The sequence below is a fragment of the Bubalus kerabau genome, chromosome 4 (assembly GCF_029407905.1).
Source record: "Bubalus kerabau isolate K-KA32 ecotype Philippines breed swamp buffalo chromosome 4, PCC_UOA_SB_1v2, whole genome shotgun sequence".
Classification (NCBI taxonomy): domain Eukaryota; kingdom Metazoa; phylum Chordata; class Mammalia; order Artiodactyla; family Bovidae; genus Bubalus; species Bubalus kerabau.
In genome coordinates this window covers 115,700,500-115,772,588 of record NC_073627.1, presented here as the reverse complement: position 1 = coordinate 115,772,588, position 72,089 = coordinate 115,700,500, and the positions used below count along the sequence as shown (strand labels likewise).

At 36.6% G+C, this 72,089-nt stretch overlaps 1 protein-coding gene across 1 annotated transcript; it reads left to right on the top strand.

The window, feature by feature from the left end:
• The first annotated feature begins 14,981 nt into the window (after window positions 1-14,981).
• ALDH1A1 (aldehyde dehydrogenase 1 family member A1) lies at window positions 14,982-68,363 on the top strand. Its single transcript, XM_055578312.1, has 13 exons — window positions 14,982-15,112; window positions 29,346-29,450; window positions 38,514-38,654; window positions 41,101-41,230; window positions 42,844-42,905; window positions 44,709-44,837; window positions 46,173-46,286; window positions 50,366-50,468; window positions 52,238-52,422; window positions 55,534-55,698; window positions 61,145-61,302; window positions 62,609-62,683; window positions 67,767-68,363. Exons 1-13 carry the CDS (start codon window positions 15,047-15,049, stop codon window positions 67,837-67,839), a joined length of 1,506 nt encoding a protein of 501 aa, XP_055434287.1. The 5' UTR covers window positions 14,982-15,046; the 3' UTR covers window positions 67,840-68,363.
• The last annotated feature ends 3,726 nt before the right edge of the window (window positions 68,364-72,089 follow it).

Genomic DNA, 72,089 nt, shown 5'->3' with positions numbered 1-72,089 from the left:
GCAGTCCAAGGAACTCTCAAGAGTCTTCTCCAACACCACAGTTTAAAAGCATCAATTCTTCATCACTCAGCTTTCTTTATAGTCCAACTCTCACATTCATACATGACTACTGGAAAAACCATAACCTTGACTAGCTGGAACTTTGTTGACAAAGTAATGTCTCTGCTTTTGAATATGCTGTCTCATTTGGTCATAACTTTCCTTCCAAGGAGTAAGCGTCTTTTAATTTCATGGCTGCATCACCATCTGCAGTGATTTTGGAGCCCAGAAAAATAAAGTCTCACACTATTTCCATTGTTTCCCCATCTATTTGCCATGAAGTGATGGGACCAGATGCCATGATCTTAGTTTTCTGAACGTTGAGCTTTAAGCCAACTTTTTCATTCTCCTCTTTCACTTTCATCAAGAGGCTTTTGGTTCCTCTTCACTTTCTGGCATAAGCGTGGTGTCATCTGCATATCTAAGGTTATTGATATTTCTCCTGGCAATCTTGATTCCAGCTTGTGCTTCTTTCAGCCCAGCATTTCTCATGATGTACTCTGCATATAAGTTAAATAAGCAGGGTGACAATATACAGCCTTGACATACTCCTTTTCCTATTTGGAACCAGCCTGTTGTTCCATGTCCAGTTTGAACTGTTGCTTCCTGACCTGCATACAGGCTTCTGAAGTCATGAAGTTAAAAGACACTTGCTCCTTGGACGAAAAGCTATGACCAACCTAGACAGCATATTAAAAAGCAGAGACATTACTTTGCCAACAGAGGTCCATCTAGTCAAAGCTATGGTTTTTCCAGTAGTCATGTATGGATGTGAGAGTTGGAAATAGCTTATTATAAAGCTGCTGCTGCTACTGCTGCTAAGTCGCTTCAGTCGTGTCTGACTCTATGCGACCCCATAGACGGCAGCCCACCAGGCTCCCCTGTCCCTGGGATTCTCCAAGCAAGAACACTGGAGTGGGTTGCCATTTCCTTCTCCAATGCATGAAAGTGAAAAGTGAAAGTGAAATCACTCAGTCGTGTCCGACTCCTAGCGACCCCATGGACTGCAGCCTACCAGGTTCTTCCATCCATGGGATTTTCTAGGCAAAAGTACTGGAGTGGGGTGCCATTGCCTTCTCCATTATAAAGCTATACATACTAATATATACTAATTTTAGTATTCTAAATTTATTACTTTTAGTATTTTAATATTACTATACTATATATACTAATATATGCTATCTGAGACAATATGATGTTGGTAGTCGGATGGACAAAATGACCAGAGATATAAAATAAAGACACCCTGCCCCAACACACATATTTATATGAAATTTTATTCTATGACAAGGTAGCACATCAAGTTATTGAAGAAAAGCAAGATGTTCAATGAAAAGTACTTGAAAAAGTGCTTATCCACATAAAGAAGATTATCAAAGCTATGCTGGTAAACCAACTGTCTAAAAACAAAATAAAACAAAAAAGCCCTGATTTGCACTGGTCTGTAGCATTTGACAATTCCCATAATGCAAATACTCCACCCATGATTGAGTTTAATGGTTTTTCCAGTAGTCATGTATGGATGTGAGAGTTGGACTATAAAGAAAGTTGAGTGCTAAAGAATTGATGCTTTTGAACTGTGGTGTTGGAGAAGACTCTTGAGAGTTCTTTGGACGGCAAGGAGATCAAACCACTACATCCTAATGGAGATCAGTCCTGAGTGTTCATCAGAAGGACTGTTGTTTATGCTGAAACTCCAATACTTTGGCCACCTGATGCGAAGAACTGACTCATTTGAAAAGACCCTGGTGCTGGGAGAGATTGAAGGTGGGAGGAGGAGAGGAAGACAGAGGATGAGATGGCTGGATGGCATCACCAGCTCAATGGACATGAGTTTGAGTAGGCTCTGGGAGATAGTGAAGGACAGGGAAGTCTGGCGTGCTGCAGTCCATTGTGTTGCAAAGAGCTGGACATGACTGAGTGACTGAACAACAACAACCAATGTACAGTCATCTGACTCAAATTCCTGAAAGGTTAACAATCAAGTTTCCTGAGCTAGTATGAGCGCTGTAGCACACCACTGACTTTCCTTCATACCCTGAAAAGTGAAAGTGCTAGTCACTCAGTTGTGTCCAAATATTTTGACCCTATGGACTGTAGCTCACCAGGATCCTCTGTCCATGGAGTTGTCCAGGAAAGAATATTGGAGTTGGTTGCCATTCCCTTCTCCCGTGGATCTTCCTCTCCCACATTACAGGCAGATATTTTACCGTTTGAGCCACCAGGGAAGCCCACTTCACACTATTCACAAAAATCATTTCCATATAAGCTTCAAAGGGAAAAATAGAATTTTAATGTTCTTAGTAGGAAAAGATATCAGCATATCTTTAGTCTATGATATTTGGATAGTTTTCTTTTAAAAAGCACAACAAATATTGATTGTAAAAATAAAAGATTTATAAATTTAATTGTATTAAAATTAAGAACACTTTGATCATTAAAAATATACTGTATATAAAGTAAAATTGAGAGATTTATAAATTTAGAGATTTATAACTGACATTAATAATGTGATTAATGATCAGAATTAAGTGTATATTTTTAAATATTACAAAAGCACTTAAAGTATGCATTCTAATAAAACAGTGCAAATCATGTAAACACACTTTTACAAAAACAAAACTGACCAATAACATATGATGAAGTACTCAAGATATTTAGTAACCAAGGAAGAACAAATAAAGATCCCAATGTGATACCATCTTGTATCACTTTATTAAAAATTAAAAAGCCTGAGACTCAAATGCTGAAGAATATGAATCCATAGGGTCATTTTTCCATTGAAGACAGAAGTACAAATTGATATAATCACTGTGGCATTATTTACCAAAGCTTAACATTCCTTTTCCTTAAGAAATATCAGATTTGATTCTAGATATATAGCCAGTAGAAATATACGTGAATATGTTCATATAAGCCCCCAAAACCCATTATCAATTCTATTATCAGAAAAGTTTATTACCCAGCAGTCAAAATAAAAAACTATAGTCATGTACATTACTATGGATGAATCATATCAATATAACATGCAAGTAAGAAAAGAAAAAAGAGTCCATTTTTATAAAGTTAGAAATAATTAACATTTATACACTTACTCATACACACAAGCATATACATACCATTTTCTGGAATATATAGAGATACAATGGAAGTCAATCAAGAGAATAATGAACATAGGTTTCCTAATTTTCTCGTCCAAGGAGGAGAGAAGGGACAGAGCAATGGACTGTAGGACCTACAAGTGTACATGTAGGTTATCTTCAAAGTATTTTGTTTTGTGTAGAGGTTTGGTAGTGCTTATTGTGTTATTATACATAACGAATTACACAAACAAATTATACAATTAAACAAAACAAAAAGATGTATCTAAAATTCTAAAGGGATAATACCAGGGTCACAGGAAAAACAGAAGGCACACCTGGCTAGAGTTTTGAAAATGATGTAACAAAGGAATTTCTTACAGAAAGGTGGACAATCCACAAAGGTACTGGATAACCCAGAGCTTACACAGGTGAAAAGCAGTGACCACTGCTGAAAGATTGAGGAGACGGGAAAAGTAAATGGTGTTTTCAGAGCCCAGTGAATAAAGCCAGTACTTTACAGTGAGGAACACTCAATAAGGCCGGCAGTTATACAGAAGGACTCAGCCCTGTGAGAACCCTGCCAGAATGCCACTCAGTCACGAGAGAAGCAAGGGAGTAAGTGGCCTGGCCTTTCCCTCTTGCTGCACTCCATTTTCCTGTCAGCATCTCCCTCCCTTTCTTGCTGGTTGAGCCAAACCGAAGCCAGAGGGCAGAAAGAGCTGTGCCATGAGACAAAGAGATTAAATGAACCTGGAGTGGAAAATAGATTATCTAATAACATTAACATGCATACAAATATACATATATTTTTAATTTATTTGGCTGTATTGGATCTTACACACGACACTCAGGCTCTCTAGTTGTGGCACCCAGGCTCTGGAGCACATGGGCTCAGTGGTTCCTGTGCCGCCGTGAGAGGACTTGGCTGTTCTGCGGCATGTGGGAATCTTAGTTTTTTGACCAGGGATCGAACCCATGTCCCCTGCATTACAAGGCAGATTGTTAACCATTGGACCACCAGGGAAGTTCTCACACAAATATTCAAAGAAACATCCACCAACAATAACATGTTATGGGAAGAGGTGTAAAGGAGTTTAAAATGTTCTAAGTAAGATTAGCCAAGGAAAAGAGTAAAGGTACAAATTAATTTTAGACTTTAATAAGTGAAAAAAATACATAATATTTGAAAAACTATTAAAATAATAAAAATAGTAAAAAATTCCCTAAATTACACAGAGAATAAATAATTTTTAAATTAATTTTCATGAATGTCATTAAATGTAAAATTAACATTTAGTTTAATTTTAAAACTAAAAATTTTAAATCAATTTTTAAAAGAGGAAAGAAAAATAAAGCAAGTAACATAAAAGTATTTAGTAAGACGATAGATTTTAAACATAAATTTATAAATACATTATAGTACATGTCAATAAAATAAGTGATCTAATTAGAGAAAATCTGTTAAGCTGCATAAGTAAATAAAACCCAATAGTGGACCATTTAATGTGCTTAGTTGCTCAGTGATGTCCGACACTTTGAAACCCCATGGACTGTGGTCTTCCAGGCTCCTCTGCCCATGAGGATTCTCCAAGCAAGAATACTGGAGTGGGTTGCCAGACCCAAGGGATCTTCCCAACCCAGGGATCAAACCCAGGTCTCCTGCATTGTAGGTGGATTCTTTACCATCTGAGCCACCAGGGAAGCTCAAACAGACATGTAAAACATACAGACACAGAGATTCTAAGTAAGAAGATGAAAGAATATATATTATACAAATTCCAACCCAAAGAAAAGCTACTGTGACTATAATTTATCATGAAGGCAAAAAGCATAGACATGAATAGGGATGTCTTATATGTGAAGTCAAGTGGGCCTTAGAAAGTATCACTACGAACAAAGCTAGTGGAGGTGAAGGAATTCCGGTGGAGCTCTTTCAAATCCTGAAAGATGATGCTGTGAAAGTGCTGCACTCAATATGCCAGCACATTTGGAAAACTCAGGACTGGAGAAGGTCAGTTTTCATTCCAATCCCAAAGAAAGGCAATGCCAAAGAATGCTCAAACTACTGCACAATTGCACTCATCTCACACGCTAGTAAAGTAATGCTCAAAATTCTCCAAGCCAGGCTTCAGCAATACATGAACTGTGAACTTCCAGATGTTCAAGCTGGTTTTAGGAAAGGCAGAGGAACCAGAGATCAAATTGCCAACATCCGCTGGATCATCGAAAAAGCAAGAGAGTTCCAGAAAAACATCTATTTCTGTTTTATTGACTATGCCAAAGCTTTTGACTGTGGATCACAATAAACTGTGGACAATTCTAAAGAGATGGGAATACCAGACCACCTGACCTGCCTCTTGAGAAATTTGTATGCAGGTCAGGAAGCAACAGTTAGAACCGGACATGGAACAACAGACTGGTTCCAAATAGGAAAAGGAGTATGTCAAGGCCGTAGATTGTCACACTGCTTATTTAACTTATATGCAGAGTACATCATGAGAAATGCTGGGCTGGAAGAAGCACAAGCTGGAATCAAGATTGCCGGGAGAAATATCAATAACCTCAGATATGCAGATGACACCACCCCTATGGCAGAAAGTGAAGAGGAACTAAAAAGCCTCTTGATGAAGGTGTAAGAGGAGAGTGAAAAAGTTGGCTTAAAACTCAACGTTCAGAAAACGAAGATCATGGCTTCTGGTCCCATCACTTTATGGGAAATAGATGGGGAAACAGTGGAAACAGTGTCAGACTTTATTTTTTTGGGCTCCAAAATCACTGCAGATGGTGACTGCAGCCATGAAATTAAAAGACGGTTACTCCTTGGAAGGAAAGTTATGACCAACCTAGATAGCATATTCAAAAGCAGAGACATTACTTTGCCAACAAAGGTCCATCTAGTCAAAGCTATGGTTTTTCCAGTGGTCATCTATGGATGTGAGAGTTGGACTGTGAAGAAAGCTGAGCACCAAAGAATTGATGCCTTTGAACTGTGGTGTTGGAGAAGACTCTTGAGAGTCCCTTGGACTGCAAGGAGATCCAACCAGTCCATGCTGAAGGAGATCAGCCCTGGGATTTCTTTGGAAGGAATGATGCTAAAGCTGAAACTCCAGTACTTTGGCCACCTCATGTGAAGAGTTGACTCATTGGAAAAGACTCTGATGCTGGGAGGGATTGGGGGCAGGAGGAGAAGTGGACTACAGAGGATGAGATGGCTGGATGGCATCACTGACTCGATGTACGTGAGTCTGAGTGAACTCCGGGAGTTGGTGATGGACAGGGGAGGCCTGGCATGCTGTGATTCATGGGGTCGCAAAGAGTTGGACACGACTGAGCGACTGAACTGAACTGAACTGATAGTGATAACAAGTTCAATTCACAAGTAAGATAAAGCAATGCTAAATTGGCAAGTACATAATAGCCTTAGTAATGTAAGATAACCAACCAATAGAAAAATTAAGAAATGCACACCAAAATAAACTATAAGTCAAGGAAGATATCACAATGAAAATTAGAAACTCTTTTTAATTGACTGAAAAAATAAAACTACTGTATTCAAACTTGTTGTTTAGTCGCTAAATTCATGTCCAACTCGTTGCAACCCAATGGACAGAAGCCTGTCAGGCTTCTCTATCCATGGGATTTCCCAGGCAAAAATGGAGTTACCATTTCCTTCTCCGGGGGATCTTCCTGACCCAGGGATTGAAACAGCATCTCTTGCATCTCCTGTATTGGCAGGTGGATTCTTTATTGCTGAGCACCCAGGGAAGCCCTATCCAAACCTGTAGATGTTGCTAAAGACATGCTTAGAAGGAAACTTATATCCTTAAATGAAGTGCATTAAGATTTATAGTTTGACAAGTAAAAATACATATTTCTTCTAAACAAGAAAAGAAGTGAAAATGGAGGAATAAAGAAATTGTACTCCACACCAGAGAAGAGAGATAAGAAGAAAAAGAGTATGCAGTTACCTCTGCAATAGTCCTCCCTTCTTAATATTACAATTACTGATTTTGACCTATGAGTCTGGCTGCCCAGAAAAAAGTGTACAATCTTTATTTTTCCTTATAGTTAAGTGTGTTTATGTGACTAAACTCTGATCACTGAGGGTCCTCTAGTCTTTTGTCATTTTTCCTCCCCTTTCTCCATTTGAATCCTGGAATATGAATGTAATGGTTGGAATTCTGGCAGCCTTCTCTTATCAGGAGGCCAAGAGTCATAGTTCAGGGATGCTGGGGCAGTGAGCTGAAAGGAGCCTCTGTATCTCTCAACTCTGCTACCACATCTACCCTGGATGAGCAGTTTATAATATCTATTTATGTGAAAGAGAAATCCATTTCCATTTTGAGTATTTATTCTGGATTTTTCATGATGGGCACCAAACCTAATCCTAACTGATATAAGGACAAACAGAAAGCATAAAGTACATGAGTCATCACAATAGAAGTAGAAATGGACTAAATGTATGTGTTTAACAGACTCTTGTAATCAGAAACTCTTAGATTGGATTAAAAATATGAGAGTGATTTGCTCTTTAAAATCCAGACCTACAATGTTAGGACACTAGACAGTTGAAGGAAATAATTACTTCAATAAATAAAATTAATAGTTTTACAGGAAAAAGGCAAGGAGTCACAGATGCCTGAAATTTGGCCAGTGTTGTTTTGTCATAATCAGAAGGGGAAAATCCAAGAAAAAAGTTTGATTTTGAGAAAGGATAGTGAGTTCAACTGTGTGTGTGTGTGTGCTCTGTCTGTCACTTGGTCGGTTCCACCTCTTTCCGACCCTCTGGACTGTATTCTACCAGCTCCTCTGCCCATGGGATTATCCAGATCCAGGCAAGAATACTGGAGTGGGTTGTCATCTCCTCCTCTGCCTGACCCAGGGATTGAACTGAGTGTCCTGTGTCTCCTGCACTGGTAAGCAGATTCTTTATCCACTGAGCCAGTGAGTTCAATCAGGGGGTCTTAAAATATGAACTAAGAGACTAGGTAGTTAATTGAGTGAAAATAGGCTGAACTAAATATTAGAGATAGGTTGGGTCTATGTTTAGTGCTGTGGTGCTCAAACTTGACTTTAACTCTGAATCACCTGATGGGTTCCTTAAAGCACAGATTATTGGGCCCTATCTCCAAAGATTCTGAGTCAGTTGGTCTGAGATGGAACCTGAGAATTTGAATTTCTAAAAGTTTTCCAGGTGATGTGCATGTCTCTTCAACTCTGAACAACATGAGGAAATAGAGTCAGAGCTGCTTCAGTGGTTCTGACAGCTGACCACACATTACAATTACCTGAGGAACTTTAAATGCATAACAATAGTTGGGCTCACAGAGAAGGCTATGGCACCCCACTCCAGTACTCTTGCCTGGAAAATCCCATGGGCAGAGGAGCCTGGTTGGCTGCAGTCTATGGGGTCGCTAAGAGTTGGACATGACTGGGCGACTTCACTTTCACTGTTCACTTTCATGCATTGGAGAAGGAAATGGCAACCTACTCCAGTGTTCTTGCCTGGAGAATCCCAGGGATGGGGGAGCCTGGTGGGCTGCCATCTATGGGGTCGCACGACTGAAGCGACTTAACAGCTGGGCTCAAATCCCTGTTATTGAATCAGAATCTCTTTTGTTTTGTTTTGAACTCCCTAGTTGATTCCAATGGGCAGGCAGGCTAAAATACTCTTCGAGTCTTCCGATGTTCAAGTTAAAATTTGTTTTTTTACGTAAATGTTTCTTTTCTTTTTTTTTCAATCATACTGCATGGTCCACATAAAACAAATATGCAGGCTCTCCATTTTCAAACCCAGCTATTTGACTAGATGTGACACGTAGCTCAGGTAACCAACAAGCAGCTGGAATGTAAAGCCTGAAAGTTAAGTTGGGATTTTGGTTATAGGTCTGGGTACATATAACTTTAAAATGTGGGAACGAATTAAAGGAAGCGAATTCAAACCAGATTTGATGTTGTCCAGCTAAAATAATCATTTAAAAAATTAATGGCTTTCATAAACAGCATTATCTATTGCATTTTACTTTTGCAATTGAATGAATATACATTTATACTGCAACTGAAACTGAAAAGTTTTCAAGATGTCAAGCACCTGAGAAGTTTCTATGCCAAGGTCAGATGGGAGGGAGGCTTTCCTTTATTTGAATAGGAATATTTAGATTTTAACAATAAACCAGAAAAACATGCAGAACACGTGATCAGTAACAGCTTGTACTATTTAGCAACCCTGAACTCATGCTTACTTTGATTATATATTGGGTTCCCATGACTGAGGTAACAAATTACCATAAACTTAGTGGTTTAACACAGCACACTTTATTCTCTTAAAACTCTAGAGGTCAGAGTACTGAAATCAGTTTCACTGGTCAAGGTCAGAGGGATGGGCTGAGCCAGCACCCTCCAGAGATTCTGGAGAAGAATCCACTTCCCTGTATTTTCCAGTTTCTAGAACTGCATTCCTTGCATTCCCTGGCTCCTGGCCCCTTACTTGTCAAAGCTGGCAGCTTCAGTGACCAAGCCACCTCCTGTTTCTGTGGTCAAATCGCCGTTGCCTCTTTCTTCTAAGGATACTTGGGATTGCATCTAAGACTCACCCTGACAATCCAAAATAAATAATTGCTCAAGATCCTTAATTAAATTACAACTGTTACATTTCTCTTGCCATAAAAAGTGACTTTCACAGCTTCCAGGGATATCTTTAGAAGTCATTATTCTGTCTGGGAAAATTATATAAAATATAACAAAAAGAAATCACATGATTCTTTTTATCATGCATAAATTCAGAATGGCAGAAATGACAGTGAAGTCAAAATTCAGCTATTTAGCTTTCCAAACACTGAGGCAAAAGTCAAAGGCAAATTGCAGATTTCAGCCAAATACTAAAAGTAAAGCACAATTTCTCAGCATACCTACAGATAGTACACCGGATTATAACCTGTTAACCTGTTTTTTAAAAAAATAATTTATAGCATAACACAAAAATTCCCCAAATATTTGTTTACTTTTTTCACTAACCCAGGATTTATCTAAACCATTTAGTATTTTAAATTTTATATTATTCTAAAGATACTGATTCATAATTTAGACATATTTGATTGTTTCCTTAAAATAAATTTCTAGACATAGAATAAGGGTTGAATATTTTTATAATTTAGTGCAGTTTGCCAAGCATTATTAAGCTCTGAGAAACTCTATAGGAAAAGGGTCATTTCTCTGCATCCTTCCATGTGCCAGGATTGGGAGTAAAAAAAAAAAATACCCTTGACTTAAAAATGCTAACTTGTTGCTGTGCATTTTGCACTTATAATTTATATTTATTGGACGACATTTGAGTGGAGAGTACTCCCTGAGAAACTTTCTTTACCTAAAACCATGATTTAACTCACTTCCCAGATTAACTTGCACCTCTGAATTTCCTTTGTAAGAATATTTTGACTGTATAATTTGTTTACAAATTCAAAACCAGGGAGAAAAGAACGTGTGGCATTAGAAGTTAAGTTACTGGTCATCTGGGGTGAGGAAGAAAGACATAGTGACAGAAAGGATGTACAAAGTGGACTCTGAGGTTCTAATATTGTTCTTTATTTGACCCCAGTGGTGATTATTTTGTTTTGTTTCTTTCATGATTTTTGTTGAGATGTTACTACAAAAATGTCATGATTTTTGCAGTTTTCTATACATGTTATGGGCTTCCCAGGTGGCACAAGTGGTAAAGAACCGACCTGCCAATGCTGGAGATATAAACGACATGAGTTTGATCCCTGGATCAGGAAGATCCCTTGGAGGAGGGCATGGCAACCCACTCCAGTATTCTTGCCTGGAGAATCTCCTGGACAGAGGAGCCTGGTGGACTATGGTCCATAGGGTCTCAAAGAGTCAGACACGACAGAAGTGACTTAGTATGCATGTACACATATATGGCATATTTGACTCTAAAAAATTTTTAATAAAAATAAATTAAAAGAGAAAAAAGTATGTAGACTCATGTCTACATACACTCAGTTTTGGAAACAATCTTCTCTGCTTACCAGTAGTCAAATCTCTTTGCTCCAAATTCTTATCATTCATGTGAACCTAGTATTTCAACAGCGTGGTTGAATTAAATGTTATTTAAGTTGCTGATTTATTAGGAGGAAAGGGCAATTGATTTCTATGAAAACAAAACTGAGTGTTATGTAAACACTCAATCTTGTCAAATTATGAAACACGCTGGCATACTAACAATCTATACATAAGACAATTGTAAAAAAAACGAGAAAATGTATAAAACTCTCAAAGTAGTCTGCATTCAGATTGCCTCAAAGATGTCTTTAATGGTTTTAAACTTCTTTCTGCATTTTGAGGAAACAAAAACAATGTGAACACTATTCATGCAAGGTTATTTCAAGCTCGAGCCGCAGACCCAGCTCTAAGAAATGGATTTGGCCTGTGAAGTTCAGCAAAAATCTATTTAAACTAAAACAGTCTTATAGAGGCTTTAATCTAATGTTTCTTTTAGTTACCCTTCTAATTAGTTAGTATCCTGGTTGTATCAGGTAAGAGGGGCATCTGCCATTTTAGTAACACAAGACAAAGAGAAAACAGTTGATAGGATATGTGAGGAGCAGGAGAAATCAAAGGTTAAAAAATAAAAAATAAAACATTGCTATTGGGCAAAGGATGTCAGACAAACAGAAATTAGCCCACAAAAAGATATGTTCACACACTCTAATGCTTCTTCCACCTCCCCTTTTAATACCAACTTGCCAATCGAGCACAGATTCTTTCATCACATAACAAGATCCATTTTTTTCCAAATTATTAAAAGTCAAACAGGCATGTGAACCCATGTGGTGTCTGTTGAAACTGCAGTGATCAAAAGCAAAGGGACATATCCATCGCTGGGTTAACCACCCAGCAGACTCACCCTGTGATGCTGAAGAGTCAGGGACAGCAGATGTCACTAAGCAAAGCAAGTTCAGCTCCAACAGATCAATTCTGGATTTCGAAATCAGAAAATGTGAAGATCAGTGATTTTTTATTTCACCATTTATAACCAATGTGTGGTTATTTCACCACACATAACCATTATGTGTGTTAAATGTGCATGTTTTTTATTTCAGTTACTCATGTGAGTGGGAGAAGCTTAGGCCCCAATAGCTTTTCAGTGGCTAAGGCTTGAGTTTTAGAGGAGTTTTAGAGAAATTCCTTATACTATGAGATAGCAGTTTCAGCCATGGCTGGAGACCTAGTCTGTATGGTTCTTGGGATAATGACAGTTTTCACCAAGGACTAGAAGAAGTCAGATTTAAAAGAAAATTAAATTATGCTCCTCTTCCCACCCCTTCACAGGTGTGTGTGTGCAGTTTAACTTACCCCTAAGAAGGAAAGGATGATTAAACATACTTCATCTATGACTCCCAAGTTTAATTTCCAGCCCATCCTCTGCGGCATAAGCCTGCTAAAATATACAATATATATTGTACATAAAAATATACAAGCTTTGACCCAGTCTTGAAGTGGGGCTTCCTTGTCCCTGAGTTTTCACCAAAGCCATTTTCCCTTTGTAAAGGAAGGAAGTGATCTCCTCAGCCTTTCACCCATGCAAACACTCCTAAGAACATACTATTCTACAAGACAAATTCTAGGAGATGGATGATAAAAATACTTATTTCAGAAGCAGAGATCTCAGGCTCTGTGGTTTCTGGATAAGAAAGATCTGCCCTTCAAGTAAGATTAAGGTGGGAGAGTTCCTGATCCTCTAATCACAATGCTTTCCTCATAGAAGATACTCGGTAAATATTTGTAAAAATTTAACAGGCAGGTGTGGTAACCTGTTTTATAGCTGTTCCTTTTACCTACATTCTGTAATATCTGGCATAAAGGGACCTATTCTTATGTAATTATTCAATAAAATATGATTAAGAATGAGCATATAAATAGTGAGATGACACAGCAAGTGTGCTGTGAAGCATTGAGCTTTGACTGCCTGGACAAGTGTTTGACTCCACAAACAACTGCAAAGCTGAGAGCAGAAGAGTAGCAAAACACAGCTGTCTGGGCCTGGCCAGAGCACCACTCTGAGTTATATAACAGCTGTTGTGTAATTGTGCATTTAATTCAAAACACATTTTTAAGAGAGAAAACAATTAGATTTTCCAAAAAGAATGAAATTGTGAGTGAGGGGGATAGGGAAAGAGAGAAAAAAAAACAATGAAACAGCACAGAAGTTTCTATCTGGTCTTCAAGCAGAGGCACAGGGGAGGCAAGGACCTCAGGGATGGTTGTCTTAGCATCTAGGGGCCTGGCCTATGAGCTGAATCTGTTTTTGTAAATAAAATTGTATTGCAAAGTGTATTATGGTATTGGTTGACTGTAGAGTTGAGTAAATCAAAACAGAAACTATGTGGCCTAGAAAACAGAAAATAATCTTTCTCTCTTTACAGAAAAAAAGTTTGCTGACCCCCATCTTAGACAAATAAAAGGCTACGCTTGAGGGCCTGCGAGGGTGACGACTCAGAGAACAAAACAGCCGCCTCTCGAGCCCATCTGGGAACGCTCTTATGGAGAGGAGGACAAGGAGAATAAATTAGAATAAGAACCAAGGTTTTGGTGTCACACTGGCCTGATATGAAATTTTGCTTTTGTACTTATAAGATTGGTGTTCATAAACAAGCTATTTTATGTCTGTAAAGTGGGGAACCCAGTGAGGGCGGAAAGAGAAACTACGGTTCCTGCCCCTGATTTGGAGTAACTATTCAACAAAACTTAGCTTCCCTACTTAAATCCCATATTTGGAAAAGCTGGCACTTTTCACTGGAAGAAATAATTATTACTCTTAATTCTTAGTAATTGGTTAAAAGCACCCAAGGTTTTCCATCTTGTTCTGACTGTAACTTTTGCTAGACTTTTGATAAAATAAACTTTTATACTTAAAAATGGGAGTAGTACAGTTAAAATTTGTCCTTTTTGAACGTTCCCAACTTGAAACATTAATCTCATTTTAAGAACCTATATTACTCAAGAGTCCTGTTTAAATTCACTCTTGGTACAATTGCCTGCGTCAGTGATTGATAAATACCAGCCAACTTCCAAAACCAGAGGTTACTTTCATTTTAAGCAAGTTTTAGCAGACGATATTGCCATTTGCTATTGTGGTGAGTGTGTGACAACACAGTCTGAGTTCCCTAAAAAATCCTGCTGACATTTCTGTTCCCACATATAAAAGATAATTTAGATAAAGACCATTTAAATAAAGATAAAGATAATTTAAATAAAGATAATTTAGAGCTCCTGAAATCCTAGTAGGTCTGCTTACCAAGCACTGAAATACATTTGATGGGTATGATTCTTTTCAAGTGGCCTTGGGGTAGGGTCTCTAGAGGGGACCTAAAGAAAAGCACCCTGCTTTTCTGGGACATGGACAGATTAGCCGATAGCACTGTCCTAAAGACACCTGGCCAGGGTCCTTGCCTCACTCGCCTCTGCAAAGAACAAGTGCCCTTTGAGATTCCTTTTAATCCTCGAATTCTCTGATTCCAAGTCTGTCAGAACACAGAAAGTTTCACAGTAACATAAAAAGCACGAAAAGCCAAAAAAATAATAACTGGCCTTAGTGGCCAGAGCAGCTGTGCTTCCTACACTTATCACAGGTTTCGGCTTTGTAAATTAATTCGTCTGCAAATAGTGCCCTGACTCCGGACGCAGCTTCAATACTGGAGCACTGGTTTCTTAAGGATTTAAGTTTAAAGTCAAGGGCTTCCTGCTCTAGGTGTTACAAATAAGTAGTGTCGTTTTCTTTTTGCTCGGAGTTTGTTCATCCAATCATATCCCAGTATGCAAATAAACCTTAGCCCAAGCAGATAAAAAGGAACAAATAAAGCCAAGTGCTCTATCAGAACCAAATCGCTGAGCCTGTCACCTGTGTTCCAGGAGCAGAACCAGCAATGTCGTCCTCAGCCATGCCAGACGTACCTGCCCCACTCACCAATTTGCAGTTTAAATATACTAAGGTTAGTACAACTTCTGCTTGCTGCTTTGCCTCAGCTTTATAAAAACTACATTTATTTAAAGCACAAAAGGTCAATTTAAGTAAACTGGTGTAGAGAGCCCTTTGCAAATATAAAAATAAAAGGCTTGCAAAATGCAGGTCTGGGTTTAGTGTCTTGATCACATAATGAATTCTAAATCGTATCAGGCAACTTTTCAGAAATTTATTTCTTAAAATATTTCTAAGTAAAAGGAATGCTCTTCACTGTAATAGGTTCTTGTGCCAGGATTCAGTGGACTTTACTAAGCAGTTCTATTAACTTTAGGCAGAGTACCCAGCATGTATAAGAGAGGCAAATACTTACTAGAGAAACTTACTGGAAACAGGCAAACAAATGGGAAATTGTTTTTTTTTAAAGGAAAAAAAAAAAGAGAGAGAGAGAAACAGAGTATAGTGAAGTAAAACAGAGCATACTGAAATAACATGATTTTTATATATGTCAAATGAGTGTTGAAATTGAAAGACCTGAATCTGATAATTGGATGAAGGAAAACGCCAGTTACAAAAAACTACATGGTCCTTGCATTATTTAGCCTATTTGGGAAAAGAAAGCCTTCCTATTTATTTCTTCAGCCAAATTTGTTGCCATTGGAGCCGGCATGTAATTGTTAGCTAATAAATATTTAGAGAAAAAAGAGCAGGAGCCAGACCCAGACTTAAAAATCCACAGTTAGGGAGAAGGAGGAAATGGATCCTATTTGAGTCAATCAAGAGTATCTCTGAACTTCGCCTGTTTCACACTGTTACATTCCTGCTTTCTAGTCAGAGCCTAGAACTTTCAGAGAAACAAATAACAAAACCAATCTAACCAAGATCATTTAAGAAGTGAGCTTTATGGTGTGATGCAGAAAGGAAAGTAAGAAAGGAACTATTCCCACTCAGGGAGAGCCACTTTGCTGTCTGACTTAACCAAGGAAATTACAAGAGCACTGTAAGTTAATGATAAAGTCCTGCTATTATTGTTTCCTTACTTGTAACCATGGATGGTTTTGAAATTCTAGTCTGTTAAATTTTCATTTTCATAAGCACAACAAATGAGGAAGTTGTTCAGCTGACTGGCTCTTTTCCATAGAAAAGTGTCTGCAGAGTTCAGATTGTGCCTTTAACATGGTTGACCAACAGTTATAAAGTGTATTAAAGTATTATTTTTACAAGGTTTTATTAAAAGGGAAAATATTTTTTTGTCCGTTTGATTTTATTCCAAATGGGAACATGAAAAATGCGATGAGACTATACCCTCCAAAGATTTTGCACTTGGCAAAAGCACGCCTAACAGATAACAAGACTCCAGTTTTCCCAACTTTCTTATTGTTTGTCACTTGCAAGATATTTCAATCCAAAGTAAATACATTTAAAAATGCATTCGTTTTATAAAGATCAAAACCACTGGCAATGATTGAGTTATCTATCCCCTTACTATTATAACAGTTTTGTTTTGTTTTTCCCCATGATACTGGGAAGATATTTTGATAGTCTGAATGTCACATGTTCTGGTAGTCTGAATGTCACATCTTTTAAAAATTTGGTTTGCAAAAGTTTGAAGTCTTCCTTGTCTGTGAATTTCCAGCGAACTCTAACATGAAATATTCTTTCTACTGAACTAAGCTTCATTAAGTAGTTATTAATTAAACATGTGAGAAACAGTAGTGGACAAATGAGATAGTCCTCAAAATATAGATACAAACACAGATTTAGTGATTCTTTAACATATAGAGATGATTTTAAGATTAATATAGCCTGTTCATTTAAAAGTCATTACACAAGAACACCCTCTAGGGAAACTAACTGACCTAAGTGCTCAAAAAGAGGCAAGATTCCAAGAGCAGGAATTTGCTCTTGCATATAAGAACTTTTCTGGGTAAAAATACCCAATGCAAGCAAGTCAGTGAATTTCGATTGCTCACACATCTTCTCTATAAATCTGTTCTGCTCAGATAGCATTTTATTGTCTGATTTATTGGTTACAGCATGTTCACACTTGGGAGGACACCAGTTATGTATGTAATTAAATCTAAATGGGTGAGCTTTTTCAAATGCCTTTGCATTTTCTTTTTATTGTGCCTAACCGAAGAACTGTATTGGATTTGCACTTGCAAGAGGAGTTGGAAAAAGATGGTTATTAGCTAACTTTCCTGGTTGCAAACAAAGTAAGGGATTTTATAGTGTCTGAGAAATTACCTTCTATAGCAAGCCCCTAAACTACGTTATTTTTCTTGCACTATTTTAGTGTTCATGTTTATTATCATTAGAACATGTTGGTTGTTGGAGCAAGGTGGAGGAAAGAGACAAGCAAGACTGAGTAACGAAAAACTATTGCAACGACAGTAGAAGATCTATACATGATCTCAAGCTTGAGACTGCTTCTAGTCCAAACAAAAGATCTCATTGATGCCTAACTTTCATGACTTTACAGTCTACTTTGTTTTTTAAGGTGCATAAAACAGAGATCCCAGTTTAAGAAATACTTTATAAAATGATACCAAAGTTTTTGGAATTTAAAATCTCAGTAACGTCAGTATAAGTGCACTCAAACTCAGAGTCTGTCTCTATCCTCATATCCGCGCCCCCCCCACCCCATTTCCAATTCTAAACAAACTCTCTTTCTCTGCCAGCTAAAAGGATGAGCTTCTTCGGAAATTGTGTGATCTTTGGAAAAACTACATTACCTCTCTCTGCCTTGGTTTCCTTACATGTGAAACGGGAATTCTTAAGGTTGAAGTAAGCATTACATGCATTTAATGCATATGAAGTCCTTGAAATAGTACCTGACACATGGGAAGTGATCGATTAACATTAGCCATCTTAGTCCGATTTATTTTTCTGAATTCTATCCAATTTTCCAGGACCTTCTTTTACTCAGCCTTTCCTAGATCTGTTTCCCACAAGGGTTCTTCTCACTTCATTGTCATCCCCTAGCTTTTCTGTCACTCTTTCTTGCACAGTCATGCCCCACCTGACAAGGATTTCATTGGAGCTAAGTTCCAAGGGTTTATCCTGGATTTCAGGGATCAAGAACTTTCTCTTACAGGATTTGGTATCTTTGTTTTCCATTCTCCCTTTACAACACTATTTTCTACCTTAAAGACAAATAGAAAATTCAAGAAGAAAGCTTTCTCAGACAGGGATCAAACCCCCAAATATTTAGTTTGACTCTTAAATGTAACTCATTCAATAATGAATGACTTTTTCATGCTAGAAAAGATCTTCATTGGCTAATGACATTTCACATACCCACACAGACACTCACACAGACAGGAAATATACTTAAGTTTCATTGTGTTTACTCTGTGCCAATGACTGTTTTAGTTATTTATGATGGTTTTATTTACTCTTTATAATAACCCTATGAGGATGTTACTATTCCTGCTTTGTATTTGAGGAGACTGAAGAATAGAGTGGCTAAGTAACTTTCCTTAAGTTACACAGCTAGTAAATGACAAAGCTAGACTTGGAATGCTGGCAGCTTCAGCCCTCACCCCAAGTGACTCGTCTAAGACCAGTATCACTACTTTGGGACATGGAGTTGCTGGCATCCTAGTCTATCTTTATTCTGACTTTCATTTGTCCATTCCTGATTACTGGAGGGGACATGCCTATGAGCCTTTCCAGCTGTTGCTCAGCTGTTTCCAGGCCAACAGGAGAAAGTTTGCCACCAATTTAGAAAAAGTGGAGAACAATAAGAAAGGTTGGAAACAAACAGACTTTCCAATTTGATTGAAAAGGTGGGGTTTGAGCTGGGAGAGGCTATGATGCAGAAGACTATGACACAGGTGTGCAATTCCTGTGAGAACTGCATTTCTTCAACTCCTAGGGAATAATAAAATTATAAATTTATTTTTATAATAAAATAATAAATTTTGGAGAAGGCTATATTTCCCCAGCTTTCTGGTATTATCACTTAACCCATGTAGGTTAAAGATATGTTTTTGATAAAGAACGTTTATGAATCATTGAATACTATGTGCTAGGCACAATTTAAAGTGTGTGTGTGTGTGTGTGTGTGTGTGTGTTTCATCATTATCTCCCTTTAAATTCTTAAAACAAACAAATTCAGGCCACATGCATTTCCAAATACCCCATTCTTTTCACTCGTTTCTCCTTTTTTCCCTTCCTCTCTCTCTCATTTTATATCCCTTTATTTACCAAATCATCGAATTGTTCTTATGATAGTCCTTATAATATCAGAAAGCAAGAATGATTCTTGCCTCGTGGAGCTTGTATTCCTGGAGGGGGTAGGAAGAAAACTAAAAAGAAGAAAACTGAAAGCTGAGACAATATGAGGAGAAGAGCTTTCTTTGGATGAGGTGTCAGGGAAAGCCTCTTTAGGAAGGGGACAGTTAAGGGAAGTCTGAGGGAGGCAGACATAAGGTGGCCATGAAATTGAGGAAAAAAAGACCCAGAGTAAGAACACCAGCAGGGGCATCTGTGGACAAGGGCGTGGTATATTCAAGGAACTAGCCAAAGGCGACCATGGTTGGAATGAAGTGAGGAAGAGAGAGCATAGATAAGGCTGGAGATGAGGGTGCTGCCAGACTGCCTGATGGGTTTCATTGGAGCAAACCACTGAGGGGTGCTTAAAACAGGACAGGACTCAGGTTCAAGACAAAGATGACTGTGCTGAGGCACTGCTTTCATTTGGGAGATCGTTTAGCTCCCCTCTGACTGATGCAATATTTTGTTTGCTCTTGGCTGGGAAGCAGTTGAATACATAGGGGGTTGGCTGCAAGGTGAGGTAGCTTAACAAGATAAGTCCGGCTTCGATTTCCAGCTCTTCTACTTATTTAATGATATGACCTTGGCCAAGCTTCTAAGCTCCTTGAGTTTCAGTTCCTTTGTCTGTAAATTAGGAATAATAATGACTACCTTGGAAAGTGGCTGTGAGAATTAGGGTAATTTGTGGAAAGTGCCTGGCACTTACTTATTAGCTCCTTGGTCCAGGCTCTTTTTAACCCTCTCCTTCCCAAGATGATTCCTAGAATTCTAAAAACTTTCAGTTGCCAATGTAAGCAAATCAAATACTTGAACTGCTTGTCACGGTTCAAAACTACATTCATCTGTTGGTCTCATTTGAAGTTCATAATTAACTGCCAGGAAGGAGATAGGGAAGATGTCTCATTTTAAAGCTGCGGAACCTGAGCTTAGATAGCTTAAGTGACTTGTTCAAGGTCACACAGCTTTTAAGAGGCAAAGACAGAATGAGTTGAATCTTCTCATTTCATATCTGATTCTTTTCCACGAGAGTTCATTTTTTTCCCTCAACACTGAAAATAGCAGTATTTAATATTTGAATCTCATTAGATTGTCTCTAACAAGTGTTTTTGCACCTGTTACTTAATTTGTATCATTCATTCCTTACTCTGACTGAGAGAAGGGAAATTTGGATGATAAGAGAAGAGAGATGATTTGGACATCAGATCCCTAAACAGGTGGACTGGTAGAAAGAAGATACTCCAGAGCAGTATAATCTCAAATTTAATTATGTAAGTGACACTTACAGACCATGTTGAAACGCAAATTCCAATGCTATAGGTCTGAGGAGAGATCTGGTATTCTGGATTTCTAACAGACTTCTAGGATTTGTTGATGCTACTTAAAGCATGGTCTGCTAACCAGCAGCAATTGTCAAAAAGCGTTGAGTCAGCCTTATAACTTTACCTACACGGTGGTCACCATTGAATTAAGGACCTGACGTCCTGTTTCTCCCAGAAAGTGGCTGTCACACTTTCTGGGAGAAACAGGAAAGTCCACTCACACCCAGCCAGGTCAGAAGTATTTATTTTCTCCTTCAGAAAGTGCCAAGTCCTGCAAGAACTAGATCATGGCCACGAGCCAGTGATGGAACCAACTTTGATTTTCTTCCTGAGATATAAACCTTCTTTAAGAATGTAATATTTAACTCATCTCTGAAGACTGTGTCTTTGCAAACTGTTTTGTTCTCAGACACCTGCTTAGCTTTAAGAAAATCTTATCAGCAAAATCCTAAAGTAAATAGCACATTGCTTAAAAGAGGGTGTTATTCCCATTTCATAAGGGCTCTCAGAACCAGTGTTCACAGGGTTTCCTTAAACTGGACTTCACATATTTGTCATTAACTACTGGCCAGAATAAGGGGGTGGGGTGAGAAAAACTCTTGACGAGTATGAGAAACAACTCATTTGAAGAGCAACCCAAAGTCAGATTAGTATCTCTAAAATGGCCTGGGTAATCTATGGGATGATATAACACAGAGCAGCATAAAAGAACCCTCCTGGGAATACTAGCATTGATAAAATGGCCATGCACTTCTCTTAAAGTGGCAATTATCTAGCATAGAGTGGTGGTGGTTTGGGTATTCATGATGCTATTATAATTGTGGCCAAATGCGTTATACGTTTATTAGATTGAAGTGGCCATATTGAGCCCTGTTCCGAAAAATATGAGCAATAATTACTTCATTATTAAACATTTAATTAAGAGCCACTGCTAATAAATCAGAAAAGTAAATTTTTGTGTAAACTGTATTTCATCATAGTGATACATTTTGAGTATATATGTGCATGAGTGTGTAAGTGTGTGTGAGTCTGTCTGTCAAAAGTTCCCACAAATACCAGCATTGCTTGCAAGGTGTGTAAAATGTTGCTAATATTTGACTTTCTGATATTATAATATCTATACCTGATGCCTTTATTGTAATGTTGGAATTATTAATGTGAATTTCTTGACTGAGCATTTGCATAAACATCACACTTCTTAAAATTTTGTCTGAACAACTCTCTCCCTCACCCTGAGTCCATTAACTGACCATTTCCACTGCTCTCCGAATACTTTTTCAGAAGTCAAAGAAATGTAAATATCAAACAGCTGAATTATGCTCTACATTTGGCACTTTCTTTAGAAGGAAGGTATATATGCAAGCAATTATATTTTGGGTCTTAGTATTGTTAAGTATTAAATATTTACAGAACTTTCTAGTGCTTCTGCAGCTTACCTCTGATATAGGGTATACATAATGTATGGAAATTATTGATGAGTATTTTTGTCAGCTGTGGGACAAAATGATGACGTGGCTCAAAACAATAAAGCTTCAGCATCTTTTCTTTTTCCCTGATTGAGTTGAAAAGGATGAAAAGGCTCTTCCAAAGACAAGTAAGAAAAGAGTATACACTCATGTTACTGAACTCAGACTGTAATATAAAATAGAAATGAAAAGGAAAAACTTTATTTCTCCTACTTTTGTTTTGGCCACCCTCTCATTTTGTTTTCATTCTTTTGACTGCAGTTAAGCATTTTCCTCCCGTCTGTTATTTCCTTCTTAATTTCCTTTTGGATTTTTTTTTTTTTTTAACTTTGAGTCTCAACATTTTGCTTTGCTGCCTCAGGGTTTGGGTTAAAAATAATTGCCAGAAGATCTAGCTTTGATACTTTAAAATGTTTAACACCCCCACCTGACTTTTGCTTAGTCTCTATCTCTCATTAGCTCCCATCTTGGTTCTTTCTCCCTGCCCCACTTCACACCCTCCGGGTCTTTGGTACATTTTAGTTTCCTAATGTGGGGGAAAAGTTAACACATTTACAACATGCATCACTTCCTATACATTTTCAACTGTACCCATTATTCCACATGGCCGAGACTCAGGATGTCAGGTTTGGAATTTCACACAGGTGACATAAAATGGAGAATCCTTTCAACCTTCCTCACTCTTGGCATGACTTAAAAGAGATTCTTTGTGCATTGAAAATGTGATCTGTTAAAATCTCTCTGCCACCAAGACAGCGCTGGCTTCTCTCACGGCATCCAGAGCTGCTGGCCCGGTTGCAGTCCTGCATAGATCAGATGAATTTGGGGCACCCCAAGAGACTTTTGGAGGGAGTCAGTGCTTCTCTTTTAAGCCAACGGGTTTCAAAATCTCAGCAGATAAGGCTAATAGGTTTTATTTGCCTATTAGACAAATCTAACTTCATCTAAACCAGTCATATTTTGAGGAAAGTGCCTATTTATTTAGAATTGTAGCTTTATACCAAACACACTAAGATATACGAACTTTTCCTCAGAAAAGGCTTTCTTTCATTCAAAATTATGACTTATTCTTGGACACTAAACTACATTCAGGAAACAGCCATTTTCTTTTTTAAAATCAAAGTTTATATAATGTATCTCTTACAATCTGACATATCTAAAATTTAAAGAGTAAAAATCAATTATTAAGTTGCCTCAACATTTCCATTGATTGTTTCCCCAAGTAAGAAGCACTTGAAGTTTAAGAGTATGCCTGGCATCTATAATTTCCCATCAGTATTGTGAACTTGGAGTCTACTGCACATATATATTATTCAAAAGTATCCTGAGTCCAAACTTCATAATTAGAATATAGTTAATATAGTGGTTAAATAGGATCCAATAATTGTTTTTTACTTTTATAGCATGATCCCTTTCCCTCCAAACTTGCTAAAGGCAAATAGCAAATGGAAAATGAAGTTGTAATCAGGATAGATCATTTCAACAGACCTAAAATGGTTTCATAATCATTTTGGTAAACATCTATTAACCTATACATCTCCATATAACCATTTTATATAACTATAGGAAGGATGATTATTCAAAAACATTCAGCTACACAGTTGGCTGTAAGACATATATAAACTGAATAAAATTTAAACAGAGAACAAGATGATCAAGATAGTCCCTACCAATAAATTCTCCACAGCTAAGGGGAAGAAAAGGATGGTACAATGCCAGATTCTTTCATCTCATTCTCTGTGCCGAATTTTGTTTTCATACTCAAAGGCTTGCTGTTTGGGGGAGAATGTATATCATTGATAATTTACAGACTATGTTGATACATCACTCTTCTCTAAAGCCCTAAGACCTCATGCCTGGAATGTTTAAATGGTGTCTAGGCTAATCCCTTGGACTCTGTTTGTTGTTGTTGTTGTTTAGTCACTAAGTCTATCTTGTCAGAAACTTTTGTGACCCTATGGACCATAGTCCGTGAGGCCTGTCTGTCCATGTGATTTCCCAGATAAGAATACTAGAGTGGGTTGTCATTTCCTTCTCCAAGGGATCTTCCCAGACCAGGGTTTGAACCTGTGTCTCCTGCACTGGCAGGCAGATTCTTTACTATTGAGCCACCAGAGAAGCCTGACTCTGTTTGCTCTATCTCAAATCCATTTTTGGTACATTAAAATCAGTATTTCTAAAACATCCATATGATCCTGTCACTGTCTTATAACATCCAGGATAGAGTAACTTGGGTGTCAAAATCCATCACTAACTAGTTTCATTTTCACTGTTGGAATTTATCTAAGACTTGTTTCCACTGGAATTCTCTGCTTGGGGCTGATTTCTTGACTGTCCAAATATCCCAAGAGGGTTCCCTCTCTCTGCTCCTTGTTTTCCTTCTTTCTACCAATTCAGTCCAAATTTTCAAGGTTGGATTCTTCCAGGCCATGCTCCTTTCTTCTATGAGTTTCTCTGTGCAACTTACTAATTAAAGCACTGCTTTGGTCATTGTTCTCTACAATCTTCAATTCTTTACTGACTGATCATGATATAAATATACTCTCCTTTTAGATCATAGCCACTTGGAAGCAGGGCCATAGCTCACTAATCTTCCATGTTTCCCTATTACCAACAGAGTATTTCTCAGGCGTCTACTCATTTGACTAATGCTTTTCTGATAAAACAAAAATGATGATTTTGTGTCATATGAGTATAAGCACAAATTCGAACAAAAATTAAGTTCACTGTATTCCCCTATATTAAAGATGGAAACTGAATAATGCAGAGTAATTGCTGGTAATTTGAGATCATCTGCCACTGATCTCTTTAGTAGCCTGGAGGAGGATAGATAAACTTCTGTTCTTACTTTAATGTTCACTTACAAAATATTCACTGACTTTAATCTGAAAAGGGAGTTTTATGTACAGTTTAAATACAAGAATCTGATAATGAAAATAGATGGTACATACATATTATAATGGTTCTTTCACCAAAGAGAATGTATGAAGGGATTAAAATAATTTGTAATACACTGGGATGACCCTGAGGGATGGGATGGGGAGGGAGATGAGAGGAGGGTTCAGGATGGGGAACACATGTACACCCATGGCTGATTCATGTCAATGTATGGCAAAAACCACTACAATATTGTAAAGTAATTAGCCTCCAATTAAAATAAATTAAAAAAAAGTAAGTTGTAATATATTGAGAGCATATTATTGAAGAGTTGAAACCACAAATTATCAGTGTAAGAGGATTTAGGTGGGAGATGAAAAGCTTCACCACGGGCCTAACAAAATACAATACATTCTGTACCTTCTTTTTATTAGAGTTTTGGTGAAATTGCACTGTGGAAGGGTGGAACTCTGGGCATATTTCTGACGGGGAGACTTTGTGCTCTCTTAGTTTAGAGATATAAAATTGGAGGAGGTCATACTATCTTTAGAGCAGAGAAAATGCAGAATTAGAAATTTGCAAGGCTGGCTAAAGAATCTAGGACAAATAACATGATGTCTTTAGTTTCTGTTTGTTAGCTGATGAGCTGATGTGTAGATAGCTAGCTTTAATTCAAAACAAAACATAATAAGTAATTTATTAGTAGGATATTAAAATGCTATGTTAGGAAACAGGAAAAAAAGAGGTTAAATCCAACTGGACCAACTAGTGAAATCCTCAGGAGGAAATGACATTTTAAAAGAACTTGAAGTATGAGGAGAAGAAAATAATGAAACTCCAGTCTGATAAACAGTGTAGAATGAGGCTGAAACAAAGGGGAAAGAGTGGGAAAAAGGTTGGAAAATGATCTTGGGGCCAAGTGGTGAGACACCTCGAACACCATGCTGAGGAGTTTGAGAAGGGAGAACAACTCACATGTTCTGAGAAGGTGACACAATTTGAACTGGTTTTTCTTAGGAAGATTATAATAAGATGAAAAATCAATTAGGCAGAGATAGGGGGCAGGGAAAATAGGGAAAGGTTTTTTGTTTGTTTTTTTTTTAAGGTAGTATAGAGTGAGTGAGTGAGTGAAAGTCACTCAGTCGTGTCCAACTCTTTGCGAGCCCACAGACTATACAGTCCACGGAATTCTCCAGGCCAGAATACTGGAGTGGGTAGACTTTCCCTTCTCCGGATAGCATAGAACATAGTGATAAAAAAGGATGAGTAGGGGTTCTGTGTGTCTTTAACAGAAGAGGGAAGGGGTGTGTGTGTGAGAGAGAGAGAGAGAATGCAAGAACAAGTTTTAGAACCTTAGTTTGAAGTGAGAGCAGTGTAAAGCTAGAAATGACAACGAGCTGAACTTGGGACAGTTTGATTAAGGTGCTTCCCAGTGATCTCTTGGGGGAAAAATAGGACTAAAGACATAGGAAATAAAACACTGTAAACTTGAAGAATATGAACTGTAAAGCCTACAATAACTTCAGGGGAAAAAAGACAACATATAGTGAAGGACTCTTTAGCAAACATACCAAAATTTACACATTCAGCCTAGTATTCATTTCTTTCAAAGCAGTCAATTTTAGGTATCTATACTTGTTTCAACTATTTGTACGAGATTAAGATTTGTTGTTAGGCCCAAAAAGGAAGAATTTTCCTTCAAATTTGCCTTTAGAACTTAGAACAAATTATTTTTAATATCTTTGTTATCAAAAGATAATAAATGTTTATCCTTTGAAAGTAGATTTGATTTTCACAAGTAGGCTAAAATCATTTAAACTTCATCTAGAGTATAAAGTGGGTAAACAATCAGAGCAAGGCTTCTATGCACAATTAAGCTGTGACTGTAAGTTGATAGTATTTCTTGTTCATCATAAATTTCCTTTCTTAGTATCTAAAGATAAATTTCATTGAATATTTAATCTTATGTTTACAATAATGGTATAACAGTTTTTTATTTCTCCCTCAGCCATCTTTTAAAAATGAATTTTATCATTAAATAAAATATTGTAAATTAAAAAAAATAATAATACCTACAATGCTGATTCACTCCAAAAGATGTTGAGCAAGTCAGTAGTTGTAATCTAAATTTATTTTTCTTTAAGTTCAACTAAGAAGTTTATATTTTTTTCCTAGAGGCTACTAGGAATTTTATGGTCTTCATCTGTATTATATTACCCTATCAGAGAAACAAGGATTTTCTCGATACTTCTATCTTTCTCAAACTTCCATATTTGTGTCTTTGGACATCTAGTCTCTTCATCTGAACTGCTTTGTACCACTTCCCCTTTAATTTACTCATGTCCACATCTTTTTCCTGTCAGTTCCAGGCTAGCACTACAATTCTTTGGAACTCCTCCAAATACATAGGTTACATTGGCATGAAGAGGCAACTAAGGAGACATATCCTTCCTCTTGTTTTTTAACCAAGTCAAAATATGTGCAGAATATTATAGATCCTACCCATATGTAACTACTGGATTCTAGGTTCTTTGATTCAATTTTAAGTTATTTAATAAAGAGTTCTTCACTGAGGTTAAGATCACTTGAGGGCTGGGATTGTGCTGAACACTTTGACTGGGGTTTTTTTGTTCTGAGGATAAATCAGAGAAACGGACACACACTGTCCTTGACCTTATCTTAACTTACAGCTTAAGAGGGAAGGCAGACATTTAAAAATGAGTTTTGAAAAAAGTGACAAGCTTTATAGTAGACATGTAGGAGAACAGGGAATGCTTTTGTAATAATTTTTTAATTTTGGGGGGTAACAATCTTGTAAATCACAGACTATAGAATTAATCATGTGTAAGCATTTTGTGATATATAGTAATATATATCATTAATTTGACAGAATGTTAAGCTAAATTTGGACACTGCACAGAATAGCTAAGTCAGTGCAAACTCACAGGTTAATTTAAAAGAGTACTTTTATTTCAAATATACACAATATAAATAATTAAATCAACAATGTATAATCTTGAGAGTTGTCACTGGGGAATCTTTAATAGTTCAGTAATTTGTATTTAGCATAACAACCAATTTAAACCTTGAGGGGCAGTGTTTCAATACATTCTCCCTCAGAGTTGCACAATTAATAACTTATCTTTAAATATCAAGTTAAGAGGAGGTGTCTGAGTTAAGATATATATTACAGATCCACTGTGTATGTCACCTTTCATTTAAAATTTCATGGGTCAATTACCTGTGTTTTAAAATTAAATAAACTAGTTCATGTTGTAAAAATAATCTAACAGGAAGTCACAATACATAATATTCAACACTGTACTTATGATTTTTTTTGTATTTCAATAATGAATAAGAAAGAGAATAAACAAGAAATAATGGGATGAGAGGAGAAAGAAGAAATTCTAGCTTTTGTCAGAAACAAAATATAACTATTCATCACAAAAATAGTACTTCTTAATTTGGCTATGTAAGATATTTTTATTCTGTGAAAAGATGAATGAGATATCAAAGGTATTATAGTTTCCATAAAGAAATGCAAATTCAGCATTGCAAAAATTGAAACTCAGACTTTTTAAATGATGTACTAACACTTCTTAATATTCTTACTCTTTGTGTACACAGAACAAAATTCAGTTATTTTCTGGACCCCCTGTTTCTTTTAATGCAGGTCTCTTTCTCATAGATAGAACTAAGAAGTCTCATACCTGATTTCATCTGAGGACAAATAATTTACTAGACAATCTTTTAAAAAGAAGAATGAAACCCTTATTTCTTTAAAAAGTCGATGAAAAAATGTCACTGATTTTTTCCCTATGCAATCTTCTTTTAAAATCCTCCCTCAGGCTACTTCTAAGACAGTAAACAAAAGAATCAGAAAATAGTCACTTACCATACCAAATCACCAGTAGCCCAAGATGAGCATGTTCAGAATCTGAAGTGGAAAATAGACAATGATTCATAAAGATCAAGCCCAATTAAGCCTCCACTCTTGCCTCAAACTCATGGTTATTTCAGATAACAGCATCTTTTTCTAAATTGTTTTTTCCAGTCTGTATTTTTTGTTCTTTAAATGACCTCATATCTTGGTGAAATTGTAAAGTATGACTTTATTTTAGTGTGTTATATATGCATGCATGTGTGTGTTTGTGTGTAAAATGTTTTAAACAGTCTAAAAATTCCTGGAGAAGGCAAGTAGCTGAGGGAGGTGAGGTTGTAACATTGGCTTCATTTAGTGCTTTAGTTTAAGGTTATAAAAAGTTTCTGAAATTGGCTGGATATTTAAATGCCTTTTTACTTACCTTCTCTGTGTCAACAGATCTTCATAAACAATGAATGGCATAGTTCAGTGAGTGGTAAGAAATTTCCAGTCTTTAATCCCGCAACTGAGGAGAAACTCTGTGAGGTGGAAGAAGGAGATAAGGTGAGTTTTGTAACACTATTTGCATTTTATGCCAGGTTTCTTTGTTTCTCACCATTCTGAGTGCCTAACCCCTATTCCACCTTCAAATAGTCATGTCATGAAAATATGGTTTCCAGGGCATCTGGGGAAATATTGGTACATAAAGGGTACTCAATAGTCACCTAATAATGATGAGCCTGTTCTTCTGGGTGTGGAGTTTCTTTTCATATTATTTTCCTTGCTTGTTTTTCAATTTAAATAGTATCTATATTTACTGTATGAACAGACTACGTATGAAGTGAGTGGTCATAGGTTTAAAAAGTGGAGAAATCCTTTATTTATATAAAACATTTTTCTTAAGTGAAAAAAGGAAACTAAAAAAAAAAAAAATTTAATACAGGACTTTAGTAACAATACATTGCCAAGTCATTGCATTAACAATCATTGAATTAGCATTAATCAGTACCTAAAAAACTGAATTTTAAAGGATTTAAGTTGAATCACAAATTGTGTTGTTTCTTTTTAGCTAATAATATAACAACACAAGCTAACTTTTATGGTGATAATTTTTACTACTAATTAAAAAAAATTTAGTACACAATGCAACCCTATGTATTACTGCTAGCCACTTTTACAGTTGATGATAGAATAGCAGAAATAAAAGGGTAATTTACTCAAGATGATATTGCTAATATATAATGAAATCAGCATTCAAATGCTGATTTGAATTGTTCTTCTGATTCCAGAACCTGTGACTGGCAGGGCTACTCTCTTTGTTAATATTATTAAAGTAAGAGAGGGTGATATTAAATAGGTAAGGGAGTGAAGAGATTAAAAGCCTTCAGAATTTTTATCTGAACACATATCTTAAAAAGAATATGGTCTAACTGGAAAAGATTTTTCTGGTCTTTAGTTGTCTAGCTCTTATCAAGATTTTAATTTCTGTCATGTAAGATATAAAGAGGTTAATTATTTTGCTACATGAAAAGACTACTTATTGGAAGATGAAAACTCAGCAAAACTCAAGGATAATACTACTCTCGACACTGTCAGTTCATGGCAGCAGTCATGTCTTCTCGTACTGTCACCATTCTTTCCTTATCTTCTTCCCAATCAACTAATCTCAAGATATTACACCTTGCAAACCTATTTGAAAACAGTGATATACCTGAAGGGCTCTTTAGGATTTAGGAAAGGCCCTGGATTCAGGTTGCATTATTATCAGAAGAAATAAGACCCATGCCTTGAGGGGCAAGAATGCAGAGTTTAGACAGAGGAGTCAACAGCTTGAGAAGTAGAAGCAAAATAGAATGGAGACACATGTCATCTGCTTTCAGATTTCACTTTCTATATACCAGAGTTCATCCATGCATAAATTCCTCAAGGGTTTCTCATTGACTCTGGGGAAAAAAAACTTTGCTTCTGGCTTCTATTTTTCCCTATCAGTGTAAGAGTTCCAACCTTTACCATGCCCCAAACATTGCATGTTGGGCACTGCCTCTAGACGATGGCCATGGTACTGTCCTTGGGACCAAGTTCAAGTCATCATCTGTGATAAGAGCACAAAAGATCCACAGCTGCATTTATCATTTAACCTTTTGGAGCTTCTATTACTTTTTGTATAAAAGAAGGAGATAGGAAAAACTTGGGAGAGTTTAAAAAAACATGGGAGACTTTCCTGGTGGTCCAGTGGTTAAGACTCCATGCTTTCAATGCATGGGATGCAGGTTCAATTCCCGGTCAGGAAACTAAGCTCTCACATACCTTGCGGTTGACTGCCCTCCCTGCAAAAGAACTGGAAAAAAAATAAAAATAAAACAAATAAGTGAAATGTTTTAATAGCACCAGGCATACAATGAAGCTTCCATTGTTATAGGTTTCACACTTCTTTAAGCTTTCTCTAACATTTCCAGGTAGAATTGCTCTCTTCTATGTCATTATAGAACACCACATTTATGTATATTCTAAGCCTTGTCTTTTATTGCTTATTGGTTAATTTGTCTGAGACAATATGCTTCTTGTAGAGATAGAAGACATGAGATGAACTTGGTTTAGAGATGAACTACATCTCACCTTTATGCTCATGGTATCTAACACACTATAAGTAATGAATAAATGAAATAATTTACTCCTTTATCAAGTTTTGTTTCTGTATATTTCATACATCTCAGAAATCTAGTACTAAATTGACTACTGACTAAAGCAGTAATTCTAGAAATGTTGGATGCTTTAGAATTTCCTGGGGGGGTGGCACTTATTAAAACACTGATCCCTGAGCCCCACATATCCCAAAGTTTGTTTCAATAATTCTAGAGTGAGACCTGAGGACCTGCATTTCTGACAAATTCTTAGCTGAAGCTGATGTTGGGATCAGGATAAGGGAATACACTTTGAGAACCACTGAACAAATATATTAAATCGTAAGTTGGATCTCCCCTCAGGTGTTATTAACATTTAACAGGAGGCAGGGATTCTGACAAGTACGGAAGTTAATGATTGGGAACTGTGCTAAGACAATCAATCTGCATCTCTCAGAAATGCCATAAGACTGAACTAGGGCAAGAAATACTGATGATCCCTAGCAAAGTATTCAGGAAACTCAGAACCCTTGGTCCCATGAGCCATTCCCAGAAATAAGAGAAAAATTGGTTCTTCACATTCAATAAGGAAAAATAGCTTTTAATCAGAGACTCCTAGAGATCTACCCAGCATTCTGTGCGTGCTAAATCACTTCAGCCATGTCCGACTCTTTGCAACCCTGTGGACTGTAGCCCACCAGGCTCAGTGGGATTTTCCTGGCAGGAATACTGGAATGGGTTGCCATTCCCTCCTCCAAGGGATCTTCCTGATCTAGGGATCCAACCTGCATCTCCCACAGCTCCTGCATTGCAGGTGCATTCTTGACCACTGAGCCACCAGGGAAGCCCTCAACCCAGCATTGCTGCTGCTGCTGCTGCTAAGTCGCTTAAATCGTGTCCAACTCTGTGCGACCCCAGAGACGGCAGCCTACCAGGCTCCCCCGTCCCTGGGATTCTCCAGGCATTACATGACCTCAAATATCCTAGTTGCTTGAGTGGCTCTGACAACCCTGAAGAGATGGGAAAAGCAATAACAGGCAAGCTGAGGACAGAGTTGAGCCCCTGATGGTTGCGTACTCTTTCTCTCCAGAGGTGTCCTGGCCTCTCAGGAGGGAGACTGCAGAACCGTTTGCAGTGTGCGTTAGCGAAAGAAAAAACATTTAATTCTTTAGCTCTGGGGCCTTGGACGTCTCACTTTGCCCCTAGCTTCCGGAATGAGTTTCCTCAGTAAAACAAATCTGTGCCTGGAATTCCAGGTGAAATCTTGTCAGGCCATCTGAGGACTTGGCATCGTTGGTGAGATTTACCCTCTTTCTAAAGTAAAGTGAGGGAAAGCTGATGATCACACCTGAAGCTTTAGAAATACCTATTATCCATTTGCTCTCTGCTTATTGACGGTTACTGCTGCTTGTCGAAGAGAAGAACTGTCTGTGCAAATGTAGATTAAAAACATTCATTAACGTCCAACAAAGCTTCAAATCAGGTCACTGTGCTAATGGAGTTGGCTGAATACTTATCTCTCAAGTTAGATTGTTAATGGTATAAACTGTCCATAGCAAGCAACTGTTTGCTTAAGATCCAGTGCTCTTGTCATCATATTCTTTTCTGAAATAATCTACCAGCTTTTGTTTTTAAATAATTATTGCTGTTCTCACAAGTTTGCCGACAAATGTATGGTAACTTCTAACGTTGCTTAGTGAAGGTACAAATCTAGTAAATTACAGGGTCACAGTAAACCTAATATTCTGGAACTGACTCTTTAGATAATGAGCCAAGAGGTTTTAAGGATTTAATTTATGAGTAGAATGGAGCTAACAATGGGCTACATACAGCCTTTCAATGGTATTATAAAGAGAGGAGGAGGGGCAAGAACAAATGGAGGTTACAAAGCAAAGCACAGATGTGGGTGGGAACTGTTTTCTTTTCACTTCAGTGGCTCTTTTAGGCTATATCGCCTAATCCCACAAGCTGCTTTTAATACTACAGCATGACCTAGCAAATAATTGGTGGGGATAAAAGTAAATGTCCATTACAGTAAGTGTCTGTGACAGGTGTAAATCTGGTCTGATAACTATTTTCTTCAAATATGGATGCATGTAATATGGAAATACGTGGTCTGGCAGGAATGGATGAGTTCAGTCCTTCGTTAACTTCTTCTGTTCAACTTGTGGTCCCCTACTTTAAAAAAGGAACACTTTAAACACTATCAGGTAAAAGCGCTATTGATGGCAGAAAATTTGAGTTAATGTATCAAATTGTTTTCTAATTATTTAAAATTATGTCTTTGGATATGCTAGTCCTGGATTAAAAATCCAAGCAATAATAGTCTTGGGATAATAATAATAATAATTTTTTAAAAACCTCTATACCTAATAGTTTGATTAATGTAAAAGCTGTGCTATATAATGGAATCAATTAAGATATGAATTATTTTATAAATATCAATATAAGATTATTTATATAAGGAGCACCCTTATATGAAATCAATGTAACATAATGAAAACTCATTATAAGATACATAATAAAATGTTTAAATATTTATTAACTGCCTATCATAGACCCAAAGAGTGAGAAATATTATAGCTTATACTAGAGGTAGCAGTAAATATTCATTGCAAAGGAGATCATTATCAGGATAGCTTTAAAGCTATCCTAAAACTGGATTTTAGAGTCAGATTTGGAATCAAATTTTGGTTCTACTTTTGCTGCATCTCATGTCTTATAAAACCAAGTTTGTGATGCTTAACTACAGCAGTAGCATAGTGCCAGGAACTTAGTAAGCTTTTAACTAGTAGCTATTATCAAGCTGGTTTAGTTTGGCAACGGTTTAGGTAGGTAGTGATATTTGAGCTGGGTCTTAAAGAATATGAAGGATTTTGAAAGGAAGGGATGAGCTGGGAGAACGTTCTAGGAAGGAAAATTACAAAAGCAAATGTGAGAAACAGAGGGCTACCTAGAGTATAAAACGTATAAACACAAGTTTGAGTAGGTGACTTAGAGCCGGAAATGCTAGGCCTTGAAAATCAGAAAGAGGAGACTGGCTTCAGGACTGTGGGCAAAAGGGAGCATTTGCAAATACAGGGAAGGGAAAGTGATATGGTCAAATTATTTGAGGAAGATTAGCCTGGTTGGAATAGGCAAGACCACAAAGTGGTGCCACAGTGGTGAAGAATCTACCTGCCAATACAGGAGATGCAGGAGATGCAGGTTTGATCCCTGGGTTGGGAAGATCCCCTGGAAGAGGAAATGTCTACCCACTCTAGTATACTTGCCTGGGAAATCCCATGGCCAGAGGAGCCTGGCAGGCTACAGTTCATGGGGTTGCAAAGAGTTGAACACAACTGAGTGACTAAGCAATGTAGTAGGCAAACAATCTGAGGAGGCAAGAGAATGGACCTAGGAGGGTTAGCAACAATGCAAGATGATAGCCTAAAATAATACAGGGCAGTGAAAACTGAAAGGAAGGATTAAAATACACTAGAATTGCTGAGAGTTAAGTTTGTTTTGACTCACTCCAACTCCAATAGAACGTACTACCACTTAATGAACATTTAACATAATGTCTGTCACACAGAAAATGTTTCAAATATCACTTTATTTAGTCTTCAACACAACTCCATGAGGTAAATTATGGTGGTGATTTAGTCGCTAAGTGGTATCCATCTCCTTGCAAGCCCCTGGACAGTAGCCTGCTAAGCTCCTCCATCCATGGAATTTTCCAGGCAAGAATACTGGAGTGGGTTGCCATTTCTTTCTCCAGGAGATCTTCTTGACTAAGGGAATGAGCCCATGTCCTGTTTTGGCAGGCAGATTCTTTACCACTGAGCCACCTGGGAAGCACGTGAGGTAAATTATTCCTGTTTTAAAGATAAGAAGATACTTCTCTGGTGGTCCAATGGTTACGAATCCTCCTTGCAATGCAAGGGACACAGGTTCAGTGCCTGGTTGGGAAACTAAGATCCCACATGCAGCAGAGCAACTAAGCCCACACGCCACAACCACTAAGCTTGTGTGCCACAACTGGGGTATCTGTGTGCCACAACAAAAGATCCCACATGCCACAGCTAAGACCTGACACAGCTTAAATAATCCAAAAACAAAAGGTTAGAGAAATCATATAACAATATAGTTCACTTCAGGATGAACTGAACCAAATTTCTCATGGTTTATAATAGAGATGTGATTATGTGGTTGTGTGTTTCTCCCATACAATTAGGATTTTCAAAAGGTTGGTCTCTTTACTTCACTATTTAATCATTAGCAACCTGATAAGAATGCTACAGAATAGAATGTTTAGCAAATCTTTAGTGTTGTTTAGCAAATCTTTAGTGTGTAGCAAATCATAAATGGATGAATAGATGGATACTTCAAAACTTACATAGTTAATAGGTGAGGAACCAGAATTCAGATCTGGGTTGTTTTGTTCCAGAGCTATATATTAACTACCATTACTCTATTTCTGTGCCTGAAAGATAAAATATATGAGAAAAGGAGAAGCATGATCTAAAGAACATAACCACAAAACTGTCCTTATTTATAGCAGCATTCTCCATGAACATATTTTCCATATGGCAGAGTTACTTGTCTTGAAGCCAATTATTCCATATCCCTCTGAGAGACCAGGATGCCTATGATAAGCTGTATTTGGCTAAGGCTGATGATAGAACACTGAGCAGAAGGATCCCAGTGAAAGCTGTGTCATACAGACCTTTTTAAACACAGAGCATGTATTTTATAAGCTGTGGTATCTACAGATCATGCTGGCAATTTCAGATTCTTACAGTTTGCCTTTAATGTTTTTCAACAGCACTCTTCCAAAATGATTTGGAGAAGGTGAGAACCTATGGCCTAAAACAATGTCTAAATATAAGCAATCAATGTGGTTAACTGAATGCTCAAAATAGGAACTATATATGTGTGTGTATATATATATATATATATGCATTTATTAGGAATGGAGAGTAATAATACATGTATTTTATTGTATATAATCATCATTCCCTCAAAAGTTAAACAGTAATATATACAAGTGTATGATGCTTACAGTGAAAGAATATTTGCTTGTAATCTGTATTGTGATAATATATCACTTAGACCAGATCATGCTTCTAAAATATTTCTCTGGCCCAAGATCATCTTAGCGTGGCAATAAATGTTGTAAAAATAATTTACTTTGCTTGTATTTTAATTTGCAGACTTGTAAGTTTGGGATGATTTCTTTTTTTTTTACTTTTTGGCCGCACTATACTAGATCTTAGTTCTTCAACCAGAGATCAAATCTGTGCCCCTTGAAGCGGAAGAGTAAATCTTGGCCACTGGACCACCAGGGAACTTCCAGTTTGGGACTTCTTAACTAAATATAATCAAAGACAGGGAATATTAATCTGAGATCCATGCCTCCTCAAGGGAAGATACCATTGTTGAATGGGTTCAGTTTAATTTGGGCAACTTAAAAAAAATAGAGCAATTTTATCTTCAGTTTCTTTCAGGAAACTATCACTCCTACCCAAAAGAAAACACACTGGCCTAAGAGGTACCATGATTTGTGGAGCTTATATAGCTTCACATAGCGACCAGACTGATGTACAAAAGAACACTGGGATGATGTATGTGTTTAAAGTATTTACAACTGATTTGATGGGGGAAGGAAAAAGGACACATGAAGTATTAAGGGAAGAGGCAGTGATTTTTGTAGTAGATGGATTCTAAAGGAGCTCATATGGGATCTGAACAAAGATCTATGGGAGTGAGTCGTCAGGGAGAGTATTTAACTGAGGCAGAGTAGGAAAGAACAGGAGGAATAAACCAGTTTAGGAAAAGGTATGAGTAAAGACACACTAATGAAGGCAAGAAACCTAGATTGAGTGTGAAATTTCTTGATTATTTTTGTTTGAATTAATATAATTAAAGCAGTACCTGAATAGTAAGAAACTGACTTTTTTACCTATTTAGGGATTGAAAGAATCTCTCTGCACCCAACTGGGAAATGAGAGGTTGTAATATACTGCCCTTCTTTATACCAGACCCTGCTGCCTCTATACCTTTTTTCCCTCTGCACAAGAGGACTGAGGATATGTTTATAATGTTTGCTCTTCAACAGCAAAACACAGTTCTTATTCACCCTTCAGTAGGTTCTTCATGAGAGTGCACAGCCCATAAAATCAACAGAGAGCCAAGAAGATACTCACTGTTTTAGATCTTGAGTTTCCCTGGAACTTTTGGCAACCCAGTCACCAAAACAGTGAAATGTTAGTGGTGAAGAGCGAAGATTCTACCACCAGCTAGGCTCTGTTTAAAACATAGTTCAGCCACTTTCAGCTACTGAGCTCGAGCAAATCTCAACCTTCTTTTTTGCTTTAGTTTCCTCATCTGTAAAATAGAAAATGTATCTGTCTCATAAAGCTATTGAAAATTAAATGAGTTAATATGTGTAAAGCAATTAGAACATTACCTGATATATGGTAAACACTCCAATGATAGCAACTATTAAAATATAATATTTCTATTTTAGGAAATCATGCATGTGCTTTGTATATGGCTCTCATCATTCCAAAAAGTAGGCAGCAGATATAATTCTAATATACAGTAGTTGAGTCCAATGTGCTGGACTTTGAGCTGATGAAGACACAGCTTATGAGGAACTCTAGTCTATTTTATATGGTTATTACCATTGAATTTATGAATATATTTAGCCCACTAATTCGGAGAAGGCAATGGCACCCCACTCCAGTACTCTTGCCTGGAAAATCCCATGGATGGAGGAGCCTGGTGGGCCGCAGTCCATGTGGTTGCTAAGAGTCGGACAAGACTCAGCGACTTCACTTTCACTTTTCAGTTTCATGCATTGGAGAAGGCAATGGCAACCCATTCCAGTGTTCTTGCCTGGAGAATCCCAGGGACGGGGGAGCCCCGTGGGCTGCCGTCTATGCGGTCGCACAGAGTCAGACACGACTGAAGCGACGTAGCAGCAGCAGCAGCCCACTAATTGAATTCACTTTGACCGCAGGAGGATGTTGACAAAGCAGTGAAGGCTGCAAGACAAGCTTTTCAGATTGGCTCTCCATGGCGTACTATGGATGCTTCAGAGAGAGGACGGCTGTTAAACAAGTTGGCTGACTTAATTGAAAGAGATCATCTGCTCCTGGCGGTGAGTATTAACTGAACTGGGCAGAACTCAAAATCTCTAGAAAGCATTCATGTTTCGGATTGGTAAGTTGTTTTGTGGTTAGTGGTCACTACATACTCTCTAAACAACAATAACAACAATATACTTTCTAGAAATAAAACAAAAAACTTCTATCAGCTCTTGTATATGAACCATACCACTGAGCTTATTTTCAGACAGTAAGTACTCTGCACGTGGGTTCTAGATGATGTTAATATCTACTCCCAAAATAGACTTTGCAGTCTAAACTTTGGCAGATGCTGAGTTAAAACAGATTAAACAAATTTCTTTCCTTAACTGTAGAATTTCTGAGTCTTTAACAAGGTCATCTGCAGCATGAAGATTCTAGAATAATAGACTAGCTTTCTTGAATTTACTTGACTACTGAACTCTGAGTGAAAAAAATCTCATGGAGTTTCTTAAAGGTGTCCAGAATATTTCTTTAAAATGACTCTTATTTCTCCAGTCTTAGCCCACCAAAATAGTTAATAAGCGGCCACTTTTTCTCTTCCTGAAATGAACTGATACACATTCACAATGGTCTTGATTAAATTATATTCTTTTTGTAGGTGAGAGAGTAATAAAGAAAAATCCATTCATGTGTTTATAAAAATGTTATTTTTATGTATACTCATTTTAAAAAAACATTTCAGCAGTTATATGGATCAGCACATAAAATGGGTAGAGGGGGGTGTTACCTTGTTTTCTCCTTGAGAAGCCAATTAACACAAAGCAACAGCAACAGAAGATTTCAGAGTAAGCTTTTACTACCTTTAGAACCTTAACTTGAAGTAACAAGAAGGCTTTCTTTTTTAAATCAACATTGTTAGTTATAGTTAATCAAAGTGTTGTTTATTATCCAAAGATTCAGCATAAAATATGCAAAAGTATGGAATTAGAAGTTATACACAATATAACATTAACTGAAAATGTCCTACAGGAAGAAAGCAGAATATGTTAAAACTTGGCTTCCTTAATTTATTTAATCTGTGAATTACAGAGACAGAATATTGTACAACAGACAAGGAACTGATTTAAGAGTTTGTCACCTGTACATTCTTGCCTCAGCAGAACATCAGGCCCCAAAGTCTTAAAAGTTCTGCTTAAGAAAAGGAGGAAAATAAGAGATAGTCATCCTAAAACCATTAGGGCACTGGACTAAAAAATGTTGAACTTTACAGCCTAACCATTCAAATAATTATGGTATTAGTAACAAAACTCAGAGTTTCACAATTCAATATTTTGTTGCAGAAAACTCATGGATTAAAAAAAATCTAGAGGTTACTTAAGTTTGTGTGAATTGTGTGAGAATATCCACATGGAATGTAAAAATTAAAAATGATTATTGAGGCATTATTAATGGTCACTGACAGTAAATAGACACCCACTGTTGTATCATGCAACAAGTAAAATCTTGTTGGAACCCTGATCTGACTAAAGAAACTAAGCACCACTCTCACAAGCTGTGCGTATATAAAATTGTGACCAATTCCTGGAAAGTTGGTTCACTAGGGGCGCTCAGAATGAGACAGAAGGGCACTAAAGTTTAGAAACCAGAATCTCAATACCTTTTCTACCCAGATCTTATGTCCTTAAGCAAGTCATTTTAACTCTTTTTTTAATCTCCTTTTTACAAAGAGGAAGTTATACAAGAATGCTCACAGGATTTCTTCCAGTGTTTTCAAAATTCCCTAGCACATGACTATTCAAAATATTCAGTTCATTTCAGTCGCTCAGTCATGTCCAGCTCTTTGCAACCCCATGGACTGCAGCATGTCAGGCTTCCCTTCCATCACCAACTCCCAGAGCTTGCTCAAATTCATGTCCATCAAGTCAGTGATGCCATCCAACCATCTCATCCTATGTCATTCCCTTCTCCTCCTGCCTTCAATCTTTCCCAGCATCAGAGTCTTTTCAAATGAGTCAGTTCTTCACATCAGGTGGCCAAAGTATTGGAGTTTCAGCTTCAGCATCAGTCCTTCCAATGCATATCCAGGACTGATTTCTTTTAAGATTGACTGGTTTGATCTCCTTGCAGTTCAAAGGAGTCTCAAGAGTCTTCTCCAACACCACAGTTCAAAAGCATCAATTCTTTGGTGCCCAGCCTGTTTTATGGTCCAACTCTCACATCCATACATGACTACTGGAAAAACCATAGCTTTGACTAGATGGTCCTTTGTTGGCAAAGTAATGTCTCTGCTTTTTAAAATGCTGTCTAGGTTGGTCATAGCTTTTCTTCCAGTGAGCAAGTGTATTTTAATTTCATGGCTGCAGTCACCATCTGAATGATTTTGGAGCCCAAGAAAATAAAGTCTGTCACTGTTTCCATTGTTTCCCCATCTGTTTGCCATGAAGTGATGAAATATTGACTATCTTTTTAATCTAAAATTTCTATGGAACTTTAGACTTGGGATGATCTCTTTTTCAGACAATGGAGGCAATGAATGGTGGAAAACTATTTTCCAATGCATATCTGATGGATTTAGGAGGCTGCATAAAAACACTACGCTACTGTGCAGGCTGGGCTGACAAGATCCAGGGCCGTACAATACCCATGGGTAAGTAACTTTAGGAAACCACCCAGAGTGAGGGTACGGGTGAGGAGAATACTGTAGAGATGAATAATTCCTAACTCTCCCTTTTAAAGATGTCAACCAAGTAGGGGAAAATTATTTTCTTCTTGACTTTGAGACAATGCAGTCTGACCCTGGAAGTTCTGCTAAGATTCATCATACGGATTTTAAAATTGTTCCAGCATAATCATGCAGAAGATAACACTACAGATATTTTAGAAAGTATTAGAGTAAGAACATCTGTATGTCCACAATTACTGATTTAAGCAGTTGTCTCTCTAAGGAAACTTTTCAAAGCTGGCCTCTGAAATTATTTATTTGGGTTTTATTCCAACAGTGACATTTACATTCTTCCTATAATGTAATTATTTAAGCCTCTTTGTATGTTCCAGTATGAGTCAGCTCTGGCCATTCTGTGTGCCTGGTCTAACTCAGTATAGTTAGAGCAGGCTAATTAAACAAACTAATTCACATTGATTTGTTTCAAATAGTTTCAAAGAAAGATGAGCCTGTGTTTATAGCTTAAGAATTTGTGTGAGTGAATATGTTTGCTTTTTAGTATTTTAATACAGTATACACATAATGGGATAAGAATATGAAAAACATAAATTTGGAAAACACCAGGAGCTGAATTTAATTCATATACACTTACTGACTATGAAAACAAAATATCCTCCAGGACTGGCCCTGATGTACATTTCCATCTAATTGGAGCGGCCCTCAGCTTAGAAGTGAGCACCAGGAAGTGGAAAGGGGAGAGAGAGACCATGGTGGGACCAAGAACTGTGGATATTTTAGAAACTTTTATTTTACCCTTTGACAAAACAGGAGAAGCCATTTAGAGTACAAACACATCTTGACAAGGGGCCTTCTTACTATGACAGCCAGGAAACTTTTGTGGGAACTAGAACAGAACAAATCACAAAGCATAGTGCAAACTCAGGATGAGCGCATCAAGGTCACATGTGGTCATTCATTGAGGCATATGAATCAATCAGATCCAGACTGAAAAGAAATGTCTTCTACTTCTGACATCTTTTTCCTAGATTAAGAGAATTTGCTTTTATCATTTGGTAGGCAAAAAAAAAAAAAAAAAAAAAAAGGACTTTTTAGAACAAGTCAGTGGGAAAAACTTGCCAGTCATAGAGAGCTATTTTTTAATTCTACCATGTTTTAATTTTACTATTTTTTAAATTATATTAGGTACTTAAAAAATTACTGGTAGAACTTAAGAGTCATCAGAAACAGAGCTATGTTTCTTTCCTATTTACATACCTTTTATTTCCTTTATCATGAAAGAAAGGAAATTTTGAGAATAAGTATGAATTAGAAAGTAGTCCTCTGGGAGGATCAGAGATAGAATAAACATCATTCAGATCTTTTCCAATTGTGCACTTAACTCAGTTTTATGGTTCCTCTTATTTCAAATTACTATTTGAGGGCTCACCCTATTTTAGGGTTTTCATTTTGTAAATAATCAGAAATATAAACTCTTTTTAAATTATTGTCTATATCTTCCTCTCACATCAGCCCCAAACCAACATTCTGTGACTATCAAGCACATTTGTCCATAAATATTTATGCATTTTATTTTCCAGATGGAAACTTTTTTACATATACAAGAAGTGAGCCTGTTGGTGTGTGTGGCCAAATCATTCCTGTAAGTTGTTCCCTTATGTAACTTTCAGTCTCAAAAGAAATGAGTTCTAATTCTATTTCATTTGGTATGATGCTTTCTCAGGCACAAATGAATGCTTAGATATTTGCTAAATGTGGAGCAAATATAGTCATTGTTGAACTTAGGTCTCTCTGTAACTATACCCTTTGAATATGAACTAGGTAATCTAAATCCTATCTATACTCTGGTACATCTCTTGAGTGTGTTTCCATAGTACAGTATCACCAAATCTTAACCTTTTACTCTAAGGTTTGTTTTAAAAAGCTATGTTGTAAACTCTTACGATTAACATGACATAGCAAAGCAGTCATTGTGCAAGACACCAGCCATTTTAATGAAGTATAGTATGGCCAACTGCTCTCCAACACTTCATATATCTGCATTGGGACTTCTCAGCATGGAGAATAGTAGCAACCAGAGTGTTCAAATTCTTGAATGAAATTTCTTAACTAAATTAAAGAAACCATGCCAGAGGCATTTGAAGCACAGTATGGAATATATTTTATCTTTAGATAAAAGGCTTTGATACTCCATATTCTTCTTTGAGAAAGTACCATGTTTAAGCAGAATCATGAAGATTTCCTTCTAAGTCCAATAAATAGGAGACTACCAGTGATTTTCCTTTAAATGATATATTCAAAAAGGCAAAAAAAAAAACCAGATGGCAAAATGCCCTGATGTTCTTAGATGAGGAAGTGGTAATGACTATCTTTTGCTCCAATGAGACTAAAATATACACATACCAACGTTTTGAATAAAATTGCTTGTTAGTTCAAAACTCCCAATAAAATCCATAAAATTACACAATCCTGAATAGTAGTAAATACTAATATTTACTGTTTGTCTGTGGTGAACCAATCATTGTGTTAAACATTTGGACCACTTTCTCTATGAATCCTCAGGACAGCGTTCTGAAGTAAAGAGAATTGTTGTCAGCATGTGCAGATGATGAAATCATACATAGAGTGCATATAACTTGTCTGAATTCATATGGCTGCTCAGTGATTGAGCTGAGATTTGAACCAACCTGTCAGTCTCCAGACTTTGGACTTCTGCCTTTAGCAAGCTGTTTTCAGTGGAAGTGCTGCTAAGTCGCTTCAGTTGTGTCCGACTCTGTGCTACCCCATAGACAGCAGCCCACCAGGCTCCCCCGTCCCTGGGATTCTCCAGCCAAGAACACTGGAGTGGGTTGCCATTGCCTTCTCCAATGCATGAAAGTGAAAAGTGAAAGGGAAGTCGCTCAGTGTGTCCGACTCTAGCGAACCCATGGACTGCAGCCTACCAGGCTCCTCCGTCCATGGGATTTTCTAGGCAAAAGTACTGGAGTGGGGTGCCACTGCCTTCTCCATCAGTGGAAATAAATATTACTAAATATTATTATTGGGTAAATAGTTATAATTAAAGACCTATTAAGGAGTGAGGAATAGTTACACTTTTTAAACACAGATAACTTATATTTAATAGAAAGGTTTGTTTTCTAAACCATGCAGTGATTTTTTTTCCTGGTAGAAAATAAACTCAAAATAATAGCACTTGATAAAATTTTATGACTTTCTCCTACTCTCTTCCTGTATCTAGTTTATTTGGAGTTTGTTTTCGTTGTTGTTGTTTTTAGCATTTATGAGTTGCTTTGAGCAATGAACTTAATTAGGATATAACAGATGGTTAAACAAAACTACCACAATTCTTATTTAACATCTACGGGGAGCATAAAATGTAGAAGTTAGATTAGCAAATGTGGCTTTCAGTAATACAAAGAATCTATTGTTATATATTGCTTTCTAGTGGAATTTCCCGTTGCTCATGTTCCTCTGGAAGATAGGGCCTGCCCTTAGCTGCGGAAACACAGTGGTTGTCAAACCAGCAGAGCAAACCCCTCTGACTGCTCTTCACATGGGATCTTTAATAAAAGAGGTATGTTTGCAAAATCAAAATGTGTGCAAGATCTCAGGAATCCTAATTGATAGTAGGAAGACCTCATCTGGTGCTACTATAAACTACATTATCTGCCAACGGCGCCTATCCAGTGGGGACACATTACACGTGGCTATTGGCAAGGATTTCTGGCAGTCAACCCAAATGAACCTCTGCCCAAAGGGAGACAGGAAGTCAGACTCAAAAGCTTCATATCAAACTGTCACCTATGAGCTCTTTTTGATTTCTTTTGCCCAACATTCACAAATGCAGATTCATGTTGAAATTGGTATGATTTTTTTCCAGATGTTGAAATGCAAGTTGGTTTATAACTGCTATTAATGACTTGGAAGTTCTGCATATTTATTTAAACTGGTCTATCTGAAGGTTGGAGTCCTCTGAGCTTGTTTGTGGTATTGGGCTATATTATTTCTAAACAATTCACCCCTGAGGGAATAAGTTTATATTCTCTTTTCTATTACAGTTTCTTTTGCATTTACTTTCTTGCTCAAAAGCTGACAAAAGAACACATAAAATTTATTTTCATTGACTATCCAGGTTGTTTTATTTTTTCTTGTAAACAAGTTCTTGACTTTGTTCCTTCACATCTTACCAATATTTTAAAAATAAGAATTAGTTCTGAGAAATTTAAAATTTAGAAAATCTGGACCCATATCTTAAAAATATTCTGCACTTCAAATTAAAAGTAGGCAAAAGAAATGTAAAAATGAGACTTTTTGATGCAAATAACATGAAATTTTAATGTGCTATTTCATTTGCCACACTGCTTTATACTTGATAATTCTATAATTGGGATTGGAATCAATCTGTGATGCTTGATCATGAATGTAGTGACCATTGCATTTTTAACCTAACATTTTTTCTGATTAAATAATGTGGATAGGAATTTGCAAACAAATTAGTATGCCCTGACAATGAACAGGTAAAAGCTAAAAATATTAACATCCCCTTGGCTTCTTATTTTTGCTGAATGGATAATAAAAGACATTATTTTCCTTCCATGTGAATAATTTACCAAACACTTTTACACATACTATCTTGAGTTAGTATTATGAAATTTGAGACAGCCATCACTGGGGTAAAGAACCATGAAAGTCAAACGTGGACTTTAATGCAACCCTTGAGGTTAAGTGAGCTAAGCAGTGAATACTAATAAGAAGAAGAATAATAAATGATAAAACCACTTAGATAAATCTTAACTTGTAGAGTAACTCCTAAGATTAGCATCAAGAGGGAGCTTTGGCTCCATACTCCCCTCTTTTTCTGTAGAATTAAATGATCAACTCTGTTCTAACTATTTTACTTGTCTTTTAGGCAGGGTTTCCTCCTGGAGTAGTGAATATTGTCCCTGGTTATGGGCCTACTGCAGGGGCAGCCATTTCTTCTCACATGGATGTAGACAAAGTGGCCTTCACAGGATCGACAGAGGTAACATCATTTACTTAGGCCAGTAGTGAAGCAGTCAGAAGCGTGTTTTATGTTACTGCCTTTAAGCCGACATTTCCTTAAAACAAAAGTTCTTTTAATGATTTGTTCCTTATTCTAGCCTTCAAACATGTTTATAGAACATAAGCAGATGTCATTGAGATGAAACGGAATACCTATTAACAATGTGGGGGGATTGGAGTAAACTGTTTTTAGTATGTTATTACTTTGTGTGATGAGAAATATGACTGATCAGAACTTGTCATATGATTTGTAAGGTTTATGATAGAAGATATAAATTAGGCCACAGTGATGTGTATGAATGAATTGTAGCTTTAACCTGTAGATTAGGAAGATCAAAGAACAGAGCCTCACCCTTAGCTCCTTATTTGGCGCTCTCCCGTGAACATTCCGAAAAGAAGCCAGCAGCTTAGCTTCCTGGATCCTAACTTTTCTGTTTCACTGGCTCCAGCTTGGCTATCCAGAAGGTGAAAGAACAGGATTCCAGCCATAGGCACTTCAGAGGAGAGGAGAGCTCGTAATGCTCTCTAAATGCTCTGAGTGTTGAAAATGTTTACTTTTTAAAACTTTGTGGAGAAAGAAACAGGAAGAACATTCCAGATAGTAAGGGAAAGCTAATTTGATTATTTTATACTCCTGATTAGCCATTTCAATATAAAAATTAAGTTTACATAGAGAACTAAAGTAATAGAAAATAAAATTTTATTTTTCTTGATCCTTTTAAAGCTAGATAACTATATACTTTTTCTTGTTGTTTTATAGACATAGAATAGAAAAAGTTGACTTTCTACAAATTCCTAATTGAGATAGTAGAAAACCAATTCTTCATTCAGGAGTCTGGGGATAAAACAATTGGGAATGTTTGAGATAGAGCAATAAACTGAAAAATTATGAAGTCACAGGTTGAAATCATAGCAGAGGAGGTAAAGCGTGAAATTTCAAATTCCTCAGCCTAGTGTTGTAGACCCTCTTCATCAGGGCCCATGTTCTGCTTATGGTCCAGGTCTGGCCCACACACTTCTCTAGCTCATCTGAGTCAGAGGCTACTGTTCCCAGATGCCATCTCCACAGCACTGCCTGTTTGTCTTAGCTCATCCCTGAGATGCTATAGCACTTTGGGAGCACTTTATCTGCCCCTCTCCCCCAAAACTTTGATATTAGAAGACCAAGAAACATCTGTGTTCAAATGCTAAGTCTACGCCTCATAGCAATGTGTTTTCCAAAAGTTAAGTATCCTTGCTAAAGTTGAGTTTCTTTATATGTAAAATGGGAATAATAATATCTACCTTATTGAATTGTACCAAATAAAACTGAATAAGCTAGTGAGTGGTAAAACATTTAGCATCCTACAAAGTATCCACTAAATGGCATGATTACTATGTGTTCTATAGTTATTTCCATTCTCTTGTTCCTTCCCTTACTCTTTAATTTTTCACACTAGTTCAGGTGTGAGGGAAGAGGTCCCCTCTCCACATAATATTTCTTCATCACTGCCCCATCATTTTCTGATTGTTCCCTGTATTTTTTCATTCCCATAAGTTTTTGTTCATGCATGGCCACACCTACCACAATGTGGCTCCCATCACAGGCCACCTGGACTTTCTCTGCAGTCCAGGAGCATCCTAAATTTAAAAGCTTTCCATCTGTGCTCCCATTGTCCTTGATATATAATTGTAACAGCACGTGCTCCTTGCTCTGTTATGTATCTCTCTCCACTTTGCTGACTTTCCTCAAAGACTATCTTATCCATTCTTACCTCCAGAAACCAGTATAGTAACTACTTCTGATTGAGTATTAAAGAATTAAGTTTGACTAAGATGACTTTAGAAATCACACAGAAAAATCAGTCTTTATGGGTTGTCCTCTTTTAGCTTCAAGTTTGTGGCTTAGCAGGTAGAAGTAAACTTGCCAAATGCCATAAAAGAGGCAAACCATGGATTTTATATTTTTGCTGTCCTTTATAGCAGCTATGCTCATTATAAAAATGTTTCTGGCAAGGTTAGAATTTTAATGTCCCTTTAGATTCATTTAAAATAGTAATCAGCCCATGTTGTATGAGATGTACTAAGTTAGAACATGTTTATGAGCATTCGCTACTTCTGCCCCACATGGCAATGCCACAATATCATGGAACATACCTTTTACCAAAGTCTTAATAGTGCTCCCCTTCTCTTCATTGCAGTGCTTACCTTTTCTTTGAGAAAAAAATTATAAAGTTTTACTTTTTTTCCAAATGAGGAAACAAAAGTATGGGGCAAAGACTGATTCTTCCTTATTTTGACTTTACCTAGACCTTTGGCTGCAGTCCATGGGGTCGCAAAGAGTCGGACACGACTGAGCGACTGAACTGAACTGAACTGAACTTGGGAAAACTCAAGCAAACCTTTTATCTGCAAATTACACAAACAAAAGTATAACCTTTCTTTCTCACTCATACTTCTAACCATTCTTCATGCTAGTTTTTTTAACACCTGTAGCTTTTAGAAAAATACCTCTGATTTTACTCCCTTCCCCAAGACAAAAATGATCTACTTTAATAAAGTATCTCCAGCAAATCTTTCTAAGCCAATAGAAGAAAAAAAAAAAAAACAAAAATTGTAAAACAAAAGAGATGCAGAAAGAATTTGGAGAATTCAAAGGGAAAAAGGCAAAGAATATTTTTTAGGAAATACAAAATTCCTAATCAACTCAAATGAAAATTCAGTTTTTGAAACTGATCATGAGAAATATTAATATGTTGTGGAAGCAAAATAGGATATCATAGAAATTTCAAACAGGGTTTCCCCATTGCCAGTCTATTTTTAGTTTATTTTTATTATTTTAATTAACTTACATTTATAGGTTTGATTTGGGGCATGTAAATTTTACATAAGATGAAAATATTAGCAGATTAATTAATGCTTTACTCTGTAATGCATAGTAGGGGTCAGTTCAGTAGTCACTTAAAATTTAAACACACACTCAGCAATGTCTACCTATCATTTATTTAGTCAGGATAGAAACTTGTTATTAAAATTGATGCATTGAAAAAGAAAAGTGATCCAGAGAATAAAAGAAGCAAGATAAAATGAATCATCTTGTAAAAAAGAAAAGCAAAGATCATTTTAGTGTACTAAGACTTCAATAAGAAATAATAAAGAGGAAATAGTTGTAAAACAGACCAGGTTTCAGAAACGAGAAAAACATAAACAACTATAGAAAATAATCTTGATGGGAAGTGATCTGCAGAGGAAAAAAAAGAAAACTCTTTCCCTGAAGATAGGCCACTAGCGTTAAAGAAGAAACAAGTACAAGATTCCAGCTAACTAAAGTAGCAGCACAGAGCACAGATCCAATTTCTTTCTCCAAGTTCCAATATTCAAGGTATGGACAGCAGGAGAAAGAGGGAGTGAGAGAGAAACAGTTACTGCTACCAGGCAGGTGACATCTGTTTGGGAAACTGATGCGTATACAAATGATATAATCCACGGGAAACTCTGAAAGAGTTCCTTTGAGGGAATTTACTGGGGATCAGAGAAAGAAAGGGTCACGTTCATCTTGAGTCATCACAGAATGCTAAAGAGGAGCTAAGATACAAGCTGGACCCTAAGGAATGATAGGATTGGAGGCAGCCCAAGTTGGGGTGAGCATGTACTGAGAAGCAGAGATTCGGGGGTGGTAAATATGCCACTTTGTTTGGATATGGATAGAGTTTTCTGTATTTCAACAGAGTGATGAAAAGTCAAAATAGATTAAGTTATGGTTGAATCATGATATATCAGATTGAACAGAAGAAAGATGAAGCTCTGGTTAAAATGAAAAATAACCTCCTGTTGTGCCATGTACAGCAAAATCATGTATATCAAATCAGTTATTACATTCAATATATCTGTTTTCATGATATATCATATGTTTATGCTTGGATGGAAGAGCCTTTGGTAGCGGAAGCTGTCAAATCTGAAAAAAAAAAAAATGCCATTTCTCCCATTTCTCCCACAAATGTCATATAAATTTAAATTGCTAAAGAATCTTGCCTTGATGGGAGCAGATTAAGCCTCCTCTTTTGTAATGCTCCATTTCAGGTTGGCAAACTCATCAAAGAAGCTGCTGGGAAAAGCAATCTGAAAAGGGTGTCCCTGGAACTCGGGGGAAAGAGTCCTTGCATTGTGTTTGCTGATGCCGACTGTGAGTAAAAGCCACTCTGCTCACTTCTCACACTTCCTCCTTTTTGGCTGGGTAGTACCATATATAAAGGGTTTCCTTCTAATGTCAAAGTGTAAGGCATTAACCAGAGTTCAAATGCATTCTTAAAAGTCTGTTAAACTGTCCTAAAGTTATAAAGCCTAGATAAGTCCAACACAGACACAATTTCTTCCTAATTTGGAATAGTTTGCTGCTTTCTCGGGCTTCCTTCATAGCTCAGTTGGTGTTTTCTCAGATGAACTCTAGAGAAACTGTTATGCATTTAGGAGCCATAAAATATATTCTTAATTTCATACCTTAAATATTAGCATCACCTTAAGTGTGGTAAGATACCCTCAGACATGTTGCACTAAGACCAGCTGGAGAAACAGCAAGTTGTGCATTTGTCATCTCCCTTCTGTCTGGATCACACGTTCACTGAATGAAATGGCCAGAGGAAAGGACACCAACTACTTAAATAATTTCTTTCATTTTTTTTCCTAGCAGGTGTAGTTGAATTTACATATATTAAATATTTAATTATGATGGGGCTCCATTATATCCTAAGTTCATCCTGATTATATTATCAAGTAGAATGCCACAATTATTTCCTAATTGGGAGTTAGCAGAAAACGATCAAACATTCCTCTGTATCTTTAAGAGCTGCATTATTGGTTTGAGGCAATCAACCATTTAGAGCACACTACCTTATTATACATTCTACAGACATGACATTTCTCATTTTACCAAACCTTTCTGTAAAATGCTTTCACTACAACTTAAGCATATGTGATTAGTTCACAAAATAAAGATGCTACGCTTAGTCACTCAGTCATGTCCAACTCTTTGTAACCTCATGGACTGTAGCCCGCCAGACTCCTCTGTCTATCAGAGTTCTCCAGGCAAGAATACTGGAGTGGGTTGCCATGCCCTCCTTCAGAGGATCTTCCCAACTAAGGTATCAAACCCAGGTCTCCTGCATTGCAAGCAGACTCTACCATCTGAACCACCAGGGAAGCCCCAAATAAAGATAACAATAGCCAGTTGCTATAATGTTAAATCTCCTGCATTCATAAAATTAAAATGCAAAGAAAACTTTCTTCTGGTTGTTTAGGATCTACTAATGAAACAAACTATTCCCTCTTTTTAAGACCCATGTAACCATTTCAAATAAACAGATAAGAATTTATAGGCATATGTGAAATAACATGGCACATTTTAGATAAATTTGGAAAAATTTTCATACAATAGGGTTGTAAGGTGGTTGAGCAATTCTGAATATTAGTTGTTTGGGGTTTTGAGGGGGTTATGATTTTTCTTAGAAATACCACTTTTTCTATTGATCGGAGTATATAAGAATGTTTTTACATTCTTAACATAGTGGATATTTTATATTTTCTTTGTCATTAGTTAAAACCTCAGACCTGAAAGAAATATTCAGTCATTTAATTATAAATGTGACTTATAAAAGTCACTTGAAGTAAGATTTAATCATAAATTACTTTCCAAATTTTGGAATTATTCATATCAAAGTTGTATTGATTACCATTATATTTCAGAATTTACTATTTTACTATCATTTGAGTAGCAAATAAAGGATCAGAAAGGCTCATTTGTCACCTGACTGGTAAGAGGTAGAATATATTTAATCTATGTTTGACTACATGACTCATGGTTTTTTTATACCACCATATCACCTCTAAGAAAGATATATAAAAAATACATTAATTTTAGAAAATGCCTTTTCTTTAACATGAATGTCTTCTCTGCAGTGGACAATGCTGTTGAATTTGCACACCAAGGAGTATTCTATCACCAGGGCCAGTGTTGTATAGCTGCATCCCGTCTCTTTGTAGAAGAATCAATTTACGATGAGTTTGTTCGAAGGAGTGTTGAGAGGGCGAAAAAGTATGTTCTTGGAAATCCTCTGACCCCAGGAGTCAGTCAAGGCCCTCAGGTGAGTGTAAAATCAATGGAATAACGTTCACAGGGCGTAAGAGTAAAGTATCTTCTTTAGGTCTGGTTTTAATTGAATATGATTATTTCCCATCCACATATATTCCTTGGTGATGATATTGATCAGTTTAGTGATTAAAAAAATAATGAATTGAACTCCCAATGGTAAAGAAAGTATCTTGATTTTGTGTTGCCCAGTTTTCACATCCAGAAACAGTTAAAGAGATGTTGGAAATTAAAGATGTGAGGAAAAGTAACAAATACTAAAGATTTCTTTTTCTCAGTCTGTATATCTCTGATGTCCTATATACAGTTCCTATCCGCTTGGAAGTTCTTATACCATCCTATCGTTTATTTCGTCTTCAGCATCAATCCTTTTTTTTTAGCTTCCATCCCACAGATATAGGCAGCCGGCATGACTAAATTATTTCCAAATTCTTTAGTCACTCTGACCTTCTAAAAATAGCATGAGTGTCCTAAAATGTCCTGAGTTCTGACTTTGTACCAAACTTCCCATTTTAGTTGTTAAAGCCCAGTTATTCCTGAGGGTCCCCATTTTCTTTGTCGGCTTAGAACCACTGTCAGTGAGTGTCTCTCTTGTCCTAAGCCCAGCTTTCCCTCTCCCTTACACAGTTCTTTGTTCTTTATCTGTTTTCAAGCTCCTGGACCTTAGGTGCTAAATTTACTCCTGCTCTTTGAGGTCTTGATCCAGAGCAGAGTTTTTACATGATCTCATAGAATTTACAGTGTAGAAAGCTAAGAGGCTGTCTTGTATTTTCCTCCTCATGCCAAGATATTCAACTAGGAAAATTTTAGGACTTAGGCAATACCAAATATTGAAACCTAAAAGCCCTAAAGTAACTGGTAAAAAGGATGTATACATTTTGTTAAGTCTAAGCCTGTTATGTTTTATATCTATCTTTGTGTTTAGTGAGTACATAAAAGTAGTTGTTAATTTTGATCATATTTGGTAACTTTTCATATGGATGCCAAGACATATAGTAAATTCAATTTTGACTTGGTCTCCTATTCTAAGAAAGGATAAGACTCTAAGGTTTTACCTGTGATTATTTCTTTCTCTAAATATATATCTATGGAAAAGTAAAGCACATTTCCCATTTGAGACAAATATAACAAATAGACATAGATAAATAGATAGATAGATGATAGATATCGATGGATAGATAGAGAGGTAGATAGAAACATATATATGCAAAGAGAAAAGGAAAGAAGAAGAGAGAATGAGGGAAAAGAAGATAACTTAATATTCAGTGTTGTTGGGCAATACTTCTCCCCATCGGGGGATCTGCAAGATTCAACCAGAGGCTCAAAAATTGAGCTAGGACACTTCATTATTCCTAAGAGAAGGAAGTTAAAATACACTTGAAGTAAATTTCCATCCATAGGTTTCTTAAGTGAATAATATAGTGATCTAACTGCTTAACATAATAATTTAATCTTTTTAAGTGAAAAGATTTTGGTCACAGGTTGCATTGAATAAGCAGAAAAAGTAGATATGTTGGGACTTTGAGAAGGAAAAGACTAAAAAGTCCATGAGACGTCTTTACCTTTTAAAATACTCTCTATTTTTATAAGAAAGAGCTTGTTGGGACACTCATTTATAAGCTTTAGTATGTGTTGTAACTTATAAAATTATGTATATATATGGATATTATAACTTCTTTTTCAAATGAAAATACTGATTATTTCCAAATCCTTAAGGAAATACACATTCTGGTCTTTGAAATCAAATTGGAAAAGGACTTTACCAACGAAGAATTTGTTATATATATATACACATAGTGCTTAATCTAATTGGATATAGGAGCTGGATTGTGTGCATTGAGAACTTCATGAAGCCTTTTCCTGGGATTTAGAAGACATGGAAGATTGTAGTGTCAAAGAGAAAGATAAAGAACAACTTTTTAAGTAATGAGTAGAGACAAGGTAAATTGGTGAGAGGCTTTCACCTTAACTCCTGGATCGCCAGTGTTTTCCCTTTAAAACTTAACTCCAGCCACATCTGAGACAAGGCAGTCTTCACCAGTGATTTGGAGTCCCCTCCTTGCCCCCACACCAAGTAGAAATTGAGGTAATAGGTAAGCCCAATTCCAGTGCATGGAGTAGAGGTATGTGCTCCTGATGTTCCCAGTTAGAATTCTGGAGTCATTCTTTTCCTTATAAAAATATAGTAAAACAAAGTATTTAAGTTTTGTAGTTCTTAAAATATATTTAGATGTGGTCCGTTTAACAAAGCAGGTTGGCAACAATCAGGACAAGTCAGAAATTAGAACCAGACCTATTGACTGCCTTGGAGGGACCTGAAGTGGGTGAGATAACTAGGCTGTGGTCAGCAAGGACCTGGCCACAGAGGGCGGTCAGGAGAAAAATCTCATCTTGAGGTCTAAAGATCTGAAAGTCTTCCTGAAGTCACAAAGCATCTGCTTTATAACTACCATGTTTAATGAAACCCAGTATCAAAGTTTTCTTTTTTTTCCTTCTGTCTTTTAATTTCAGTTAGGATTACAGTTTCCAGGTAAGACTGGTTGATGATTAACAGGCATTTCTTTCCGTGTAAGTAAATGACAGTTGTATGAAAAATTATGGGCTTCCCAGGTGGCTCAGGTAAAGAATCTGCCTGCCAGTGCAGGAGACACAAGAGATGCGTGTTCAATCCCTGGGTCAGGAAGATCCCCTGGAGGAGGAAATGGCAACCCACTCCAGTATTCTTGCCTGGGAAAATCCCATGGACAGAGGAGCCTGTTGGGATATGTTCCGTGGGGTCACAAAGAGTAGGACGCAACTTAGTGTCTGGGCACACACACACATGAAAAGGTATACACATGTTTGCAGTGCCAATATACTTCTCTTGTATAACTGTAAAACAAACGCTAAATACAAACATTTATCTTCAAGGTTTCTTTCCAGAAAAGTCATGAGAATTAAACATGCCCAACAATGAATCTGAGCCTCTGTCAGCTGTTTTGGTTGGAATATTTAACTTAATAACAATATCTGAGCATTTTGAAACCCTTATTTACAGGCTGGGCAAAGTATTATCTTTATAAGTTGCCACTTTTTTCTAACTTTTCATGTGATATTTTTCCAATAGATTGATAAAGAACAATATGAAAAAATACTTGACCTCATTGAAAGTGGGAAGAAGGAGGGGGCCAAGCTGGAATGTGGTGGAGGCCCTTGGGGGAATAAAGGCTACTTTATCCAACCCACAGTTTTCTCTGATGTTACTGATGATATGCGCATTGCCAAAGAGGAGGTAAATGGTTTCATTCTGTTCTGTTCTCTTTTTTTGCCATATTTTGTCTGCATGGATATATACAAAGTATTCCTTTAACATACTCAGCTCTTTGAACACCTTTCTCAATAAATGTTACTCTTCATTTCTAATACTGATAAATGATTATTTTTTAAGACTAAAAATAGTCAGGAATTCATTGGTCAGGCCAAGAATTTCCAGATAACCACAGATAAGGATGCTTAACAATTGCTAGATGCTTCCTTCACAAACTTAAATGGAAAACACAATTCCACATTCATTGATGCTTTTTTCTCCTTTGCAAATAATATATGTGAAAATAATTGGAAGAATAAAGTGATATGCAGTTTTTAAAAATTAAACTCCTTATTTTGAGATAATTGTAGATCCAGTTGTCACTGTGAGAAATATTAATACAAAAAGACCCCATGTACTCTTTACTCGGTTTCCTTCAATAGGTAACATCTTAGAAAACTATCATATCACAAAGAGTATGTTAACATTGAATTGATACAGTCAAGACATAGAACATTTCATCATCACATAAATTTCTCATGTTTCCCTTTCGTAGCCAGATCTATATCCTCCTAGGCAACCCCATCCTCAATCCTCAGCTTTCTCTTCACCTCTAATGTCGTCTTTATTTCTATAATTTTGTCATTTCAAGAATGTTACATAAGTGAATTCATACGTCATGCAACCTTTTGGGATTGACTTTTTTTTCACCCATCATAATTCTCTGTAGATTTATCTAGGTTGTTGCATGTAAGAATAATTTGCTCCTATTTATAGGTGAGTATTTCATAGTGAGTTCACCACAGTTGTTTAACCATTCACTCATTGAAGAAGTTTGGGCTGTTTCCAGTTTGAGACTACTTTAAATAATGCTGTTATAAATGTCAGTATACAGGCTTTTGTGTAAACGTAAGTTTTCACTTCTCTGGAGTAAATGCCCAGAAATATAATTCCTGGGTCATATAGTAGATACAACTTTTTAAGAAACTGCTAATCTTCCAGAATGGCTGAACAATTTCATATTCCCATTAGCAGTATATGAATGATCCCAATTTCTCTGCATCCTTGCTAACTATTTTGGTGTTGTGACTATTTTTTATTTTAATCATTCTGATAGGTGTGATAGCTCATTGAGGTTTAAATTTGCATTTCCTTAGTGGCTGGTAGGGAGAAGGAAATGGCAACCCACTCCAGTACTCTTGCCTGGAGAATCCTGTGGACAGAGGAGCCTGCAGGGCTGCTGTCCATAGGGTCGCACAGAGTCAGACACTACTGAAGCGACTTAGCAGCATGCATGCATTAGAGAAGGAAATGGCAACCCACTCCAGTATTGTTGCCTGGAGAATCCCAGGGGCAGAGGAGCCTGGTGGACTGCCATCTATGGAGTCGCACAGAGTTGGACACGACTAAAGGGACTTAGCAGCAGCAGCAGCAGCAGCAGTTTCTGGTAATATAGAACATCTTTACCTAGGATTATTTGCCATCTGATATCTTCCTTGATAAAATGTCTGATTTCTTTTGCCCATGTGCTAATTGGAGTGTTTGCTTTTTACTGTTGAGTTTTGAGAGTTCCTTACACAGTCTAGACACTTAACTGTTTTTTAGCTCTGTGGTTTGTAAATATTTTCTCCCAGGCTGTAGCTTGTCTTTTCATTTTCTTATCAGGGTCCTTCTCAGACCAAAGTTTTTAATTTTAAGGAAATCCAATTTATTTATTTTTCTTTTTATGAATAGTATTTTTGGTGTCAACTCCTATGAGCTACACTTTATTTACTCCTAGATCCAAAAAAAACATTTTCTGTGTAATTTTTTTTTATGGTTTCTAAAAGCTTTATAGTCTATGTTTTACACATAAGTCTGTGATCCATTTTAGGTTAAATTTTTATACAAGGTGTGAGATTTAAGTAAAGGTTGTTTGTTTTTGTCTATGTGTTCAATCGCTCCAGCATCATTTGTTGAAAAGGCAGTTTTTCTTTCACTTCATTATTTTTGCAACTGTGTATGTGTATTTGTGTGTATCAATTTCCATGTTCTCTACCCTTCAATTGACCTATGTGTCTATTTCTCTACCTATACTCCTTTGTAAAATGTAATTGTTTTTACTGAAGTATAATTGATTTATAATGTTGTGTTAGTTTCAGGTACACAGAAAAGTGGTTCAGTGATTCCTTTTCAGATCCTTTTCACTATATATGATTACAAAATATTAAATATATTCTCTTAATTTTAGTAGCTGTATAATTAGTCTTGAAATTGGAAAGATTGCATTCTCTAACTTTATTCTTCTTTTTCAGAATTGTTTTAGCTAAGCTAATTCTTTTGCTCTTCCATATAAATTTTAGAATAACCTGTTCATAAGTATTTTAAAATCTTGCTGGAATTTTGAGAGGAGTTATGTTAAACATATCAGTCTGTTTGGGGAGAATTAACATCTTTATTGTGTTAAAACTTCCAGTTATTGATCATAGTAGGTCTCTCCATTTATGTATATCTTCTTTTATTTCTTTCATTAGCACTTTGTAGTTTTCAGTATACAAGTCCCATAAATGTTTTATTGAACTTATACCTAAGTATTTTTTGAGTAAATGGTTATTTCTGTTTTCAATATGCACATGTTCATTGCTAGTATGTATTAATACAAGTGTACTTGATTTTTGTATATTTTATTGTATCCTGTAACATCACTGAACTCAGATATTTTAGGAGGTTTTTGCAGATTCCTTGGTAATTTATATGTAGATGATTATGTCATCTACAAATGGGAACAATTTTATTCATTTCTAATCTGTATGCCTTTTTATTTCTTTTTCTTGCCTTTTTCACTTGCTATAATTCCAGCACTGTGTTAAATAAAATCAGTAAACATGGGTGTCTTTTTGCTCTCTATCTTAGGAGGAAAGCCTTCAGTCTTTACCATTGAATATGATATTACCTGTAAGATTTTCATAAATGCCTTTGATCAGGTTCAGAAATGCCTTTTTATTTTAAATTTGTTGAGGGGGAAAGGAGATTGGATTTTATCAAATGATTTTCCTGCATCAACTGAGATGATTATGTGGTATTTTTTTCCTAATTCTATTAATATGATATATACTGATTGAGTTTTGAATGCTGAATCAGCCTTGCATCTCTAGAATGAACCTCATTTGGTGATGGTATATAATTCTTTGTAGGTATTGGTGAACACAAATTGCTAACATTTTTTAGGAATATTTGCTCTAGCTTATAATGGTCTGTGGTTTGAGGGATATTGGTTGTACTTTTTATTATTTTTGTTGATAACAAAATAGCATCTAGTGATTGTTTACTATGTGCTAAGTGCCTTATAGTCAATATAAAACATAAGTATATTTACATGAAATACTGAATATAAATTCTCTTCAAGAAGATTAGTAATACCAAGGGAATATTTCATGCAAAGATGGGCTCAATAAAGGACAGAATTGATATGGACCTAACAGAAGCAGAAGATATTAAGAAGAGGTGGCAAGAATACACAGAAGAACTGTACAAAAAAGATCTTCACAACCCAGATAATCATGAAGGTATGATCACTCACACTCACCTAGAGCCAGACATCCTGGAATGTGAAGTCAAGTGGGCCTTAGGAAGCATCACTATGAACAAAGCTAGTGGAGGTGATGGAATTCCAGTTGAGCTATTTCAAATCCTGAAAGATGATGCTGTGAAAGTGCTGCACTCAATATGCCAGCGAATTTGGAAAACTCAGCAGTGGCCACAGGACTGGAAAAGGTCAGTTTTCATTCCAATCCCAAAGAAAGGCAATGCCAAAGAATGCTCAAACTACCACACAATTGCACTCATCTCACACACTAGTGGTAGGCTGCAGTCCATGGGGTCGCGAAGAGTCAGACACGACTGAACGACTTCGCTTTCACTTTTCACTTTCATGCTTTGGAAAAGGAAATGGCAACCCACTCCAGTGTTCTTGCCTGGAGAATCCCAGGGACGGGGGAGCCTGGTGGGCTGCTGTCTCTGGTGTCGCACAGAGTCGGACATGACTCAAGTGACTTAGCAGCAGCAGCACACACTAGTAAAGTAATGCTCAAAATTCTCCAAGCCAGGCTTCAGCAATACGTGAACTGTGAACTTCCAGATGTTCAAGCTGGTTTTAGAAAAGATAGAGGAACCAGAGATCAAATTGCCAACATCCAGTGGATCATTGAAAAAACAAGAGAGTTCCAGAAAAACATCTATTTCTGCTTTATTGACTATGCCAAAGCCTTTGACTGTGTGGATCACAACCAACTGTGGAAAATTCTTAAAGAGATGGGAATATCAGACCACCTGACCTGCCTCTTGAGAAACCTGTATACAGGTCAGGAAGCAACAGTTAGAACTGGACATGGAACAACAGACTGGTTCCAAATAGGAAAAAGAGTACGTCAAGGCTGTATATTGTCAACCTGCTTATTTAACTTATATGCAGAGTACATCATGAGAAACACTGGGCTGGAAGGAGCACAAGGTGGAATCAAGATTGCCAGGAGAAATATCAATAACCTCAGATATGCAGATGACACCACCCTTATGGCAGAAAGTGAAGAGGAACTAAAGAGCCTCTTGATCAAAGTGAAAGAGGAGAGTGAAAAAGTTGGCCTAAAGTTCAACATTCAGAAAACGAAGATAATGGCATCTGGTCCCATCACTTCATGGGAAATAGATGGGAAACAGTGGAAACAGTGGCTGACTTTATTTTTCTGGGCTCCAAAATCACTGCAGATGGTGATTGCAGCCATGAAATTAAAAGATGCTTACTCCTTGGAAGGAAAGTTATGACCAACCTAGACAGCATATTAAAAAGCAGAGACATTACTTTGCCAACAAAGGTCCATCTAATCAAGGCTATGGTTTTTCCAGTGGTCATGTATGGATGTGAGAGTTGGACTATAAAGAAAGCTGAACGCTGAAGAATTGATACTTTTGAACTGTGGTGTTGGAGAAGACTCTTGAGAGTCCCTTAGACTGCAAGGAGATCCAACTAGTCCATCCTAAAGGAGATTAGTCCTGGGTGTTCTTTGGAAGGACTGATGTTGAAGCTGAAACTCCAATACTTTGGCCATCTGATGCGGAGAGCTGACTCATTTGAAAAGACCCTGATGCTGGGAAAGATTGAGGGCAGGAGGAGAAGGGGCAACAGAGGATGAGATGGTTGGAGGGCATCACTGACTCAATGGACATGAGTTTGGGTAAACTCCAGTAGTTGGTGATAGACAGGGAGGCCTGGTGTGCTGCGGATCGTGGGGTCACAGAGTCAGACATGACTGAGAGACTGAACTGAATTGAACTGAATATAATAAATATAAATATTTTATTTACATATTATTTAGACATATTTATAAGCATTATATCCAAATACTTAGTTGTAATCTATTACTTTGACTTATTTCATTCATTTCTTTTTGTATAGATATTTGGACCTGTGCAGCAAATCATGAAGTTTAAGTCTTTAGATGATGTAATCAAGAGAGCAAACAATACTTTCTATGGGTTATCTGCAGGAATTTTTACCAACGATATTGATAAAGCCATCACAGTCTCCTCTGCTTTGCAGTCTGGAACCGTGTGGTAAGTCAAACCTATGTAATGTCACCTTTTCCATGTTAACCACATTAGCAGGCTACTTTCTCTGACTCTCACACTGAATCCTCTGCCTAGCCCCTAGTCTCTGTACTGCTTTGTTAGTTTTTTTTGTTCCATCAAATTGTACTTTGTCCACTCAGTCCCAGTAACAGCCCAAGATTATTTTTCTTGCTGATAATGTCACACCCAAATCCATGAAAAGTATTTATCCTTGAGATGTTGAAAAGTTTGGGAGGATATCATTTGTGAGAGAAAAGTTTGGGAGGCAGCCAAAAATCCTTGTCTTTCTCAATAGCTCTAGAATCTTTTTTTCTGAAGCAATGAGACAGTCAGTATTTCATTACTGTGTATTCTCCATAAGCCCCATACTGTAGTCCTTACATTTATTTTCTCATTTTACCTTATTGCAACTGTTAATTGGTATGGTAAATTTATTGACAAAAAAACAGTAGTTTAGTGGGTTTATGTAATTGATCAAGATCACATAATAAATGACTGCTGAGGTTCAGACTATTTCAGACTCTAAAGCAGTGATTCTCAACACTGGCTGTGCATTAGAATTGTCTGGGGAGCTTTAAAAATATCTACACTGATGTTGGTGGAGGTGGGTATGCATCAAATCCACCAATTATATCAGTGATTGTGACTGAATCTGGATGTAGTTTTTAATTTTTTTAAATTCTAATTATTCATGTTTTTATAATTATATTTGTGAACATTTATAGACATTTTGAAACTTTTTAAAAATATGGCAAAGGATAAAAAAAATTATATAATGAAATTCAACTCCTGCCACAGCCTCTGTTTAGGCAATTTTTTCAATTAATTAATGAAAAAAGTGAACTAAGTAATATGAGATATATTACAGTTACAAAAGAAAATTGATTCTAGCCTAAGGAGACAACCCATAAGAGTACCACAAAGCTTATTGAATATAGGCAGTAAAGAACACTCATCCTACAAACTCTAATCTCTCACAAATGATATCCATCCACTTACGGTATGTTGGTATTCTATCTTTTATAATTCAAGCTATAACTTCTCAGGGATGTGGTGTACTGCCAACATGGCTATCCACACATAGCATCGGATCATTGCTTTTATTTGTAGTCAGTATATATACATATACTTACACTCCTGCATTCTAATTTATAGTGTTATTTTTTTAAAGTGACTATGTAACATTAAAATTAATAGAGTTGTTAAAGAACTCTCTGAATTTCAAAAATTCCAAATTTAGGGGTTCTAAATAGGTTAAGTATGACCTATAATGTACTTCTTTCCTTTTCAGGGTGAACTGCTATAGTGTGGTATCTGCCCAGTGCCCCTTCGGTGGATTCAAGATGTCTGGAAATGGTCGAGAACTGTAAGAATAACTTTCATTAAGATAAATATTTATCTTGATAAAAATGGTTATCACTCTGAAGGAATTATGATAATCCTTGAAAGTGAGTTAGTCACTCAATTGTGTCCCATTCTTTGTAACCCCATAGACTGTAGCCCGCCAGGTTCCTCTGTCCATGGAATTCTTCAGGCAAGAATGCTAGAGTGGGTTGCTATTTCCTTCTGCAGCGGCTCTTCCCAAAACAGGGATTGAACCCCACGTCTCCTATGTTGAGGGCGGATTCTTTACCATCTGAGCCACCAGGGAAGTTACTATTCAAATTAAAACCTGCTTCTGTGCTTTCCTGGAGATTTATACTGTCAAATAGTTTTTAAATGCTGGATTTACTCTCAAAAGTGCAAAAATGTGATGGCAGAGGGAAATATTATTTATTAAACTTTTTGTAAGGGATCATACTAAGCACTTTACATTGGTTCTTGAAATATCGCCTACTTTTTGTTTGCTGGATACATGAATGTAATTTGGGAAACATTTCCAGAAAGGGGGTGGAAACTACCAACTGGTGATTGTAAAAAGTGTGCAAATATAAGAATGCTTTAGCTATTTGAATATATCTCTTAAATGAACAAATTAGGTGTCTTTATCTCAAAATACTTTTCAGTGTAGGAGGAATGATTCTCATTGTTAGTATTTGTAGAGATGTGACTCTAAAAATTTAAATAACCTGAATGAGTTGTTTTTGGTTCTAAAATTTAAACTGAAAGCAAAATTTATTCAAGGAAAACATATTTTATAATCATGACTACATTGAGGATATATATATTATATAAATGAATTTATGAGCCTTCAGTTTCTTTTCAAACTGGGACATACTGACTTTTTAAAATATACACATACCTATTTATGCATGGCAAGTAGTGGTTACATTTGATCAATTTTGCTCAAGCAATTTTAATCATTTTATTTCTTAAAATTTTCTTGCATTTATCAATAAATTTAAAAAATCATAAAGAAAAGTCACATCATATTCGAACCTTATGAAATCAAACAATGAAACTGCTCATTTTGTAAAATGGCAAGTAAAAATTAGCCTCTGTCTGAGAGTATTAAATAGCTAGGTACTTGTCATTTAAATAAAACAATATCACAATGAAACAACTGTCTTTGGGGAGCCAGTGAAAGGGGGCCGTGTTAAAATGATCCATTCTCTTTCTCAATATACTTTTATTAAGTAGTTAGTCTATATATGAGGTCCTTGGAGCCCTACAAACACAATACCATGTCCCATCCTCCATATAATTGTAGTGACATGAGGAACCTGTAACAAACAAACAAACAAACAAAATATATATATACAGTGAAAAATACAGTATATATATATATATATATACAGTGAAAAAAAAACACATACTATGAAATAAATAGTAACAGACTGTGAATCCATAGGTCATGGAGGTAGAGAAGCAATTAAAATGCAGAGTTCAGTATTAGAGCATAGAAAATCTGTGCACCTCTAGACTATAACATTTTCAGCATCTCTCTAAGTCTCACTGTTCCCATCTGTGAGTCAGCATTTGTGGTGGGGATAGGAGTCAGGGAAGAAAGTAAAAGGTCTATGAACTCTTTTCCATGCCTAAGATTCTGTGGTTCTAACCCTCCTGTGGAAATTCAGTTGATAAAGACAGTTGATAGAATAAGAGAAGACGTAACAGAAAAGATAGGACTTGATCTAGGGCAGGAAACAAGTGTCAGATGTTAGGAAGTAGAGAAAAGGCCATTTGTGAAGGAACATTCCAGGTGGCATATTGAGGGGTTAGTGAATTTGCCTGGCTGGTAGGGAATTATGGGGGAAGTGTGATTTCAGAGTTAAATTGGATACAGATTAAGAAGGCTTGAATTCAAGAAAATCAGCTTACGATTATTAGTGGAGCAGTGAGAAGCCATGGATAGCTTTAGAATATTGTTGGAGATGTAGAGTAGCAAAAGATCAATTCAAAAGTGCACAACATAGCTGAGAAAGCATAATTGGAAACCAGCCTGCATTTGAATCCTGACTCTACCACTTGCTAGCTTTGCAACCCAGTTCAAGTTATCTAACTTCTGAGCCTCTGTTTTCTTCTACTTAAAAGGGAAATGTTAATGTTCCTTTTAAGATGGTTTTGAGAGTTAGAGAACATACTTCCTATTCATTCCTTCCTGCTGTAACTGTCACAAAGTGGGGACTCAACAAATAGTTCATCCTCCCCAAGTTCTTTTTCTGTATAATATCCATTATTGGGGAGTCCCTTGGGAGCACTAAGTACTTTGTACAAAGAACTATAATGAAACTTAGATTATTTTTAATATTAGTTGATTGCTGGCCCAGATATCCAATACAATTTCCTAGGAATGTTGAAAATAAAATAATCAGAAGGGATGAAATAATTAAAGCAGACTAGACATATAAATTTTGTTAGATTTTTAGATACAATTTAGTCGAACTTTATGTTCAAGACATAAGGAAATCAAATAAGAGAAGGATGAAAAGGAGAATCGACCATAAATTATTCCCCAAAAATGTGGACTATGGGTATAGATAACTGCCTTATTGAAAATATAAAGGAAAACATTATACTGCAATTTTTATTTCAAAAATCCCAGCTGAGGATTCTAGTGCTAATGTCTATCTGAAACCAAAGTTGGCAAATTTAATTAACAAGTCATCCACTGCAAGATGTTTAAAGAGCATTGCTGAAGCAATAATCTCAAATGACTCCCAAGAGTTCAGGTACAGTTTATCCTCAAAGATAGAAAGGTAGAATTGATCATCTGGTTGATCATTGATCAACAGAGTCCTTAAAGAGCTAAAAATAATAGTATACAGACCCCACTGAGGTACTGATGCTGGGTGTCCAAAGCAGAGTTGGCACTCCCATCATGACGTTAGCCCTGGAATGAGTTAAATGGCAGAAATCCCTCTCTGTGTGTAATTGGACTCATTTTTACTTAGATTAACATTGGTCACTTGAGATTTTACTAGCATGCCATTTCAAACTTAATTGGCTCTCAACACCTCACAAGATGTTTCTTTCTTCCTGTCCCTTTCAGAAATGGGGAGAAATAAAGTATCATAAACTGGTGGGCTAACATGAATAGATTTTGCTTGACTATATTTGCCAAACCAGTTCAGCAAACATTTCCTCTGTGCCTACTTAATTAATTAGTGCCAAGCTAACTTCTGGATACAGGGTAAAAAACAGGCATAATATGTTACTGCATCTTATTACTCCAGAGTGCACCCTGGAATAGAGGCACAGGTATCATCTAAAAGTGTGTTGGAAATGCAAAGTCTCAGGCCTCTCTCCAGACCTGCTGAAATAAAATCAGCATTTGAATCAAGTGCCAGGTGACTGGTACATTGACAATTTTAGAAGCACAGAACCAATAACTCATAGACTAGTGATATAAAGAGAAATGTAAACAGGTATTTTGTGTTATATCAAGACAAGAATGTCTATACATCAGAATACTAAGAAGCAAGGTTTATTTCAGCTTAAGTAAGACAATTATCACACTTTGTACTCTCCTGAGAGTTTCAAGTGTCCATGTAACCCAAAATACAATGGAAAGTCTATTGGCAAAAATCATGGGTTAATATATCTAACTTTGTGAGATAAAAATACTTACTAAAATATTATCCTTTAATGGGTTTCAGACAACTGGGGCTAAACCCTTTAATTACTTTGAAGAACATGCTCACTGAAGCTTTTAGAAGGTATTTTCAGAAGCTTAATGGTCCAAGAAAATAATCAGTGTAAGAGGATTAGGTTACCCCGGAGAAAAAGATGTCTTCTACATACCTGTCTACATCACCAAACGGGAGGGGTAGAAAAGGATCAAGACCTCTTTCCTCTGTAAGTCTACATGTGCATGAGTGTTATGATTTTAAGAGTACTCTTATGTTCATGTAATTTAATCCTTTTATCAAAACAATATAGAGAATATGTTAACCTAATTGTTTTTAGTTATCTCTTTAAGGAAGGGCAAATCACAGTTTCTAAAACTGGTAGGAGGTCTCAATAAAACTGATAGGAAGATATCAGAGTTTTGATTGATTGACTCAAGTTTACTTACTGATCATTTGGGTTGGATTTAAGAGTTATATAGCAAATGACAGGGGTTTCATGAATCAAAAAATCCACAAAAAGTCCCACATTTTAGCCCAATGAACCCTCTCCCCTTCTCAAATCAAAACAAAACAATCAACCCTACACTGAAATACAAACCTGTAACAATAAGGTCAAGCTTTTTGTTTTGCTTTATTCTGGGGTGTTTTTGCCTTTGCCAAGAATCAAAAGATACTGCTATAACTAGAAAATATTCTATTCTGTTTTAAGCTAAGCTAAGCTAAGCTAAGCAGGGTCTCTTGCCTGCAATGCAAGAGACCCAGGTTCGATCCCTGGGTGGGGAAGATCCTCTGAAGAAGGGAATGGCAATCCACTCCAATATTCTTGCCTGGAGAATCCCATGGACAGAGGAGCCTGGAGGGCCACAGTCCATGGGTTCACAGTCAGACACGACTGAGCAACACTGCTACTACTACTACTAGGGTAAGTTAGAATGAAAATAGAAGCCTGGTCATTTTTGGTGAATACACTAAACTGAACTTGAATTTACAATTTTTCCCTACTACCCAAGTGATTATATTTTGAATATAACTACATTTCCTCTAGTAATATACCCATCTTATATATTAGAACCTAAACTAGAAATGATAAAATTCCTCTTGGGCTTATGTTTGTGTGTGGTGAGCATTTTTATAGTCAAGTAGAAAAAATTGTCAAAAATAAACAATTTCCTTAAAAGTCAACTGAGTGTACATGATCATTTAAAGTGTGCAAAAAAAAAAAAAAAAGGTAAAAAGTTTTCCCAAAAGGGATTTGTATAAGACCAGATATCTTATGGTAGGCTAGCTACCTTTTGAAATGCTTCTGTACACAGACAACAGAAAATATTTTCCATTGTCCCTAGCCAGATAAGAAGGAACAAACTTATACAAAGTTATTGACCATGATGTATTTGTACAGCTCTGCTAAATTCTGTGCATTTTTTCTCTACTCTCTAGGGGAGAATATGGTTTCCATGAATACACAGAAATCAAGACGGTCACAATCAAAATTTCTCAGAAGAACTCATAAACTATGAGAGTACAGAGATGACTCCTCAATGGTTAAGCATCTCGTGCAGTGGCTAATATATCTTAGTGGTTTTAAATGCAAAATTGTTCTTTCCTTGATTCTTTAAACATAAGCTAATCATATTAGCATTAATACTACACATAGAAAACTTGACATGTATGTTATTCTGAAAGAATCATCAGCCTTCTGCTATGACACCCAAGCCCTCCCTGAAATAAAAATAATGGACTTGGATGCAATCTCTCTAGCTCTGTAATAGTTATGTGCTTCTCTTTGTAGCTACTTGCCTAGGATAATCACTTTATAGAAGAGGACAAGTTGTCATTTAGCATCTTTCTCTTGATGACCCCTTGAAGTACTTACCATACCTGTTAACTTCAGACTATGTATGTTCTGTTCTCCATAGTGGTTCAGTCCTTGGAATTTGTTGAAATGTTTCCTAAAATTTCATGTCTGCTTGTCAAGTGAAGTAATGCCTGAAATACTTAGATGTAACCTAAACATACAGCTTAATAAAAACAACCTTGCATGATTCTTGTTCATTGTGAATTTTTTAAGTAGAGTTTTTGGCTATAGTGATTTACTGTCCCTGTTACTCAAAAGCAGTGTTAAATTGAGCATAAAGATGTATTTAAAAATTAAGTTTAATCTACTTATTCTCAAATAAGTAAAGAAACAAATTTTATTTTCTGGAAGAATTTTTGAAATTAATAGCAAACATTTGAGTTAGGCGGCAAGCATTTACTGAATTTCTATAGAGTTCTGGGCACTATGTTAGGTGATATAGAAAATAGGTTAATAGTGGATGGTCCATTATCCAAAATGCTTTAATATGTAGAGAACAAAGATACTGTCTGGAAAAAAAAAAGATGGGGCATGTAATGTAAGTGAGAATTAAAGACCATAAGATTATAGTAAGGTGCCAAAGGGTAGTGGTGACCAATACTGATGAACTTGGGAACTCCATGAAGGAAATTCAGCTGAATATGAACCTTAATGATGAGCAAATTTGCAATGAGGAAAGAAGTCCTACAAAATAGGAAAGTCCTACAAAGAGGAAAGAAGTCCTACAAAATAGTACCTCTGGACATATTCCATCAAAAAATTCTATATAATATTTTCCCCTCTTGGAGTTGCTGATTGCACATTGGTATAGTCTAAGTTCTGAGAGAAGTCATAAAACTTGTTTAGTTTTGTTTAATAGGTTTTTTCCCCAAATTTATTTAACCAAAGGCTTTGCTTTCCCTTCACTCATTTAATACCAATGAATATTAAGAACCCCGTGTTGGAAGGTACTGTTCCATGCAACAAGGTGTTCTGATCAGAGATCTAGGGGTCAAAGGGAAGCAGCAGGGAAAATATCACCTGTAAAACTAACTGGACCATACTTATGTATTTTTGCCTTCAAAGAGCCTCTTTTTATGCTCCCACATGGGAAGTGACTTAAGCCCAAGTATAATGTTTTTTGTATATTCCTGGGTTGGGAAGATCTTCTGGAGCAGGGATAGGCTACCCACTCCAGTATTCTTGGGCTTCCCTTGTGGCTCAGCTGGTAAAGAATCCACCTGCAATACGGGAGATGTTCTATCCCTGGGTTGGGAAGATTCCCCAGAGAAGGGAAAAGCTACCCACTCCAGTATTCTGGCCTAGAGAATTCCATGGACTCTATAGTCCATAGTGTCACAAAGAGTTGGACATGTCTGAGCGACTTTCACTTTCACTTTCATACATATTATAAAACTCTTAGTTCAGCAGCTTAAAATTTAAGCCTAGTAATCTTAAGGATAACGCTTTTTTTCCAGATTCAAATTTTATATAAATGGTTAAGCTTGTAATTTTACATTAACAGATTCCTCAGTGACACTGTTACTAGAACATTGTAATAGCTGCCATGGTCAAGTGCAACAAGGTGTGAATGAATGAAATTTACTAGCTTCTTAGATCTGAAATAATTTCATTTCTAATTGCAAGAGTTTCTCTAATTTGTATGGGCCAGTAAGATTTGCAGTCTGGACTGTTTTACATAATTTGGGACATAATGACTATTTTGAAAACAGGAGGAATTAAAGTCTATGGAGAATCGAAAGATGTTAGGACACTGAGAAGGGAAAAAAGCCAAATACAGAGGAAGGTTGTGTTTTCCAAAAACCAGACGGGGTCTACATCATGAAAAGATGTTTAATGTCATACACAAATAAATTAATAGATAGACAAGTTAATATTGTAATGGTGTTCCACCAGAACATTTTTAAATATTGAACAAAGAGGGATGAACATAGAACAAGACAAAAGCCAGAAGCAAGTGTAAATATTTGAAAATTAAATCTTCCTTGTATAAATAAGACATTACAGGATTAAACAAAAAAAATCTGTTTAATATTGGCTCATTCTGACCTTGTAGACATTATTTGTGTTCCTTCTCCTCTGATTTCTAAAGCTATAATTCTTAAAACATTGAAAAGTTAAAGGGTCTCTTATTAACCCATGACTAGGCAATGGCAACCCACTCCAGTACTCTTGCCTGGAAAATCCCATGGACGGAGGGGCCTGGTGGGCTGCAGTCCATGGGGTCGCTAGGAGTCGGACACGACTGAGTGACTTCACTTTCACTTTTCACTTTCATGCATTGGAAAAGGAAATGGCAACCCACTCCAGTGTTCTTGCCTGGAGAATCCCAGGGACAGGGAGCCTGGTGGGCTGCCATCTATGGGGTCGCACAGAGTCGGACACGACTGAAGCGACTTAGCAGCAGCAGCAGCAGCAACAGGATGTACAATAGGAATTTTATCATAAAGAATTCAGTTGTGCAGTCACAGATGTGACCTCATGGTCTTCAATATCCACATGGCAGAAGTATTTTCATCTCTAGGAACACCAAAGTAACTCATAGGAGTGAGAAGTAACTGTTTAGGAAAAGGCAGTATCAGGGGTCAACAATGGATTCTCAAATATCTAGTGTCTTTTCTTTTTTTTTCTTTAATTTTTTAGGATGCATGTTTCTGGGTTTATTTTGAAATAGTCAATGAGAAATAGAAAATATTTTTCTTAAATTCTTGTGGCCAACTAAAAATAGAGTTAACTCAAAGTAAGAAATTTTAGTTATTTCTTCACATAATTCAGGGAGGAGTAATGGACCCAAATACACCTTTCCCTGGGCTCAGTGAATATTTCACTCAGACTTTTAGAAGTGTGCATGAGTCATCAAGTAAACTTATCTTTTGGTGACTTTTATAGGGTATATCAAACAGCCAGATTATATTTTCACATGAAGCGTTAGGTTCCCAATTACAATTTCATTGTTGATTCACCTTGGGGTTTTTCAGTGCTCTCTGGAGGTATATTTGAGTCTTCCCTTTTTTATAGTGAGAAAATATAGAGGAAGGAGAATTGGAGAGGACAGCTAAATTACCTGGATACCAAAATTCAGTGACTACCAGAAAGGCATGGAAGCTCACTCTTGTAACCTGATGAGACTGTAGGAGTCTGGAAGATATCAAGACACAAATGAGGGAGAAATAGCTCAGTTATCCCTTTGACATTCTGTGAGAGAGGGTGGGTAGAGAGATGGCATCTCTCTCTGAAGGCAAGGCCACAAAATTTCCAGGGGGGTTTGAGGTTTTTCTAGACTATATCTCTAAATCATTCTTTAGATTCTAGGTGGTAGTTTTATTCCAAGAGAAAATAATCACATCCATTAACTTAATTTAGGATCCATAATTTAATGATCTATAACTTAATTTAGAATTATGCATTTACATCTATTAACATATATAAACACTTAGGATAATTTTTAAATCCCTAGAAAGTCAACTTTATTGCCTAGTAGAATATCTATGCCAAGGGTATTGCAATGTTTTTTGAACAATCACTTCAGTGTAATATGCTAACTAGTTTCATATTTAGCTTAGTTTTCTTTCATTTTGTTTAGTTTAGTTGTGTTTTAATAGACATCTATGAGTTTTATATAAATGTTTATGGGAGGCTGACAAGGCATGATTCTGAAGTGATTTCACCAGAGTTTCATGATTTTAGATTTTTTTATTTTTGTCAAGTCACTTAAGGATGCATCAGACCTTGAGAAATACAGCACATATAAAAATGCAAATCTGATTAGGATGACAAATAATTTTTAACTTTGTCATTTTAAAATAATTTAAACTTTTGGAGGAACTGCTATAGCAACACAAAGAACTCTCATATATCTTTTATTCACTAATATTTAATATTTTTCCCCATTGACTTTTTCATTC

Bases quoted from the DNA above. Each gene is read 5' to 3' on its own strand.
- ALDH1A1 (XM_055578312.1), top strand. From the start codon at position 15,047: ATGTCGTCCTCAGCCATGCCAGACGTACCTGCCCCACTCACCAATTTG. The intron at 38,655-41,100 runs GTGAGTATTAAC...TCTCTTTTTCAG, and splicing joins GAGATCATCTGCTCCTGGCG to ACAATGGAGGCAATGAATGG. The intron at 55,699-61,144 runs GTAAATGGTTTC...CTTTTTGTATAG, and splicing joins TGCGCATTGCCAAAGAGGAG to ATATTTGGACCTGTGCAGCA.